A 72,089-nucleotide genomic window follows, 5' to 3' on the forward strand; every position below is an offset into this window, starting at 1 on the left:
TTCGATTTTCAATTGTAAAACGAAAACGGGAGACGAGCTGTCTCCCGTTTTTCGTTTCCCGATATCAAATCGAAAAATGAAAATCGGATGGTTTCCGGTTTTTCGTTCCCCGACATCAAAACGAAAATCGAATGGCCGGTGTAGGTACCAGATCTGTCCGGGCTACCAGATCTGTCCGGGGCGGGGCTTGCGCATGCGTTCACGCGACCAGATCGGTCCGGGGCGGAGTTCGTGCATGCGCCTGTCGATGACGTCACACAATGTGATTTACGGCAACTCCATATGGACAAACTACATTACGGGATTCATTGATGAATAGATAGATAGATAGATAGATAGATAGATAGATAGATAGATAGATAGATAGATAGATAGATAATTACTGTTACTTTTTGTTTCACATATTTTTGTATAGTTTTCATTATTAACATACACACACCTGGACAAAATCTTTGGTACACCTTTGTTAATCAAAGAAATACCCACAATGGCCAGAGAAATATCTTGAATCTGACAAAATTAAAAATAAATAAAAATTTAATGATTTTTCCTCCTTGGTTGTCTCCCATGAAGTCTACTGTGGCTCAAACAATGACGAATGGTGCAATCTGACACTGATGTACCTTGACCTTGGAGTTGATCTTTAATTTATTTGGGTATTGTTATGGGCTCTTTTGTTACCATTCATATTATCCATCTCTTTACTTTGTCATCAGTTTTCCTCCTGTGGCCACGTCCAGAGAGAGTGGCTACAGTCCCGTGGATCTAAAATTTCTGTATAATATGTGAAACTGTCATCACAGGAGCATCAAGCTGCTTGGAGATGGCCTTGTAGCCTTTAGCTTTATTATGCTTGTCTATCATTTTCTTTCTAATCTCAGACAACTCTCTCCTTGACTTCCTCTGGGGACATGGTGTGGACCATGCTAAACATGGACCAAACAGCACAGTGGCGACTCTTCACTCAGTAAATAGGCCGACTGCAGCTAAAATAAATATTTCATTCATACAATATCAGAAAGATATTTGTTAAGAAAAGTTTATTGGCAAATATGCTTAAAAACAACGACACATTTGGACCTTTTTTGAAACAAGGAAATTAAAACAAATTTACAAAGAAATATTAAACAGTGCAATCAAAAAGATGAGCAGAGACTGGCGAGCTGGAGCCGAGGACAAGTCCGGGGCGGGTCTTGCGCATGCGCTCACGCGACCAGATCGGTCCGGGGCGGCGACCAGATCGGTCCGGGGCGGAGTTCATGCATGCGCCTGTCGATGACGTTGCAGTCTTTAAAACGACATGGCGAGTCACAAGGAGAACGAAATGGATAGCTTTTATACTGAGCTGAGTCACTTTATTCAAACCGCTGTCTATCACCCCCTCACTACAACCTCCAAAAATACGGAGGGCCGAAAAAGGACGATTCGGAGAGCGTCCAAACACTACCTTGTAAAGGGTAAGTCACAGTATGAATTTAATATATATAATATCTACTGTTCAATTGTTCTGATTAAACTGAACTTAAAGTTAAAAAAAAAAAAAATATATATATATACACACACACACACACACACACACACACCCCAATGTAATGCCACAAACTGCACGAGTGTGTTGAAGACAAACTCACCACTGTACAGTAGAAACTATTTTCAGAGCCAGACACTGTACTGATTGCACTGATAGTTGCCTGATTATTATCAAGTGTCCCCTTGTACCCCCTTCCTTTTAGTTTTTCCTTTCAAGTACTACAACCAATATTAGTTGTAGTTTTCACTGCCTGCCACTGGATTTTCTGGATTTTAACTTAGTCATAAAGTAATCAAATAGTAAATATACATGCACAGTTCAAAATGAATGTTGTGCTTTCCCACTGTATCAGATGAGCGGCTGTTTTACAACTGCCAAGGAAAACCCCTCCTGGTAGTGATGGATCCAAAGCAGGTGTGTGAGGTGCTGAGAGAGTGTCACGACAATGGAGGACATCCAGGGAGACGCAGAACGATGGAAAAAGTATTGGCTTCCTACCACTGGAGAACTCAGCGTGACGATGTAAACAAATGGGTGAGAGCTTCTAAAGGAAACATGGAATTGTTCATTGTCAATAAAATAGAATAAAAAATAAATACTCATACATTACTCCAATAGTACAGAATACTCTTAAAGTGTAGCTTAGCAATTAAATCAAGAAATGACTTTGTTATATCCTACATTCTAATTAATACCCTTTTTTTTTTTAAAGGTTGATGAGTGTCCCCAGTGTCAGCAGCACGACACACTCAAAACTGTAGCACCTGTACTACATCCCATTGTTGTTCGGGAGGCATGGAGTGTCCTGGGGATTGATTTGATGGGTCCTCTTCCTACTACTGTGAAGGGAAAACGGTAAATATTTTAGGTAGAAGCTGTTGTCTAAAACTAAAAATGAAATGACATTTAAAGATGCTATTCATTCACAAATTGCACATTATGTTGTAGATATATACTGACGGCCACAGATCTCTTCACCAAATGGGTCGTGGCCAAGTCGATGTACACCAAAACAGCGGCAGAGGTGGCCAGAAAAATCTCAAATATTCTGCTCGACTTTGGGTTGGTTGAGCGGATTATTACAGATCAAGGCCGTGAATTTGTTAATGAGGTACTGTTATGTGTATAAAATGTAGTTTTGTATGACACATATTTGTACTTCACAATATTTGTAATTGAACCATACTGTATCTGTAAAGATCATTAGTTAACGTGATCATGTCCGCAGGTCAACCGCAGTCTTTTGGGAGTCAAGCACTGCATCACATTGGCTTACCATCCCCAGGCCAATGGACAAGATGAACGCACCAACAGAACAATCAAGACTGCACTGTCCAAATACTGTGGGGAGCAGCAGAATGACTGGGATGTTCATTTAAAGGGTGTTGTGTCCAGCATCAATACGGCAAAACAGGTAATACTGTGTAACAACTGGAAATGGAATCAATATTCAACTGGGATTGAAAAATGTAAATGATATGGATTTATGTCTCTTTCAGAGGTCAACCAAGTACACACCATACTGTGCGTTATTTGGTAGACATCCTCGCACCCCAGGAGTCATCAACATTGGACAAAGGGAGGAGGATGACATTTCTGTTGTTGTGAATGAGGTCACAGAACAACAGGTTGAGGCTCAGACTGCAGAAGTCAGTGAGCTACATCAAAAGGTGACGGTAAAATAGTTCTATGCATCTGTAGTTCAACTTGAAATATATGAACAAGGATGTTCTGGGAAATAAACAGAATGTAATTGGACTTGATAATATCTCTGTAAGGAAGTTTTGACTCTTGTCCAAGGGGCTTCATCAGTTCGTGCTCATCTGATTAGGCTACGCTCGTCCGACTGGCTGTTTTAGAAGCACTGGTTTTTAACCTCAGGACGTGTTTCCAAAAGCCAATGGTGTCCAACAATTGTTAGAAAAATTGCTAGAATAACCATGACCTGGACAGATTACAATATTCGCTTTTCAATTCTTTTTTTTCCTCTCAGATCTACCAGAACATACAGATTGCCCAGGACAGACAGAAGAAGGACTATGAGAGCCGCTAAAGAAGGAATGTCATGTCATTCCACTTTCAAGTTGGTGAGGAGGTCCTGAAGGCCAACAAAAGAAAGGAAGGCCGAAAAGGAGGGCGACTGGAGAGCAACTGGTCTGGGTTTTACGTCATAAGCTCCATATCAGAAAAGGGAGTGGTGAAGTTATCGAGCATGACGGGGGCTCAGCTGAAACAGAGTGTTAATGTTTCACAGCTGAAGCCTTTCATCAGACCTCATTTCAGAGGTATTATGATTAATATAAAGTCACGATGTATCTGGATTATGTATGTGGTAGTTGTTAATACTCCCTATTTCTCATCGGAAAGCAAAGAGCCAGATGTCTTAAATGACAATTTTGAAGAAATTATTATTAATCGATTATTTTTTTGTCCATTAACAGTTGAACAGGAGTCCTTGTTCAAGGAATCACTGGATGATCATGTGTACTGTTCTGGGGCGAGTTATTTAAAGGAGATGCATCCAACTCAAGACATGCTGGTAAATATATAAATATGATGACATTTTTACACAAACCTTAGTATGCATTATTTTGACTTTACAGTTTCATTTGTATGTTTTCTATTGGTTTTAAGTATGTTTTGTTCTATGTTCTTCATAGCTCCGCTACGTACTGGACACCGAAAGACCTGGTGCAGAGATTATTGTCAAAGACGGGAATGTCTGCTTGACAAGGGAGGACTTCTGGAGTTTAGGCCTTCCTCAGTGTATGGAATGTAATGTATGTATTTTATAGCTTTGATGTCAATTGTTTCTGGTTTCAAAATAATTTACAAGTTACTTGCTTCTCATTCTTTGTTGCAGATTGGGAATGCATGCTTCAAACTTGTTCAAGAAGCTGCCCAAAGTCATGTATGTTTTTTTTATATAAAAACATACATTATGCTATTTTTTCAATTCTTAAATTTTTTGAATTAATGCTTCTTAGCAGTGAAAGTTAGCAGTAGCGGACAGTTTGCAGTTAAATATTTGCTTTCTATTAATATAGGGAAAAGATATTCATATTGTGGACATGTACATTGTTCCAACATGGAAGTCTAAGGAAGTTGACCCAATGGCTGCTTTTCCAGTAAGTTTTTTTTTCCAGTGACCTTCTGTGTTTCTTGTCCTTGGTTTTCAGTACTGTAAAATCACTTGTTTAACATGTTAGGACAACCTCCTGTCCAAGGAGCTCATTATCGTCCCTGCTTGGAGTCATCAGCCTGGAAGAGCTGATCATTTTTTGCTTTGCGTGAGTCTATTCCTAATCCTCAAAACAGACTTAAGTAAAACTGAACTCAATTTCTGCTGTAGCTGTTGTTTAAGGATTCATGTAAATTTAGCTGTTTTGGAAATGGTTGACAGGTCCTGAAACCAGCAAAGAAAGAGCTTCTTTTGCTGGACCCACTTGAACCAGCTGGTTTTGGTGACACTTGTTACCATAACATCTTTAGGTTTTGTATCATGAAATCGATCAGCCCTGTTCTGTGGCTTGTTCAGTGTGAAGATTCTACACAATTCATAGCATCCCAGTACCAAGTTATTGGCCAGGTTTGTCAACATAATCAAATAAAATTCCTAATACAAATATTTTGCAACCAGAGGTCAGTAACAGGATACTATGAGTTGTGATGTTCACCTCGTTACAGGAATGAAAGTTGAGCCTCGTTCAAAGGCTATTATAAAGTTCAGCCCTGTTCAGTGGCTATGTGGTTTTGTTTTGTTTTGTTTTTCCGAGAGTTTTGTTCTTATCTTGTTCATTGGTATTGGGGACTTTCATCTGTCTAAAGCATGCTATTGTATTTTATATTATTAAAGTATGTAAAGTATAGAAAAGTAGAGTATGAGTTTAATCATTTGTGTTTCTCATGATTGATTTTGGCAGTGACCTCGCTCAGTGTATTGCCCCAGGGCCATGGAACATTAAATATGGGAAAGACATTGAGGTATATTTTTCCAGTATCTCATGCATTTGTATACATATCCTTAATTTCCTTTTGACCGCAACATAGTTTTATAACCTCAAGCTTCACCCAATTCCTACAGGGTTTCCCTCAGCAAACCACTGGAAATTCTTGTGGCGTCTTCATACTGATGGTAAATTGCTCCCCAATCTCCATTTTAAAATGTTTCTGTATTTTTTGAAAATAATGTAACTTCACAAATCTTTTTCTTTCACAGTATGCACTGAGCCTGAGCACCGATGCTCCACTTTGGTTTGCTGAGGTCAGTGCTTTTCTTCTCCGATGGAACAAAGAGGGAAATGGGGATAAAAACCACCCACCATTAATCATTTCAGCTCCAATCTGAAATGGATTTAAAATTGTGAAATTGTACTCTGCAGTAACTGTCTTGAAATCATTTTCTTTTTCCTGAAAATGACCATGACCATTCAACTTCACTATTCTAACATTTCTTTTAGAGGGACATGGCACGCATCAGAAAATGGTGGTGCATTACTCTAATGGAACGGTTCCAGACTGACGGGTAAGACACGTCTGTAAATGAAACTTCCTGAACAACATTCTAGTTTACTGTTTTATTGTTCTCAACACAATATGCTCTATAGACAGTTTTGAGCAAACATGTTGCCAAAGCAGAAAATCATATGTACATAAAGTAAGAGTAGAGTATGAATACCATAAACTATTCTGTCACTAACATCTTTCTCGAAAGCCACGGACAGAGGTTTGCCTACTGGACCAGTGAGGCTAAAGCTTTGCTACAAGGGTCACTGCAGCCAGTATACAGCGTCTCTAAATCAAGAAAGACGCAGCATCCAGTAAGCATAAAGCTGATGGCAGGAGGACATCGATCCCTTCCTATGTTGTCTTCCTTTGTACCAAGCTTTAATTCCATGACATTGAACAATCACGTTTCTCTTTAAAGGTTCACGTTGAAAAGTCTGACTGGTGCTTCATACTGGAGGTAATTGTATTTAATTTTTTTATTTTACTACAAACAGTGGACACAGCTGAACTACTAGTTATAATCACAGACTGATTCCTCTCACTGTTGGGGAGATAAAAACATCTGCAGGAGGCTCTACGCCATCATGAGACAACCAGTAAATAGTATGACAAAGATTATCAGGGGAATGTTGTGCATGCTTTCATCTGCATTTCCAAAGTAAATTTTTCCAAAACTTTATGTCCAAAAGTCTTTTTGTCTTGGTGCTGTCAATGGGGAAGTCAGTTTATTGTTTGAAAAATATTGATTTTGGTTCACATATATTTTACAGTTGCCAAGATGTGTGCTCACAGACATCCTTGAAGAAGTGGTACTGCAGGAAGGTGATAAAGCTTTCCAAACATTGGCTCTGGTGTGTACCACCTTCAGAGATGCTGTATCTGCTGAAAGTTTCAGAAGGCGTGCTCATTTTCACTGGCTTGACAGTAAGTACTTCAGTAAATGGCACAATAATGTGCAATATTACTTTAATGCTGTGCAAGCTATAGATGTTTTCACTAGCTCAAAGGAAATGTGCTCTTTTGGCTGACATTTTGTTTTACACAGGTGTTTGCACATGGAGTAGGTTCTCTGTGAACTACAGGGAAATGTTCTACATCATGTACACCGTCGACACCTGCCTTGGATGTGGTTGGATGTTTTAAAAACTGCACCCCAGGTACATGCATGTCATACTAGAAAATCTTGTATCTATTTCATTGCACATACTTATTGATGGCAGCTATGCAAAGATTTCATGCAGACTGTACTGTAGTAGTAGTATTCTTTTTTTTCTGTCACTGTTTTACAGGATATGTCGGCACAGGGAGAAGGGGGCAAGTGACGGCATTCTATTCCGAAGCCAGTCATCCAGGCTACTGCAGCCACTTCTGCAACCAGATGCATTAAGGTGAAGAGAAGTGACACACAATTCCTGAACTAGACTAATCAACATGTCTGTTACAATGGTAACTTCTAGACAAAAATATCTATGCATGTTGCAGGATATCCTTGCAAAGAGGAGCAGACACTTGACTCACCCACCGACCTTCTCCACTTGTCCTCAGCTCCAGCTCGCCAGTCTCTGCTCATCTTTTTGATTGCACTGTTTAATATTTCTTTGTAAATTTGTTTTAACTTCCTTGTTTAAAAAAAGGTCCAAATGTGTCGCTGTTTTTAAGCATATTTGCCAATAAACTTTTCTTAAATATCTTTCTGATATTGTATGAATGAAATATTTATTTTAGCTGCAGTCGGCCTATTTACTGGGTGAAGAGTCGCCACTGTGCTGTTTGGTCCATGTTTAGCATGGTCCACACCATGTCCCCAGAGGAAGTCAAGGAGAGAGTTGTCTGAGATTAGAAAGAAAATGATAGACAAGCATAATAAAGCTAAAGGCTACAAGGCCATCTCCAAGCAGCTTGATGCTCCTGTGATGACAGTTTCACATATTATACAGAAATTTTAGATCCACGGGACTGTAGCCACTCTCTCTGGACGTGGCCACAGGAGGAAAACTGATGACAAAGTAAAGAGATGGATAATATGAATGGTAACAAAAGAGCCCATAACAATACCCAAATAAATTAAAGATCAACTCCAAGGTCAAGGTACATCAGTGTCAGATTGCACCATTCGTCATTGTTTGAGCCACAGTAGACTTCATGGGAGACAACCAAGGAGGAAAAATCATTAAATTTTTATTTATTTTTAATTTTGTCAGATTCAAGATATTTCTCTGGCCATTGTGGGTATTTCTTTGATTAACAAAGGTGTACCAAAGATTTTGTCCAGGTGTGTGTATGTTAATAATGAAAACTATACAAAAATATGTGAAACAAAAAGTAACAGTAATTATCTATCTATCTATCTATCTATCTATCTATCTATCTATCTATCTATCTATCTATCTATCTATCTATCTATCTATCTATCTATCTATCTATCTATCTATCTATCTATCTATCTATTCATCAATGAATCCCGTAATGTAGTTTGTCCATATGGAGTTGCCGTAAATCACATTGTGTGACGTCATCGACAGGCGCATGCACGAACTCCGCCCCGGACCGATCTGGTCGCGTGAGCACATGCGCAAGCCCCGCCCCGGACAGATCTGGTAGCCGGGTCAGATCTGGTACCTACACCGGAAGGTACACGGACCGTTCACCTCGTGTGAGCCCTCCGCCCCTCCCTTACCTGAAAGTCTGCAGCGGAGCTGCGCTCAGACAGTTTCTGAGTGATGGTGGAGGAAAAAACATACATTGGTTGTTTAGCAAAGCTGGCAGAAATAAATACATGAATAAATACTTGAATTAATAAATAATGTTAAAATTAGTGCTGTCAAGCGATTACAATTTTTTTACTAATTAATTGCACAATTTATGGTAATTAATTGGGATTAATCCCATTGTTTTTCTACTGAAGACTGAGACCCCATTTACACGACAACATTTCATGTGACAACACCTAATCCGTTAAAAAAAGTAGTGCGTTTACACTGCAGGAGCGGACGCAGAGGCGGGCCACAGGAGGGCGCTGTTGCTTGATTTTGTAATGAAAATACACAGACGTGTGCAGAGAACAAAACACTATAAACATGAAGACAATAGAGAGAACCTGACATCCGCATGGACTGATGACACATCGGATGCTATCAGGGAGAGTCTCAACTATTAAACTACTGATCTGGACCATAAAACTAGAATATAGACCGCGGGTCGTACCACTATGGGGCCGCCATGTTTGTTTACAACTGGATGAGCAGGAGGGAGGGGGAGAGATGTGCATGCGCAGTAACAGGCTCTGTAGCCTCCATCAGTCTCTGCAGGAGGGAATAGCGACCATAAAGAATCTTTCCACCGTGGGAGCCGGATTAAAAACTTTGTGGATACAGTGCATCCGCTAACTGGTGTCGTGTAAACGGACCCCCCAAAAGTGAAGAAAGTTTTGCGGATGCACTCGTATTCGTTGTTGTATAAACGGGGCCTGAAGCTTGTAATGGATATTCATTCAGGGAAAACCACAGAATTAATGTCGACTCAACACACAGAGACTATATTTAAAATCCAAACTATTTTTATAACGTCCTTGTAGCTTTGCACGATTGCTGTTTCTCTCCAAGATTGGCAAAATAATAACAACATAAATTAATTAATAAACATCGAACATAAGTCTGGGTGCTGTTAGAATGCGGGTCCACCACATTGAGAATATTAATATTTCCAAAAACAAAGTTGTGAACCTATTACATGATCAAAGTGGCAATAATATACTGTAACACACACACACACACACACACACACACACACACACACACACACACACACACACACACACACACACACACACACACACACACACACACACTATATTTTTAGTTATTTACTTTATGTTTAATGATTTATTTAACTTCATGACGCAGTTCAGCTGAGCATCCAGGTCCTGGAGAGGGTGGAAATGGTGCGCCTGCACAAGTGACTCAAATGATTCAAATAAGTCAAATGAATCAGACACCCGATTCACTTGGATGAAGGACTCAAAAACCCTTGAGTCAGTTTAAGGAGTTGGGTTTCCCGTCACTACAAGCAAGTGAGGGAGATGACAGACTTTCTTCACTCCTGGGGCTTCATACAGGCTGCAGGGACACTGATTACTGTTAGAAAACCATTAAAACCATTGGAAAGTCAATTTTGCATAACATCGGACCTTTAAAGTTTACAGGTGGAGTTAGAAAACTTTCTTTGTAAGTGTCATTGCCTTGACTTACTAAAATACACCTCCAATCAATTTTTAATCTGGAAGCTTGTCCCCAGAAGCTAATTTAGGATCCGCTCAATGTATTTAAAGCTTTTATGCATAGAAAGTCATTTGTTTCACAAGTTGACTTTTTCCAGCAGAAATAGACTTCCTTCAGTGTAGTTTCTGAACAGAGCTACTTTCTATATAAAGACATGATAATTGTCCTCATCGAGTATAGTTCAGGCATTTTAAGCTGATTACATATCAACATTGAGAAATGTTAATAATGGTGTTTGAACCAAGCTCGGAGCTGTTTTGCTGTTTCGAGGAGCGTCAGCCCCAACATGCTTACTGATGTTTGTTTTGCTTTGTGTGCAGACTGATTAGAATATGTGAGAAAACTCACCTGCTGTGAACACAAACTCCTCCACACTTTAGAGCAAACATGAAGCTGACTCTGCTCTTCTGCTGTGCTCTGCTTCTTCCCATCGCTGGTAAGTTTGTTCATAATAATTAAAGTAACATCATATTTTACTACTCATTAAATCAAACGTTTGAATGTGATAAAATCATTTATTAAAAGGGTTATAACGAAAATGTAAAATGATGTTCCCCCAATAGTTTAATGATTGGAGACTGTTGTAAATTTGGAATTTTCTTTAGCTGTCAAGGTGGATTTTTCACTTTAAGGTAAAGTAAAAATTATAGTTTGTTCAACAGTCTTATGAAGGTTTCTCTTCTTTCACTAAATACAGTGTGACAATAAAAAACAAAACCAGGTCAATCAACAAATGTAAAAATCCATCAGCAACAATTCAGTTTCCGTCCATCATCTGAATTCAGCATTTAATTCAAAAACTCACTATTTTCACAGACAATTAGTTTGTGCCTTTTTTCTATAAATAAAAAACAAAAACAAAAAACCTTGGAGTCACAACAGAATAAAATCCAATGACTGCTTTGTCTGAGTTGTGACTTTCAAAAACATAAAAGTTTTCACCATTGTTTCCAAATGTATTATGATGTGGTTCAACCATACAAGTGTAGATAATATAAAGTTAAATACAATAAAAACCATGCAACATTTTACCAGTCGATCGATTTAAAAAAAATGGATCGTTATGTGATGGTCGATTAGGTTAATTTTCCAGGTTAGGCTTCCTCCTATTAGAAGGTATTAAATGTAGAATATAATTTATTCATCTCCTATATTAAATAAATGTTATCATGTGGGATTTAAATTTTTAAATTTTTTACATATTCATTAGATTTCTTCTTAAATTTTACACATTAATGTTTGTAACATTCCTCTCGATGTTTCCTTGTGAATGAGCAATGGAAGTCCTAAGTGAAAGTATTATTGAGGGCTACATCAGTAATGAAGTCTGTATTTTCCTTTTTTTAAAGTCTTGTCTGAGGAAGATGACATCTCCAGTCATTTTCCAGACAGCCAGCTGATCCCCATGTCTGCACCTCCTGCACAACAGAATCCAGAAGTCAGAGAGGTGAGTCTCTGGGAAGCTCGGACTTTATCTGTCACAAAGAAGCTTTGAAAAATTAGGTTCTAGCAGTCCACCACAACTTGCTCCTACAAATCTAATTTTAGATCTTACATTCAATAGTATTCAGTCTGTTTTATAAATATTAAACAAAAACGTGTTTTGCTTCACGGCTCATACTTTTGAAAGTCAGGTTTCATAAACCAGGCGAAGGTAGTCAAGTGTTGTTCCATGTCAAAGCTTCAAAGTGTGTCGAGTAAGTTCAAGAGTACCTATCTGCAGACAAAGGACGCTGCCATACCTCCACGCCATCCCAGAAGTCACGCGATAATCATACAGGAAGTAGTCTTCTTTGTGTGCCGTACCTTTCACCAGGAAGTCATGTCACCGACACAACATTTGAGTGTTTATTCAGTGTAAAGTAACTAGTTAACTAACACTTTTAACAACTTTATACTGCAAGTAAAACTGAATCTCCATACAGGAAGTTACATAATGTTTGGTGTATTTTTTCTGTGTGAAGTCGCAGGGCGGATATTAAAACATAATTTTATATAGTTACACAGTCAGGTAATTGACTCTTCTCACCACTGTATACAGTATATAAAACGGAATCTTTATTGCGTGCTGCCCCTCCACACAGGAAGTTACATCACCTCCATTACTTCCTGCAAGCCTGCGGATTTTATGTCCAACATAAATCCCTTATTTGCTGCCATCGCGTCGATTTGCATTACACCCTGAATGCCTATTAGTTACAGTTGTCGATGTCAAAAGCTTTAATTAGAATGCAGTGCAGCTGAACAATGATTGGGTATATTTTTTTCAAACTCTTTATGTCTCCGCTGTGGCTCCTGGTTATGATCAATGGATTGATTTTTCAGTGGCGTGATCCTTAACATGCTCCTTGCTCTATTTATCATCGCAACACACATGTACACATTATGTACACATTATGTACACGTGTTGTGTTTCATGTCCAGCCTGACTGTGAGAAATATGAGGGGGGAACCTGCACCAGGCAGTTTGATCCAGTCTGTGGCAGTGACGGGAAGACCTATGACACAGAGTGTGTTCTGTGTCAGCACAACAGGTGTGTACAGCGCACACACACGCACACACACACACACACACACACACACACACACACACACACACACACACACACACACACACACACACACACACACACACACACACACACACACACACACAGAGGTTTGAAACCAAAATTTGTTGGATTGTTTTTGTCTTTTCAGATCAATGAAGACAAACGTGAAGGTGGCAGGAAAAGGGCCATGTCATGTTTAACTGACCATGCCACACACACACACAGTGCTCGGTGTGTGTTGGGGAGGTCATTCTTTTGAATAAAGTTATACTGCATCATAATATATCCTGTCTGGTCATTTTCAATTTCCATCTCCAGAACTCACTGTTACAGCACCAGGTACAACACTAACAGAGTTGATCAAGGAAATTGGAAGGGTTTTTTTTTTTGCTCAAGTTTTAATTGACACAATTATTACATACATATAAAGTGCTAAAAAAAAGACTATTGTGTCAAATGTAAGAACGTATGACCAAACATAAAACAACAATCACATATTGATCAAGTCAAATATACAATGCACACAGTATAGAAAAAACATTCAAAGTGGAAAACCTTCCATCGCCACCTCATGCACACAGTCAGGATCGTTTAGTAAAAGCAGTCGGTCTGGAACAGCAGCAAACACCAATACCTCAACATGTTTGAAGAAATGCCTCGAGCTTTTGTTGAATTTGACAAAAGAACATTTCTCATGCACCTGATCTTCTTCATCTTAAAGTAAAGAATGTCCTTCATCCATAAAGAAAGAGGGAGGGATGGAGGGGGGGGGTATCCTGTTTTATTTTTAAATGTCTTTTTTTATATAGATATAAAAAAAATTATTTAAATATAAAAAAAAATTTGATTACAAAATGTCTTTTTGTCATGGTTCCGGGAGGGCAGACCCAAGATGCAGAACACACGAGACAACGCTGGACAGATTTGAAAGGGAAAAATCAAGTTTATTGAACAGGGGGATCCTTCAGCTCCCAGTCAACCACCGCTGGGAAGCTTCTTCACGGCGCAGGATGGGAGAGGATGGCGAGGACCGGGAGTCCGCAGGGAAACAGGAAATGCTGCGAAAGCGAGGGTGGGGAACAGCCGAAGATTAACAAAAATCCAAAGGCACAAAACCCGGTATCGATTAGTCTGGGCTCAATGCTACAACTTGCGAGCTCTGGGATCATCACTAGGAAAAAAACTCTGAAGCGCGCTGGAACAAACGATTACCCTCGCAGGAGTACGGACTGGCGACGACCACTAGCAGCTCCAGGCTTTTAAGGTCGGAGCTGCTGATGAGCCACAGGTGAAAAGAGTTATCCTCCCCCACGGCTGCGCCTGCTCTGCTGTCCAAATGCGAGGGGGAGGAAGGACACCACACACAGAACAGCAAGACCATACCCACCAAAACAAACAGAACACAAAACATAAAACTGCCAGGACCGGACCACCGAATCCTGACACTTTTAAGTATCTAAAGCACTTTATGCTATGGAACTGTATGAAAAGTGCAATAAAAATAAAGTTTGAATTTATTTAATGATTTGATATGAACTCATTTTCTTCTTGTGACATAAGTTTAGGGTTCAACATTATACTGTTGTACACATGGATTCTCATACTCATATTTGCAGCTGAAACATGTCAGCAAGGTAGAATCTTTCCTGCATCTTCCTGTCGTTAAAACAGAGTCTATAATATATGAGGTTTATTGATGTGTACATTGGAAACTGGGGATCTATGCAGGATTCTCTTGTCCTGCACAGATCCTCCATGTACCAGCAAGTACAGGTGACGTTTCACGGGTACACGAGAGCACAAGTATGGACAGTATGGGTATTGGAAAACGGCCACATTGTCACAGCCTACTGTAAACTTAAAATACCCTTTTAGATTTCCCAGAATTGTCAATACCAGTTTTAAATTCTAACCACACTGATATATTTATTACCCAGTAAAACCCCTCAGGACACCACAACTTTTATATTCCATATCCCCATTTATGAGAAACAGCCATGTAAAAAAAAAGGAAAAAAAAGAACTACAATTCCCTAAAGCTGTTCTTCACTCTGTGATGGCAGAGCCTGTGAAATATGTAGTTCTTCTTGTATATAAACCTGCAGATAATTTCTTACCAAAGGTTAAAGTGGAAATCTAATTTTTTATGTTTTATGGCGCCCCCTGTGGGTGAGCACGCATAACCACAGCCCATGTGATAGAATAGGTCAGGAACTTTGTATAACACTTCATTCATGCTTGTGCCTCATTCAGTTGCAGAGTTATGGGACTTACAATATCCACCAAATTAAAAGTTTAGAGGTCAATATTTCAAAACAGGAACTATGTAGAATAGCCAAACCTTTATGACACTAATCGACTTATCAAGACCTTTCAGATGATGTGTATGGTTTAGTCTTTTGGTATGATTTCACTTTCCACCCTCCGAGAACCAGCCCTTGTGTCACGTCTAGGCTTCAAGGAACCAGAAATCAAATGGAGAAAAAACAGTAAAACACTAATATAAAATTAAGATATAATGGCCAAATTCTTCTATTAGAATTTGGTTCGGATTTCCTGGAAATCATATTTGTACTGTTGGGTCAATATTTAAAAAATCAAATCATGATTAACAAAATGTTTCCACTGCAGTCTAAATTATACGACAACGTACCCAATCCAAACCAGTACACGAGCTGGGTGGGGGATCGGTCCCTAATGAATATCAAGGAATGGATCAAATCAAATCTAAATATATGAAAGACTGCTAACAATTAACTCAACCATTATAATATGCAATCATCAACCCAAAAAATCTCTGACTGGCTACGGGACAAACTCCACGACGTGATCCACCCTGGTGGGGCCTTCCTCCGGTGCGAGTGTCTTGTGACAAATGATAAAAACTCTTGATGATCCTGGGGTATACTACTGACAATATGTGCAGAAATTTTAGATTACTCACAATACTGCAGCCCAAAAAAGCAAGAAATTAGGAATTTATAACCTTTGGAAATCAAAGTCACAAAGACAGAATAATCCTACTATACAGATGGAAACAAAGGGATGAAGGGGTTTAAGGAATGGAGAAATTGAATCAATGTGCATTGGCCCTTGCAATACCCTTGGTTCTCCATTTTCTAACCACACACACACACACACACACACACACACACACACACACACACACACACACACACACACACACACACACACACACACACACACACACACACACACACACACACACACACACACACACACACACACACACACACACACACACACACACACACACACACAGAATTGCCACTCCATCAGCTGCAGGGTTCCCCTTCTATGTAACCGCTGTTTTGATTCACAGAGCTCCGCTTGAGGCTTTATTTGGTCCAAAAACAGTCTGTCATGATTCACACATTAACCAGCAAATTACGTTTACAAAAAAAGTGTCTGTTACAAAGAACTTAGAAAACTCCTTGTTTCCCAAATACACCAACAAACAAACAAAACCATGTTTTAGGTATTTAAAACTGTTTAATTAGTTTGTCTGGTTAACACTAAACAGCTCCTTAACTTTACAAAAAAAAATCCCTTGATTGGCTCCTCATCAAAATAATATTTCAAAAAAGCAGAATACAAATGTTACCATTTCTGGATGTTCTTACTGGATTTCTTTCAACATGTCAAAGTAACAGGAGCTCTGGGAGGACGATTCAAAGTGAAGAGTGGAAATCTGAGCACTTTACTTATGTAACCAGCTCCAGCACCCGGTCCAGCTGAGCTGGTTGAACAGTAGCTACCAGGATCTAGTGGGTCTTCCTCAAGACCTCCTCATGAAGTCCAGCTCCACGGATTGGGTGCAGCCAGAGTCTTCGTCTGTGGCTGTGGCCGTCATCTCTGTGAAGCCAAACTTGATTTTCAGTTTGACTTTGCGATCTTTGCCTCGAGTGGTGTTGGGCATGCTCACATCCATGGATCCAATTTTCTCCACCCCCCACTCATCCACGTACTGTGGGTTGTTTCTCTCTGTGCGGAAAAAAGAGAAGGTCATGCTGGTCTGTGTGGACTTTATTGGAACGAAGCTGTACTCTCTGGGTTCTGCCCAGCCGACATCCTCATCGATCTCCACCAGCCTCTTGAAGATGTCGTCGCACAGGTCTCCGGTGTCTGTGGTGAACTTCTTTTCTTCTTTGTGTATGGAGGGATTGAAGTCTTCGTTGACTTCAAGTCCATAAGTGAAGGCACTTTTACGAGAAGACACCACGGCAGGGTTTGTTCCAAACATCACAGCTCCCTTCACGATGGCCTCTTGTGCTCGGAGAGGACACAGGACTTGACATTGATTCTTGAATTTATTGATGACGTGTTGCCTCAGAGTCTGACTCTCACTGTAGCCCCCCACCAGCAAGATGTACCCGATGCAGAAATCTTTCTTCAGAATTTCCTTCAGGCATTTCGTGATGCCTCTGAGACTGTCATCGAAGAAGGACCTCATCTTCTCCTTGGAGATTTGGATTAATCCCTCATTCCATGAGGCCCCTCTCACTCCTTCAATGAAGGTTTTCAAATCTTTCCCGCTCTCTTTAACCAGCTCTGCCAGGTTGTACGGACAGCTAATCTCTGCTTCGTCGTCATGTCTCTTTGAAAGAGTGAATTCATACATCATTTTCTGCAGCTCTCCTGGTTGCTCTCGTTCATACTTTTCCCACAGACCTTCACCAAAGATCTCTTTGAGAAACTCCCTAAACTTTCTGTCCACAACTTGTCCTCCCATATCATTTCCAGAGGCCTTGTGCAGCTCCTTCAGGGCTCCTCCACCCAGCACCTCGTGCACAGTGATGTCGATGGTCCCACCTGTGGTGCAAAGAGGGAGTGACACCAGACAACATCACAGAACTGCTCACTGCTACATGATAACATGGTTTAGAGCTGATCTGAGAGCAGAGGATATCAATATGAGTTGGTAAAGAGTCTTCAGAGTATCTCATTTCAACAGGTGAACCTTTTCTCACCTGTTCAGGTGCTGCTGCCTCTGGGTTTGGGATGGGGAGGTCAAACTTTGACAAAGACTTAGAGGAAACCTCCAACACTATCGCATGCAGTTTGATCAACCTTCACTGGGTCATTTTGTTATTTAATCTATATAATAACAACAACAGAGTCTCACTTCTCTTACACAGCTCAACAAACCCAGGCTCTGTCCATGCTCGCACTAGGTAAGGTGATAATGTGACATGTCAGTGATTAAGTTGATCCTAACTTCACTAGCACCATGCCGACTGAGATGTTGGAGGAGCCAGGTTAGGCTATACGCTCTGCCTCCCTCTGCTCCATCAGATTACTACATGATGGTACACTAAGTTACTGATGCGCCCCAAACATGTCAGGAAATGGTTTTCCAGGCAGTTCATTATAAACTAATGACCAATTCAGGTTATCTCCTGAAGGGGGACACCCCACTCGCTAACAGACCCTCACTGACCTGGGCACCAGCCATAAACCAGTAAAGTCTACAAATAAGATCTTAACGTGTCAGGTCATTCACGAGGATGAATGCCACTTTCATAGATGGCCACTTGGGTGGGTGTCAAACCAGGAACTTCAGCAGAGTCTCTAAAGCTGGCTTGGCTCATGGCCAGAAGCAGTTGGATAGATGGAGGTACGGTGTCTGGTAGGGTGATGGATCTAATTGTTTGTGCATTGTCTTTCTACGTGACGCAGATGCGGATAATTCTGCATCGATGCTGCGATAAAACATAATACATTATAACATAGTAATGTTTTTTTTTGGGGGGGGGGGTTATTGCAACAATAAAGTTCTCAAGTTAAAAAAACCCATTGAGTACTATGTGATGTCATGTGACAGCAATGTCCCCTGCCAGTACACAAGAGGGCACGAGCATTGTCTGGGGAATAAAAATGACAAAAATAAGACTGTAAATTGTGTTCTGCCAAAATATCAAGAGGAGATGAAAGATATAGTTCATACAACACCAAACCCTCTGGGCACCGGAGCTCAATTTGACTGTTTTCACTGCTGTTGTTTTTACGTTCATATCTCACTAGTTAAAGTGTTGATCTTGAATATTCCTTGTCCCTTTTTTTAGCATAACCTCACCTACATGATTCTACAGTTATTTGTTCATTTTGACACCCTGGAAGAACACACTGGACCTAAACCCCCCCCCCCCCCCCCCCCCCACCCCAAAATACAAAAAACTAAAAGACAAGAGCATGTTTATCGAACTAATTTTGGTTTGGTATCATTTTGTTCAGCACAACCTCACCTATTTGATTCTACAATTATTTATTTTGACATACTAGATGAACATACGAGACCTAAAATTGCAAAAACAATACAAAATATGAGCAGGTCAAGGATCGATTTTTATACTGACAGACACAAACATGAAATAAAAGATGAATGAAAGCATATCTAAACGAATTCTTACTAAACAGTTACAAATCCATTTTCTTTTTTTGATTGGCTGGATGTGGGCAACACGCGATTCGGCAAGGGAGGGGGGAGCATAGAGTTATAGAGTAGAACTAGATCTACGTATGTAGTAAGCATTGATCGTCTGTTTTTTCAAACATTGTCCACACAGAAGCAAATTACTAAGCTGATAAGTATTGGACACTGCAGAGTGTGGAGTACTTAGTTGTTGCCCAACCTTCCCTACTCCCAACTGCATTCATCTCTCCCTTCTCTCAGGGTCAGCAGAGGTACAATCAAATGAGAGGTATGGACAGGTTTCCTGTCTGTTTGTGCAGCCTCCAACTACACAAAAGATCTTCTCTGTTATCTGATCAAATTATGCCTGAAGTGTGACTGTTTACCATGTTGTTTCCAGTCAGGAGATGTTGAAAATAGGGTTCCAGTCTTACCGGTAGACCTCTGATGTCACATAAAAAAACCTCACAAAACTTGGCAGTGATGGCCAAATGACGCTTCATGAAGCTTCATGAACCACTGTGTATATTTTCTGACTCCACCAGATGGCACTCTTGGTTTGAAGCTAGAGACTGATAGACTGGCAATGAAGTGTGCTTTGAAACATTTGTTGAACAGACAGCGCCATCTAGTGGCTCCAGAAAATAAAGACAGTGGTTCATGAAGTTTAATTTGGGTATCACTACATTTTAGCATTTACTGTTGTAATGTAAATACACTTGCTGTCTGCTGTGTTCAGACTAAAGTTATGTTAATGACTACCCGAACCAGGATTTGAATCCCTACCCCCTACCCAGACCAGTTTATTTATCCCTACTCTACTCGAACCAGGGTTTGAGTCCCTCTCTCATTCTGTCTGTCCGTTTATCCTTTTCTTCCTGCTCAAGGGAGTTTTTCCTTTCCACAGTCACTCATGCTTGCTCAAGTGGATTTGTTGGGTTTCTCTCTGTAAAAAGTACCTAGAAATGACTGTGTTATATTTGGTGTCATATAAATAATATTTTATTGAATTTATGATGTTTGTCATTTTCTAAATTAAAAAGCGAGTTCATATTTATCTGACTGCTTGTATTCATGAATAGGAAAATGTATCCATGAGCAGTTATGAAGAAAATTGAGGATGCGACACAGTTGTGCATCATGATGCATTGTGAAATTTAATTGAATCAAATCAAATCGTTGACAAGATAATCGTAATCTAATTGTGACACCAGTGAAGATGCAGAGCACCAGCATCTGGGCCGCTACTGTTCAAAAAAATAACTGAGGCTGTTGCGGGTAAGCACCGATGACACACTCCTGCTGGGACTGCGTGTTGGAAAACAAAGACTGTGTAGGAGGCTGCGTGTTTGTGCTGGGAAACCAGTGTGGTCTGTGCTGAGTTCAAGCACAGTAATATAACTGTATACCTTCGAGGAAGCATCTTCCCTCTGTTCTTTCATCGGATTTAAATGAGAAGATCCCACATTAGGAAGCTGTAAACTGGTCTCAGCTGCAAGGGGATTACTAACAGACCGCTTCACACTTAATGCTTTTCTACCAGAAAGAACCAGGAGCTAGTTCTGGGCGGTGCCAGGGCCAGTTCTTAAATAAGCACCACCAAAGAACCGGTTCTTTTGGCACGTCATTGCGTCACTCCAAAACGTGATACGTCACTGATGTCACTGACTTCACCAATTTCACGCTGACAGCGCTCATACAGGTACAAGGAGACGGACTTTATTCATCGGTTTAGTCCGGTTCGCTACATCTAGTTTGGCCTGAACCTCAGATGCACCAAGGAGCCAGAAAACATTACGTCTCTTCTTATCTCTATTGGTGTTTTTTCACGTCCATCTTCCTTTAGTCCAGAGCCTCAGAGTGGCCATTGAGGGAAAAAAATAACGCGTGTATGAGTTTGGGGCTTATTTTTCAACATTTGGGCATTACACTGTGAATTTCTGCTCCTTTCACATTATTTCTGGGTGTGTCTGAATCAAATGCTTCAACATTGGAGAAGATTGGAGGTGTACAATGATAGAACGAAGCTCTAAAAACTGTTTCCAATGGCAACCTACGTAAACACACTGACTAAAATTCTCTTTCACATGAAGCGCAGTTAAAAGGCTCATTTTATGCCTATAAAATCCAAGCTTTCATTGACAGTAGTATGTAGTTTGTTTTTTAGTTGCTGATGAACCAAAAGTATTTATTATAAAGAAGTTCTGTGGTTATAAAATAATATTGGAGTGTCTCGGAGCGGAGCGGAGCAGCTGCACACTGCATTGCTCAGAGGCTGCAGGTCCTCAGCCTGCGGTCAGAATGCGAAACAAGACCTGGACGTGACTTTAGTTATAATACTGTCACCATGAAAAGTGTGAAAAAAACGCAGCTGACTGACAGGAGGAGCTCTGCAGTGCTCTCGAGGGCTGCGGCTCCGTGAACGAGGATTAAATAATCCCGTTCCCTCATATTATTAACTTCAGGTAGCGACTTATTATATCATTCCCACGCGTTATTTACATTTTTTTCACTATAACCACTCTGGGGCTCCGTGTTTGCTGTAGTTTTCAGAAAGCCGGTACAGCCTCGCTTCCGCCTTTTAGGTAGCGATAACTCCAGAGATAACTCCGCCCCCAGCTCATGATGCGTCGGGCCCTAGTCTGGCTCCTCTTTGGCCCAGCAACGAAGTGGGGACAGCGTAGCACCAGTTTAGCCCTTGTTTGGCCGGGGCTTTGGAGGTGGAAAGACAAAGAACTGGTGCTAAGGCTGGCCCTGGCTCCGAACTAGCACCTGGTTCTTTCTGGTGGAAAAGCCCCCATCTTCTGAAGGTTGGCACTCATAAAATCAACCACAGATGTGATATGTAAAGCTAGAATTCAGATTCTGGGAGCCTGAAAACTACAAAACCTAAGACACATGTGTTCTGTACTTCTGTGAGAACTCTGGTCTTCAAAAACCAAATGGATGGATATAATGCAGTGACTTGTGAAGAAAAGTGTAAAAACAAACCTCCACAGTCCACAACGATGTACTGTGTTCCTGGAGTCTGATCCAGACTGACTTGTCCCTGGTTTTCTGCTATGAAGCCGTCAGCTGGGAGCTTCTTACACCACACTGAGGCTGCCTCAGGCTCCAGTGCGATGACCAACCGGTCCTCCTTCCCGGTGGTCACAATCCCAGCCTGCAGAAGAAGGAGATGAAGCAGTTGCTCCTGTCATCATGAAGAGCGAGTTTGGAGCCCCCTCCTCTGGACTTCGTTACCTGAGTGGCAGCTTTCCTCATGAACTGCTTGGCTGAATGATCCCAGATGGCAGGAACAGTCAGCACCCAGCAGAAGTCTGATTGCTTGAACACTTTCCCAGAGGAGCTGTTGATGGTCTTCAGAGCATCATCCTTCATGTATCTCAGGGCCTCAGTGAAGACTTTCAGGGCCTTCATCGGCTTCCCGTTGGCTGCTTGAATGGTCACACTGTCGTCCAGTTTCTGCAGAGTTGCCCAAGCATTCCATTGTCATGAGGTTTTATTGCTTTAATCAGATTTTATGAAAGAAATGGTGAAAGTCACGAGTAACCATTATTGAAGATAGCCTTTTAGCTGTTGTTCCTTAAATACAGGCTTTTACTGAGAGAACATAATGATAATAATAATTAAAATGGGAAATCATAATGCCAACGCTCATCTCACTGTTAATAAACACACAAAGCAGCCGTACCCAGAACCACAGAGGGGTAAACAACAAACATCCAAAGCCCTGACTCCTCCCACCTCCTGAAACTCCTCCCTTCCCCTCTGAGCTCACCTCCTGTTTGGCCTCCTGTACTCTGGGAGGTATTACAGGTTAATAAAAGCTGAACTTCAGACGTAGTAACAGACACAGAATGAATCAGAACAGGATTAAAGCTTTAATTTATCTGTAATAAATTGTTACATCTGCATACTTTGTCAAATTCCTCTATACTTCCTCACCCTCCTCCGATACTCATCCTCCCCCCCCTCCTCTACTCCTGCTCCTCATGCTCCTCTTCTTCACTTCCTCCGTAATCTCTACATTTCATACAGATGTATCTGTAAAAACATCTGGTGTCATTATGTCTTTTATATGTATTGTAGCCCAGTGGTTGACTGTGAAGTGAGCAGAGACCGAGACAGACACACCAGCAGAGACAGAGAAAGACGCAGAGACAGACACAGACACACCAGCAGAGACAGACACACCAGCAGAGAGAGACACACCAGCAGAGACAGAGACAGAGACAGAGACAGAGACAGAGACAGAGACAGAGACAGAGACAGAGACAGAGACAGAGACAGAGACAGACAAAACAGTAGAGACAGGCACCTCATGTTTGGTGATACAGAGAAATGTTCACTCACTTGGCCATACAGTGACATCTTGAAGCACTGGAAGTAGAACTTCTGCGTTGCTTCCTTCCCCCTCATCTTCAGATAGACCTTCTGGGCTTCATAACCAAAAGAGATGAATTCTTCATGCTCATCAAAAAGGATGCAGGTGGGAGTCTTCACTGTCTTCTGCCCCACCTCTGCACCCCAGTACCTGATGAAGGGGTCAGTTTCGGCCCCCCTGGCTGTCAGGCTGAAGGCATAGCCACTGTACGCCGTCCCAAAGTCGATGGCGATGATGTAAGACTCACTCATGGTGAAAGTTGTCCGGCAGGTGACGGCTGTGCAGAGGCTTATAAAGGAAGCTCATGGGAGGGACAGGGGGAGGGACTGAGCGAGGAAGTGAGGGAGGGTCCAGTGTAATTCTGCCCCCGAGCTTTTACTTGCCCTGCTTTGGTGCAGGTTTCCTGCAGAGCTGCAGTCACACAGAGAACAGGATGAACCGCCACAGGAGCAGGTAGTCTTCTTCTCCACCTCATTTAACAGTTTCTTAATGTCTCCACTTCACTGTGTCATCTGTCTCCACTTCACTGTGTCATCTGTCTCCACTTCACTCTGTCATCTGTCTCCACTTCACTCTGTCCTCATGTCTCCACTTCACTCTGTCCTCCTGTGTCCACTTCACTCTGTCCTCATGTCTCCACTTCACTCTGTCCTCATGTCTCCATTTCACTCTGTCCTCCCTGTCTCCACTTTAGAGATCCTGCTGGAGGTCTGTACGAGTCAAGGTAAGTCAAGGTTTCACACTTGTTGGTTGAGCAGTTTATTTTTTCTCACAGACCGGATAAGCACGGCTCATATACTAATTCTATATGATGAATATCGACTGACTATAGACTCACTCCTTGTTTTATCATCATGAAGACGATTCAGACAAACACTGGAAGGATCAAAGCTCAAGCAGGAATAGGAGGGGGGCTAATAATTGTTGCTGTGGTACTAACAGAAACAGTCGTAGCACTCTTTACTAATGGTAGTGGTTACAGTAGTTGTAATGTATTGGCAACAGTAGCCGTTACTACATCTGTCACAGTAGCCATAACAGTAGTTGTTACAGTGGTCATAACAGTAGTTATAGTTGTTGTTTCAGTAGTTACAGTAGTTGTTATGTGGTTGTAACAATAGTTACAGGAGTTGTCGATGCAGTAGTTGTTACAATAGGTACCAACAGTATTAATAACAGTAATCATTACTGTAGTTATTACACTCGTCGTAACAGGAGTCGTTACCCTAATAATGACAATGGTTGTTACATAAGCCATTACACTTGACATTAAAGTAGTCATAACAGTAATTTCAGTAGCCATTATAGTAGTTGCAATATTTATTACAGTCATTACAGTAGTTAGAGTTGCTATTAAAATAGCTGTTACAGTAGTTACAGTAGTCATTACAAAAGTCTTTACAGTAGTCATTACAATTGTCATTACAGTAGTCATTACAGTTACTGTTATGTTGCTTATTCCAATAGTCATAACAGTAGTCATTACAGTGTTTACGTTTGTTATTACAATAGTCTTAACAGTTGTTGTTATAATGTTTTTAGAATATTCATAACAGTAGTCAATACAATAGTTGCAATATTTGTTACAGTCATTACAGTAGTTATAGTTGCTATTAAAATAGCTGTTACAGTGGTTACAGTAGTCATTTCAAAAGTCTTTACAGTAGTCATAACAATTGTCATTACAGTAGTCATTGCAGTTACTGTTATATCACTTATTACAATAGTCATAACAGTAGTCATTACAGTTGTTACGTTTGTTATTACAATAGTCTTAACAGTTGTTGTTACAATGTTTTTAGAATATTCATAACAGTTGTGACAGTAGTTACAGTAGTCATAACAACAGTTACAGTACTAAAGGCCCCAAACGGCCCAGAGTTGGGAGTGGCCGCTATCAATTTGTGTGAGAGAGAGAGAGAGAGAGAGAGAGAGAGAGAGAGAGAGAGAGAGAGAAATTTAGTGACATGTAATAGTGACAAAATGGTGAGTGAGAAAGGAAAGTAGCCTGAACCTATAGCAGCGTCACTAGCCTGAACCAGCTCCAGCAGCAACCTTTATTATACAGAAAATCCTTAAGCCAACCTTGAAAGTAGAGACTGTCAGCCTCCTTAGCTGAAACTGGAGCTGGTTCCACACGAGTGCAGCCTGATAGCTGAAATCTCTGCTTCCCATTCTACTTCTAGTGAACCTAAGGACCTCCAGTGAGCAGGAAGCTGAGAACCAAATGTTCTTCTAGGGTAAAATGGGACGAACAGATCTGTGACATATAATGGAGTATTAAGAGCTTTATAATTGAAAATCCAATCCGATCCAGTCCAACTTTATTCGATAATAAATTTGACTTTCACTTTAAAGCACATGTAAAGACACCACAGTGGACCAAAGCGCTGCCAAAAAAAAGATGTAAAAGTGCACAGTTCATATGTTAACATAAAATAGATAAAAGATACAGACAATCCAATAAAATTAATACAGTTAAAACAAATCAAAGGGATCCAAAGATGGGTTATATAATAACATTAAAAGAGGAGTAAAGACTGTGTAGGATGAAAAGTCAACAGCTGACGTGGTGTCTAAGGCAAAAGAGAACAGGTTTTTTTTAAGGCATGTTTTAAAAACAGACAGAGAATGGGCCTGTCTGCTTGATCAGGGGTCAAGACATTTCACAGCTTTAAGAGAATGACTGCAAAGGTGTACTTCCCCTCTTAGCTTTCACACTCACACTCACACTCACACTCACACTCACACTCACACTCACACTCACACTCACACTCACACTCACACTCACACACTCACACACTCATACACATCTAACAGTAGTAATGTACAGTTAACTATGTACTGCTGTAACCATGGTAACAATCAGGTTTATCGATGACTGAAGTATGTGCTGTATTCTTTCAGCTCACACATGACTACAGAAAACTTCAGCCGCAAACTTCAAGAGGCCAGGTAAACTCTTCTGAGCTTCATCCATAGCTTTTTTTTTGGGGGGGGGGCAAAAGGGTTGGAGTTGGTTGGGGTGGCTTCTATGGGTTTCAGGGGGATTTTGGGTACAAAACAGTGTTTCAGAGGGCTTCAGGGGGCTTTGGGGGAGGCTCCAGGGGCTTTGATGGGCTATGCAAGGCTTTGGAGTGGTTCAGGGGAGATTGGGGGGCTTCGTTGGAGCACTGTACTCACTGCTGCTCATGTGTCCCACAGTGGTGCTGTAAAGCGTCTGGAGGACGAGCTAAACCTGGTCAAAGAGAGGTACCAGCACTGGAAGCTGCTTCAACCTGCTTCCACCTCTTCGCCTGCTTCCGCCCCTTCACCTGCTTCCTCCTCTTCCATCTCTTCCCCTCTTCCTCCTCTTCACTCTCTCACTGCTTGTTCTCTGCAGGATGGAGGAGATGAATGCCTTTTACATGGTGCAGCTGAGCGGAGCAGGGTAACTACATCACTCCTCCCCCCAGAAACTTCCCTTTCTCACTGTTCCCCTCCTCTTGACACGTCCTAATTCATTTGTTCTCTTTTCAATCAGTTTGACTGAGATGGAACATTTTTACAAGGACAAACTGCAGAAAGAAAGGTAACCACCCGACCATCATCATACAGAGGGTCACAGGGGACGTGTTCCACCTGTCCATTCCATAAAGGTGGTTGGTTGGTTGGTTGGCTCTGATTAGTTGGCTCGTTGGCTGGTTGGATCATTGGTTGGCTCGTTCGTTTGCTCTGTGGGATTCCAAATACCAATGTAGGAAAAGCACCAAATAAAGCTGAGCTGTTTTTAAAAATTGCTCTATGAAATGAATTGCAGATTCATTTTTGAAGTGAAGCAGTGAAGAGCTTCTTCCACTCATGTCAAAATGTATTGTTTCTATGTTGGTTGCATAGGGTTCCTTCACTCATGTAGAAATGTATTGTTTCTATGTTGGTTGCATTGGGTTCCTTCACTCATGTAGAAATGTGTCATTTCTTTGTTCTATGTGTAGAGCGAGTATGTTGTTTGCAAAGGTATCCAGAATACTGTGACATGTGGGGTTCTCGGGCGAGAGGAAATCATATGTGTAGGTGATTGGAGACTGCACATATCAATATGAGAAAAGTGCAAACTAAAGTTGATCTGATAGAACGGATGAGCACGTGTGGGAGATAATTGCTTCTGCTTGAGATTATTAATTTCTTGCTCTCATGTATTTCTTTTTATGGGGGGGCGGCTGTATCTTGGTTGGTGGAGCAGTCGTCTCCCAATCGGGTTGCAGGTTTGATTCTGTCTAAACATGTCCACGTATCAAAGTGTCCTTGAGCAAGACATAAACCCCAACTTTCTCCCAATGGATGGACAAGGCACCTTGCATGGCAACCACCTCCATTGGTGTGTGAGTGGGTGAATGTGATTAATGATGTAAATTGCTTTGGGACTGCTCAAGCGGTTGAATGTTACTATGTATGGAAAATCCATTTACCATTTATTTCTTTGCAAAGTTGAAATGTATTTGTTTATTGTGTTTGTTTTATCTTTGTAAAGCAATGTGATTTGCCTTGTGTCTGACCGATGCTCTCTGAATAATTTTGTCTGGCCATTGGTTGGGTGTCTCATTGTTTGGCTCTTCGGTTGGTTTGCTCTTATGCTTACTGGTTTGATATTTGGTTTGTTGGATCGTTGGCTTGCCCTTTGTTTATCTTGGTTTGCTCATTGGTTGATTAGTTGGTTGGTTTACTTGTTGATTGTTTTGCTCAGTTTGTTTGTTTGTTTGGTTGACGTGCTCGGTTGGTTGATTGATGTGTCCAAGTACATGTGGGTTTGGCCCCACTGAGGTCATGTATCACAGTCTGAGAGAAAAGTCCAGCACGGGGTTCAAAGCACTGCTGGTCTGTCTGATGTTGTTCCTCCTGATGTCCACAGAGCTACGCTGAAGGAGAGTAAAGAAGAACTGAAGTCCTTCAAAGACAGGTGCTGTCACTAATCTGATGTGTCGACAGGTAGATGCAGGTGTGTGTGGCAGTCTGAGGATGGGATGTGTTTATTTCTGCAGGGTGGCGGGGGACATCAATCTGTCCATGAAGACTGCAGACCTGGAGAACATGAACAGTCCTGTGAACACCACCCGACTCAAAGAGATGGATGATGGACTGAAGCTGCAGTGGATTAAAGTCAAGAAATATCTGAGATCCACAGGTTCTTCCATCGACAATGCCGAAGCTCAGATTCAGGTAGACAATGGTCGGATGGTGAGAGGTGTGAGGCTTCCACAGTTTCTTCTAACTGATGTGTTACTGTGACCTTTCCAGAAACGCTTTGATACAGCAGACAGATGCATGGAGGACAAGAAGCATCTGATCCAGAAGCTGTTTGATCTGGGTCCTCTGAGCTCAGGACACATGTCTCAGAAGGTAAGGCCCTCAAAGAGTCACATGTGAAGGTGAATGGAGTTACTACAGGCTCAGTGAGAAGTTGTTCCCTCTGTTGCAGGTGATTCAGCACAGACAGTTATGTGTTCAGAACCTCCAGCTGGCTGTGTTCCACAGCAGGATGGAAGCTGCTCCTCAGGTGGGTTCCTCACAGCTCAGCACCTTCTCATCCTCACACAGAGCTCTGACATTGTCCACCGTCTGCTCCACAGCAATTTCACTCTGAGCACAGGGTGGAGAGCGATCAGGATGTGGAAGACTTCTTGACACAATGCCTCTGGGTGGGCTGCCTCATGGCTCTGAATGACCCTCCTCTTCCTCACAGCTGGGGGTGCCTCGCTTCCAGCAGCAGAGCTCCTTCTGACCAGAGAGCACATCAGGTCAACAGCAGAGACACAAGCAACCATTAAACAGCCTGAGAACCACAATTGTGTCCTTCAGTGTGCAGTGTGAAAGTCTGTCAAAGAATCTATGTCTGATGCCAACATGGAGATTCAGAGTGGAACAATAAAGCCAATCTAACCTTAACCATCTGAGTCTGGTTGTGTTTGTTCATCTGTCATGCTGACACAGCAGCAGGACTGCTAGTGCTGATTGTAGTGGAAGTAGTAAGCCACGGTTTCACTGCGCAGTACGTACTGGAGCGGGGTCCCACCACAGAAAGTACGGTTAAAATGTAGGCGGGTTTGTGAACGACGCAGGGACCGCGTTGGGTGAAGAACGCAGAAGTGGCCAGTTGCGACCAGCTTTACCCGGCCAAAACAGGTCGTCCTCTATGACACAGAACAAACTTACTCATTGTGAACAGCAGCGTCCAGCTCCTGCTGAAGCTCCATTGATAGTAGAACTGTATTACGACATTTTTCCAAGTACAGTTCACAGTTAAATTACTATTTGTCTCAAAATTCCCATCGTAGGACGAATAGTAAGTAAACCGTACAGTAAGGCTTACGTTAAATACAGCGGTACTGACCATGATAACAGTCGTACTGAATATAAGTGTAACTGGTGCTGACTAAAGGCCCCTTCATTCTTTGTGCAACGTACGTTTGCGCAGTAACGTCAAAATCGTCATCCGCCCCTTTGCGCTGGGTCCACTGTGGCCCGACTGAGGTCGAAATTTTGTGACCGTGCGATCTGTGCACTGCTGACGGCGCACATGGGTCAAAGACTACTCCCCGTCTGAAAAATCACAAATTAAAAGCAAATAAAGAGCCAGACGGCTCAGAACTCCTGAAATGAAACCTAAACTACTTTAGAAAAGTTGGAGAACGCCGGGCAGCAGAAGTGGAGATTTCTTCTGGGTTGTTACGTTACGTTATGTAACGCGCACGGAAGTGAACCCAGAGTGGAGTATGAATACAATCATGTGTGCACATGGGACATGCGCAAGGTCTGCATACGTACCTTGCGCAAAGCATGAAGGGGCCTTAAGTAGAGTAGTACTGACTGTAGTAACAGTATCATTGACTGCAGCAACAGTGATACTGACTAAACTAACAGTAGTACTGACTGGAGTGTCTGTGACACTGACAGTAGCAACAGTAATACTGATGGTAGAAATAGTGATACTAACAGTAGTAAAGATAGTACTGACTGTAGTAACGGTAGTACTGACTGTAATAACTTTAGTACTGACTGTAGTAATTACTACAGTGACAGTGATACAAACTGTAATATTAGTAGGACTGACTGTAGTAATAGTGGTGTTGACTCCAGTAACAGTAATACTGACTGTAGTAACAGTGGTACTGACTGTCGTAACAGTGACAAATAAATAATTGTCTTTTCATAAAAGTAAATATATTATTGTCTGTAGTAACAGCAATAAGTGCTGTTGAAACAGTAGTATTGACTCTAGTAACTGTAGTACTGACTGTACTAACTTTAGTAATGACTGTTGAAACAGTGATACAGACTGTAGTAACAATAGTACTGGCTACTGTACTGACTGTAGTAATCAATGCAGTGACCGTAATACAGACTGTAGTAACAGTAGTACTGAGTGCATTAACATTAGTACTGACTGTATTAACAGTGGTAATGACTTCAGTAGCAGTAATACTGACTTTAGTCAGTGGTACTGACTGTAGTAACAGTGACACTGACTGTATCAAAAGTAGTGACTGACGTCACAGTAGTACTGATTTTAGTACCAGTGATACTGACTGTTCTAACAGTGACACTAACATAGTAAAAGTAGTACTGACTGTAGTAACAATGACACTGACTGTAACAAAAGTAATGACTGAACTTAAAGTAGTACTGACTTTAGTACCTGTGATACTGACTGTTCTAACACTGACACTAACATAGTAACAGTAGTACTGACTGTAGTAAATGTAGTAATGACTAATTATGAGCATCTTTTGTAATGACATATATGTATAAAGTGAGTGTAAAAAGCCTCCATTCTACACACATACAGGTGACTCCACATAAACACAGACGAGTGTTCCAAGTACATTGTTTGACACAACAGACTGTCACACACTCAGACTGATTGACACAATCAGTCAAAGATGGTCAGTGGTGTGAACGGTGTCACAGTGCTCTCAGAGCTGAATGGAGCTGAGGAGAAGAAGTTTACAGTAACTTGTATAAGGCTCATTTCAGTTGACAGCATCAGTGGAAGTAAAAGAGAAAGTACTGGTGGCAACATTCCTCTAACAAGTGTACGTGAGCAACCTGACAGCTGCAATAACAAGTACAGATAAGCCTGAGACAAAGGGAATTTTTACTGCACCAACAACTTCCTGCTTCAAATGTAATGTGGGAATGAAAGGTTGGAGGTGTAGCTGGAGCTGTTTTCTATGTGAGAGCGTCAATAACTTCAGAGGGGCTTTCTATGGATACTACAGTCACTTACTTCAGTCAGTACTCCCGTCCAGCTGTGTCTTCACGGACACACATGTACACTTGTAGAACAAATAAATGATTGTCTTTTCATAAAAGTAAACATAGGATTGACTGTAGTAGCAATAGTACTGACTGTAATCACTTTAGTACTGACTGTAGTACATACCGTTTCGACAATGATAGAGACTGTAATAATAGTAGTACTGACTGTAGTAATAGTGGTATTGACTTCAGTCACAGTAATACTGACTGTGGTAACAGTGGTACTGACTGTAGTAACAGTGACCTATGAATAATTGTCCTTTCATAAAAGTAAATATAGTCTTGTCTGTAGTTACAGTAATAATGGCTGTAGAAACAATAGTATTGACTGTAGTAACTGTAGTACTGACTGCAGTAATGACTGTAATAACAGTGATACTGACTGTAGTAACAGTGATACTGACTGTAGTAACAGTAGTACTGACTGCAGTAACTACAGTACTGACTGTATTCACTGTAATACTGATTGTACTAACTTTAGTAAAGTCTGTAGTAACAGTGATACAGACTGTAGTAACAACAGTACTGATTGTCATATTGACTGTAATAACAGTGATACAGACTGTAGTAACAATAGCCCTGGCTACTGTACTGACTGTACTAATGAATGCAGTGACAGTGATACAGACGGTAGTAACAGTAGTACTGAGTGCATTAACATTAGTACTGACTGTATTAACAGTGGTAATGACTTCAGTAGCAGTAATTCTGACTTTAGTCAGTGGTACTGACTGTAGTAACAGTGACACTGACTGTAACAAAAGTAGTGACTGAAGTCACAGTAGTACTGATTTCAGTACCAGTGATACTGACTGTTCTAACAGTGACACTAACATAGTAACAGTAGTACTGACTGTAGTAAATGTAGTAATGACTAATTATCAGCATCTTTTGCAATGATTTATTTGTATAAAGTGAGTGTAAAAAGCCTCCATTCCACACACATATGGGTGACTCCACATAAACACAGACGAGTGATCCAAGTACATTGTTTGACACAACAGACTGTCACACACTCAGACTGATTGACACAATCAGTCAAAGATGATCAGTGGTGTGAACGGTGTCACAGTGCTCTCAGAGCTGAAGAGAAGAAGTTTACAGTAACTTGTATAAGGCTCATTTCAGTTGACAGCGTCAGTGAAAGTAAAAGAGAAAGTACTGGTGGCAATATTCCTCTAACAAGTGTACGTGAGCAACCTGACAGCTGCAATAACAAGTACAGATAAGCCTGAGACAAAGGGGATTTTTACTGCACCAACAACTTCCTGCTTAAAATGTGATGTGGGGGTGAAAGGTTGGAGGTGTAGCTGGAGCTGTTTTCTATGTGAGAGCGTCAACAGCTTCAGAGGGGCTTTCTATGGATACTACAGTCACTTACTTCAGTCAGTACTCCCGTCCAGCTGTGTCTTCACGGACACACATGTACACTTGTAGAACAAATAAATGATTGTCTTTTCATAAAAGTAAACATAGGATTGACTGTAGTAGCAATAGTACTGACTGTAATCACTTTAGTACTGACTGTAGTACATACCGTTTCGACAATGATAGAGACTGTAATAATAGTAGTACTGACTGTAGTAATAGTGGTATTGACTTCAGTCACAGTAATACTGACTGTGGTAACAGTGGTACTGACTGTAGTAACAGTGACCTATGAATAATTGTCCTTTCATAAAAGTAAATATAGTCTTGTCTGTAGTTACAGTAATAATGGCTGTAGAAACAATAGTATTGACTGTAGTAACTGTAGTACTGACTGCAGTAATGACTGTAATAACAGTGATACTGACTGTAGTAACAGTGATACTGACTGTAGTAACAGTAGTACTGACTGCAGTAACTACAGTACTGACTGTATTCACTGTAATACTGATTGTACTAACTTTAGTAAAGTCTGTAGTAACAGTGATACAGACTGTAGTAACAACAGTACTGATTGTCATATTGACTGTAATAACAGTGATACAGACTGTAGTAACAATAGCCCTGGCTACTGTACTGACTGTACTAATGAATGCAGTGACAGTGATACAGACGGTAGTAACAGTAGTACTGAGTGCATTAACATTAGTACTGACTGTATTAACAGTGGTAATGACTTCAGTAGCAGTAATTCTGACTTTAGTCAGTGGTACTGACTGTAGTAACAGTGACACTGACTGTAACAAAAGTAGTGACTGAAGTCACAGTAGTACTGATTTCAGTACCAGTGATACTGACTGTTCTAACAGTGACACTAACATAGTAACAGTAGTACTGACTGTAGTAAATGTAGTAATGACTAATTATCAGCATCTTTTGCAATGATTTATTTGTATAAAGTGAGTGTAAAAAGCCTCCATTCCACACACATATGGGTGACTCCACATAAACACAGACGAGTGATCCAAGTACATTGTTTGACACAACAGACTGTCACACACTCAGACTGATTGACACAATCAGTCAAAGATGATCAGTGGTGTGAACGGTGTCACAGTGCTCTCAGAGCTGAAGAGAAGAAGTTTACAGTAACTTGTATAAGGCTCATTTCAGTTGACAGCGTCAGTGAAAGTAAAAGAGAAAGTACTGGTGGCAATATTCCTCTAACAAGTGTACGTGAGCAACCTGACAGCTGCAATAACAAGTGCAGATAAGCCTGAGACAAAGGGGATTTTTACTGCACCAACAACTTCCTGCTTAAAATGTGATGTGGGGGTGAAAGGTTGGAGGTGTAGCTGGAGCTGTTTTCTATGTGAGAGCGTCAACAGCTTCAGAGGGGCTTTCTATGGATACTACAGTCACTTACTTCAGTCAGTACTCCCGTCCAGCTGTGTCTTCACGGACACACATGTACACTTGTAGAACAAATAAATGATTGTCTTTTCATAAAAGTAAACATAGGATTGACTGTAGTAGCTATAGTACTGACTGTAATCACTTTAGTACTGACTGTAGTACTTACTACAGTGACAGTGATATGGACTTTAATATTAGTAGTACTGACTGTAGTAATAGTGGTATTGACTTCAGTAACAGTAATACTGACTGTAGTAACAGTGGTACTGACTGTAGTAACAGTGACAAATAAATGTCTTTTCATAAAAGTAAATATATTATTGTCTGTATTTACAGTAATAATGGCTGTAGAAACAGTAGTATTGACTGTAATAACTGTAGTACTGACTGTACTAACTTTGGTCATGACTGTAGAAACAGTGATACAGACTGTAGTCACAATAGTACTGGCTACTGTACTGACTGTAGTAATGAATGCAGTGACAGTGATACAGACTGTAGTAACAGTAGTACTGACTGCAGTAACTGTAGTAATGTCTAATTATCAGCATCTTTTGTAATGACATATATGCATAAATGCATATATGCATAAAGTGGATACTACAGTCACTTACTTCAGTCAGTACTCCCGTCCAGCTGTGTCTTCACGGACACACATGTACAATTGTAGAACAAATAAATGATTCTCTTTTCATAAAAGTAAACATAGGATTGACTGTAGTAGCAATAGTACTGACTGTAATTGCAGCACAGATGGTCGGATGAATGAGCCCGGCAGAGTGAAGTTTCTTTTCTTTTATTAGCCACAATAGTACTGCAAAACAGGAGACACTGCTTCAACATGCTGCGCTCAACAAGGCACGCTCCAATATGGACCCGCAAGGACCCCTAGCTGCCCCCACCTGCCTGCATGAGCTCCCCAAGCATCTCCTGACCAAAATTACACTCTGTCCCACATAATCACTTTAGTACTGACTGTAGTACATACCGTTTCGACAATGATAGAGACTGTAATAATAGTAGTACTGACTGTAGTAATAGTGGTATTGACTTCAGTCACAGTAATACTGACTGTAGCAACAGTGGTACTGACTGTAGTAACAGTGACCTATGAATAATTGTCCTTTCATAAAAGTAAATATAGTATTGTCTGTAGTTACAGTAATAATGGCTGTAGAAACAATAGTATTGACTGTAGTAACTGTAGTACTGACTGCAGTAATGACTGTAATAACAGTGATACTGACTGTAGTAACAGTAGTACTGACTGCAGTAACTACAGTACTGACTGTATTCACTGTAATACTGATTGTACTAACTTTAATAAAGTCTGTAGTAACAGTGATACAGACTGTAGTAACAACAGGGGGGCACATGGCTGCGAGGAGATCCGGGTTAGTGGAGGAAGGGGGAGAATGAGAGAGGGTGAAGACAAGAGAAAGACAGAGAATTCTGGTGAGGCCCGGTTCTGAACCCTGGTTCCTCCACACAGAACTTCCAATGGACTGGAGCTCACATGGACCTCTGGTTCTGAGGTGGAAAACCCGATTGCCGGACTTGGTTGGTGCACGTGGACGTGCGCACACAAACATATGAGATGCTGCGGCCTTCTGAGCGGCACATTGAAACACACATCATGTTAGCTTCACACTAATCTAACAATATATCTGCCCAGACAAAAGCTCTCACCGTCCGTGGTGCTGTTGGTACTGTGAGGCTGTGGTAACTGGTTGTTACCGGGTCTGAATTCAGCGTCCTGAATTCAGAGGCCTGGCATCAGCTGCAGGAGTGGACAGCAAGGCAGATGATTATGGAGAGGAGACGCAGGTTCTAGTCTCCAGAATCCCCCCAAAACAGGAAAAATAGAGGAAACAGAAGACGTAGTCCAAACTGGGTCCTGCTCGTCCTGCGGGCTGGCGTTGGTGTTTCTTTTGTTCCTACTTGATGCTCTCTATACCATCCTGAGGAAAGCAGACGCTTGTTTCTCCCTCGATGGTCAGATTGAGAAGCAGAGAGAGTTGGTAGGAAAAGTTTCACCAAGCTGGAATTTCGGACCCCTGTGGTGTTCGGGTCGGATTCGACCATCCTCATTGGTTATCAACCTGGGGGGCTGAAAACATCCGGGGTCTCTGGCTCGCTCCCCCGCTGTTTTATGGCCTGGTCATTGTTGCTGGTGTTTCTCCTCAGTCAGAGAAATCTCTGGAGGAGTTCAATGGAATCTTCAGTCCAACACTACATTTAACAAGTAAGTTTGTCCTCCTACTGTCATGTCCACATCAGCTGTTGGGTAAGAATGCTCATCTCCATGTATGCAAATAAGTGGTGTTTTGTCTCTGGACCACCTCTCCTGTGGAACTAAACTAGACAGGACTACAGATTCAAAACAACCTGAGTCCAGCATTGCTTCTGCTTTCTGGCCATTCACTAACACCGGTGTTGTGCGCCCCCTCCATTCTCTGGTTGGTACTGCAGATCGTCTTGGTACAGAACACAGTAAAGAGGGTTTCAATTTTAAAGGTGGGCAAAACTGCTGTGTATGGCCTGAGTTGTTACAGTTGGAGCATCTGACATCCTGACTTAGCTGGTCCTGAGCGAGACTGATAAGCTGGAGATGGCTTGCTGACATTACCCCCAGGGACAGAACCTATCACCCCCAAAGGACTTACTTGGCTGGATGAAGCGGGGCTCCTGTCCGAAGTAGCCAGCTCTGGAACCTTTGCATGCCGATAAGAAGGCCTCTGCCAGACGAGCTGCGTATTCTGCACTGCCAGGATCACGTTCCCGGATCCATACCTCGAGCTCTGGGCTGACCATGCGGAAGAACTACTCCAGGATAATCTTGTCCAGAATGTCACTCTTTCTTGTCTTTTCAGGATGGAGCCACCGGTTTACTAAGTCCTTCAACCGAACATATAGCTCACGCGGCATCTCCTCTGGCTCAATTTTGAATGACCTGAAGCGATGGCGATAGGTTTCTTATGTTATTTCATATTTTGCCAGAATTGCTTCCTTCACCTTATCATAGTCATCTGAGTGTCTCATAGACCTTTTTCATGACAACCGGAAGTAGCATCTCAAGGAGCTCGGTCACTTCCTGTTTGTGCTGGTCTCATTGAAAATGGATCTTATCTTTTCACAGACGCTCCTGAACTTGCCAGCTTTTTCATTTGCTGATGCAGAGGCCATCACAGCGGCGAATACACAAACAAATAAACTTGAAGAAGGGTATGGGTTCTTTCATGAAGAATATCTCCACAGCTATCAAGGTAAGAAAAGACGTAGTTCAGTGAGCTAACCGCAGCAACAACATATGATGAACATAAACATGGTGATTAAGAAGCCTCATCTACTGTGAAAATTATTAGAGGTATTTATTGGAGGCATGACCTAGACATTTAAATGATGTTTTAACATTCTGATATGTGTTTGCTATTATAATATGGGAAAGTGATGATGATGATGCCAGATGTTCACCTTGACCCTGATTTGCGTCTACATGCGTCTAGTATCAGATACTGTGGAGGGACAGGTAGTGGTCAGAGCTCCATGCTTCAGGTCCATGAGGAAACATGAGGAACCTCACAGACTGCAGGTTGAAACAGTCAGAGAGTCGCTGGGCTCATGTTCAGTAGTTTGACTTCCTGTTCTTCAGCTGTCATAGATGAGAGCTGAAGAACTTTCATGTACGATGGACACTCCTGTATGACGGAGCGCTTACTATTTCTCTTCTGCTGTTCTTGATTCTGTTACTTGATTAAAGCTAATTATGTGTTAACAATTATTAATTTCTATATATGTGCTAAAAACACTTATGTTTTAGATCTCACTGGGTGGTGACAAGCTGAGTTGTTGGCTTATTCCTGTAGTTGTGCAGCTGGTAAAGGCTTTTTCAACCATGTAGTTGAACTCCTGTATCAGACTGCACACTACTCCCAGCTCCAGCTGCCAACACTTTCTCCTGCACTGACCTGCACAAGTGATCTACACAGATGGAACAGACCAAGAACACAGGTAAAAAAATAAAGTGGAACCATTTTTTCTTTTGTAATATCATTTAGTATGTGACAATTTCCTTAGTAGTTTTAGCAATTTAAATAAAAATCTTAGCTCTCACAAATCTATCCCTCCATGTCCTACCAAATTGCTCACCTGTCCCTTTATTTATTTGTCATATTTGTTTATTTCTTGTAAGGGGCTCCATCCTGAACCGGCCAGTGAGGTGGTGGTGGGGAAAGAGATGCGTGCAGTCCACGCTCTACAGAGCTTACACAGGTATCATTTATTGGTAATTAATGTTTTTATGCTTGCAATGTTTTCCTTTGTCATAACTTACTGTGATTATGTCACTCATGTGTTTGTAGGACCACTTCCTGATCCCGATATCTTGGCATCATGAGAAAAACTACGCCAACTGGAGTCCCAACATAACTCTCGTTTTAGATTTCTTCTCAACTTTGGAGTGAGTCCCAAACAAATGATGTGTCCCAAGTTGCTCACTTCAAGGTTCAGGATGGCCACACAAGTCTGAGGCGTTCACACACATACTACTGGCAGGTACAGGGTCAGCTGGCAATCACCGGATTGGAATGGTGCGACTTTGTCACTGACACATTTATAACAATAACTGTTGAGCGAGTGTAGCGTGATGAAAGTTCATTGACCAGATGAAATCAAAACTGGACACCACTAATGTTTTTATTTCAATGCAGTAATGATAAGAATAAAATGTATAAATGAGTCTTTTGTCCCTTTGTGTTTTGAACATTAAATCTCAAGTTGTGTGAATCATTGTAAATAGTGTCTAATATGTCAGCAATAAGCTGCTCCTTCATGCCCACAGCCACCCTGAATGAGAACATTAAAAACTCATCAATCAGAGCCATTCTGGGGCAGCGCTGGGTTCAGGCTTCATCTCCTATTGTCTGTGCTCTGGTCCAGTATCTGAGGCGGGATGCAGATGGTGCAATGGACTACCAGAAGATCTGGAGTTACAGGTCAAAGGCCTGCCTGAATAAAAATGTTTTTAACTGCTTCATAAAAGTACCACAGGACTCATCACATCTCAGCTGAAGTGGAAGAGGATTCCACAGCCTTGGTGCCAGAGCTCTAAATGCATAGTCACCACAGGTTTTGAGCTTGGTGTGTGGGACCGTAAGCAGCATTTGTTGGCCAGACCTAAGCACTCTATTTGGGGCTTATGGGTGAAGGAGGTTGGAAATATAAAACAGTGTTTGGCCATGTAATGCTTTAAAGATTACCACTAATATTTTAAAATGAACATGGAAGGTAATCGGGAGCCAGTGAATGGAGGAGAGGACAGGGGTAATGTGGGCTCTCCGGGTTGTTCCTGTTATAACATGAGCAGCTGCATTTTTGACAGTGAAGGCGGTTTAAAGATGACTGATTTAAACAGGTTAAGAGATGAAAGCATGTAAAATCATCTTCAGCTCCACCTTGGATACCATATCTTTTAGTTTAGCAATATTGCGCAGGTGTAAAAAGCAGGATCGTGTCAACAGACTGTATACCAGCCAGCCTAATATTGGGCTGGTGAGCTGTTTCCTCGGTAGGTGGGTCTGACGCGCTAGGTGGCTATTGTTTACCTTTTGCATCGTGTCCATCAACTGAGTCCAACGATCCGGTAAGATACTGTTGGGCTGAAGATTCCAGTGAACTGTTTCCCAAAGTTTCTCCCCCGAAGGAGAATCACCAGGGACAATGGATAGGCCATAAAACAACGGGGGAGCGAACCAGAGACCCCGGAAGTTTTCAGCCCCCCAGGTTGATAACCAATGAGGATGGTCGAATCCAACCCGAACACCACAGGGGTCCGAAATTCCAGCTTGGTGAAACTTTTCCGACCAACTCTCTCTGCTTCTCAATCTGACCATCGAGGGAGAAACAAGTCTCTGCTTTCCTCAGGATGGTATAGAGAGCATCAAGTAGGAACAAAAGAAACACCAACGCCAGCCCGCTGGACGAGCAGGACCCAGTTTGGACTCTGTCTTCTGTTTCCTCTATTTTTCCCGTTTTTGGGGGATTCTGGAGACCAGAGCCATCGTCTCCTCTCCAAAATCATCCTCTCAGCTGTCCACTCCTGCAGCTGAAGCCAAGCCTCAGACCCGGTAACAACCAGTTACCACAGCCTCCCAGAACCAACAGAACCACGGACGGTGTTTTTCAGCCAGAACTGGAGGGTGAGAGCTTTTGTCTGGGCAGAGATATATTGTTAGAATGATGTTCTGTTGAAAATGCAATGTGTTTCAATGTGCCGCTCAGAAGGCCGCAGCATCTCATATGTTTGTGTACGCGCATTCACGCGCACCAACCAAGTCCAGGACTCTGGTTTTCCACCTCAGAACCAGAGGTCCAAGTGAGCTCCAGGCCCACTGGGAGCTCTGTGTGGAGGAACCAGGGTTCAGAACTGAGCCTCGCAAGAATTCTCTGTCTTTCTCTTCTCTCCCCCTCTTCCACTAACCCGCAGCTACGCGCCCCCCTTAACAGATCACACAATAAGCTCACACATAACTGCATGTAACACCTATGTGTTATTCAGGTTGCTGAACCGACCAGAACTCTCTGTCTTTCTCTTCTCTCCCCCCTCTTTCATCTCCCCCTCTTTCACTAACCCGAGTCTGCGCATCCCCTGCGCTCGTGTTATCTGATCAAGATAAGCTCACACACACACACAGTTAGCAACCAAACTGCAATCTGGTGCTGCAAGACCACATCTGCATCGATCACCAGAGTTCTAACTGCCCGAGTCCCGACATCCACTTAGAACTCCGGCGTTCAGAACCGGGCCAACGAAACCACCCGTTCGTTACGGCCTCGGTGGACCGCTCGCTCCAAGACCCCCCTTGCGTATGCGCGTGGGATGGGCGTCTTGTTTATCTTGTCACTAAGCAACCGCAGCCCCAGAAAGAGCGAGCCAAACGCCTCTAGTGGTAGCGTGGGTCATTGCAATGCGTCTTGACGTCCACCTGGTGGCTGCATCTGATCATTGCGCTCTCCCTCTGCGCGCCGCCGCACGCCCCTAGTGGTCGTCACGGCCCCCGCACTGAACCCGACGCCTACCTCCCTCTGGCGTCCGTTCGAGGTCATCACACCCACTCACATTGACCCGCCAACGTCTAGAGTCATTACATTCTACTCATTACTCCAGACCACACACACACACACACACACACACACACACACACACACACACACACACACACACACACACACACACACACACACACACACACACACACACACACACACACACACACACACACACTTCCGGGGTTGGTGGGGCTCTCGACCCGCTCGGCCCGGGGGCCCTGCTCCGGCCTTTTCTCGGCTTGGCGGCTTGGGTCGGGGCCTGGGGCCCTGTGCCCTTTATCCTTCTCTTGTGGGCCCCTCTTGCCTGGGGGGGATTCCTCTCTGCATTCTCCGTCGGATGCTTTTTGGGCGGGGGCGTGGCTCTCTAGGGTGGTTCGCTGGGGTCTCCCCGGGCCTGGGGGGCTTCCGTCTGCCGGGGTGGCGGTGTCCGGGCCCGATGGCCTCGGACCCCGGGGTGTCGCCACGGGTCCCCCCACAGCAGTTCCGGTCACACCCAGTGGACAAACCACACACACACACACACACACACACACACACACACACACACACACACACACACACACACACACACACACACACACACACACACACACACACACACACACACACACACACACACACACTTTTCGTATATAGTGTTTGCTGTTTAATAATTAGATCTCCATGTTAGATGATGTTTGATACTTGAATGTGTTGATTTATAAAATGATTTCTGAATTATTTCTGAGTTAATACATTTTGTTAATAAACGCCTGTTAGCTGAATTGAATGATTCTTGGTGATTATTGTGTATGTATTGTTGACAATTCACTGGTTTGTAACAGTCTGTGCTCGGATCTCACACCTTCCCTTTTATTTGAGATTGTTAGATTTTACGCAGAAATATTAACTAACTTAAATAAATCTTTTACAAACGAGACTGATATTTTGGTATTAGCTATTTCCAGTTTATCTGGTGGTGCCCCAATTTATTATTAATACATAAATAACAAATTTAAGCAAATTAATATTTTTTACTGATATTTTGGTATTAGCTATTAATTAATTAGCCCCCCTTTCATTATTAATAAATAAATAATGAATTTATTCAAATTAAGAATTTTTCATTGATAAATAATTTTGATAATTTACTCACTTTTAAGTAATTATGAAATTACTTTAGGAGTTGTTAATGGGAGAAAATGATCATTTACTCCCATTAACAATTAAAATTATACATAAATTACTTCCAGAGATTTATTACTTTCAGTAATCTATTACTTACAGTAATTCAACACTAATAACCAACCATAGATCCTGACAGCAGGTAGAGGACACGACCAAAACGATCTGAGGACCAGAGTGTTGCGGGTCAATGGAGGTTGAAGACCATCAGAGCAGGCTCAGGGCTGCTGGGTAAACAACGCACATCCATGCCGTGACGAGAGGACCCGTTGTTGGGAGTAGACCATCAGGCAGCCCAGATGATCCGGATGCAGCCGAGGGAGGACGGCGATCGAACTCCGGAGATGCTGGAGAGGAATGACGACCGCCGAGTGGAGGGAAATCCAGATGGTCCAAGATGATGAATGTGTTTGACAGCTGGAGAACTGTCAGGTTTAGGCTACGGACATTTATTAAATCTGCAAGAAAGAAGAAGACAACAAGAATGAGCTTTTGATTACTCGAGGAGAAATGGCTAGGAGTGTGCCCAAATACACCTCCTATCCACTCTGCTCCCAGGCCATTTCTCCTGCGTTTTTATTCCATTCAACAAAGGGGAGGGTTTACAGGATACATATCATAGAAACAAACATTCTGTGAGCTTTAACAGTTGTAGTGACTATGAGTACAATCAAAGGCCATCCCCTGCGCATGGGACCTCGAGAAGGCGGCTGTGTGGATAGCGCGGCTCATCCTGCTTATCAGCCTTGGTCAGGTTGACCTGCTCAGAAAATATGATTAGTGAGCAGCGCCTCAGAGGCGCTGTTTAAGAAAGAACACAAGGAATATAACTGAACTTGAACATGAATATAATTAAGCACGGATATGGCAACTATATATAAAATTACTCTAACATATCCCCCCTGTTTGTCATATCTGTGCCTACATTCTCACATCACTTGTAACCAGCCACTTCAATATTGATTTTCAGCTGCAAGATCATTTTCGCAAGAACACAAATATTTACACTCGGGTTTGTAATGTTTTACTGTTTACTCATAATCTCCACGGTCTGGGAAAAGGTCGGGCAAGGATGGAAAGTCATCACCCTCGCTAATTTCAGAGTCATGTTCAGCATCCCCCAACAACGGATAAGCCTGCGCCAGGTCCTGTGTCATGGGAGAAATAGCAGTGTTGATTAGGCGGGTGAGGAGGGCGCGTATACATGGGATACAGCAGCAGCCACACAGGGTGAGGATGGCAGTGAAGACAGCAAGGGAGATCAAAACAGACATTACTAGAGCTTTGTATCTCCCAAACATATCAGCCCATCCATCCCACATAGAAGTGTCGATGCCAGAGTGATCGTTCATCCTTTTATTCAAAGTACGAAGACCCTTCAAGGCCCGTGTGAGCGTTCCATCTGCTGCTGTGTTGTTTGGAATAAAGGTACAACATTTGTCCCCAAACATTGAGCACACCCCCCCTTCTCCGCCAGCAACATATCCACCGCTATACGTGTCTGAAAAGCCATTGTCGATGTTGCTGAAAGCTGCTCATGAACTGCTGAAAAACCCATTTCTGTCCAATTTCCCAAACGCTGAACATTGTAATGAATATAGTTTATTCTGTCAACATTTGTATTAGGAGTGATAGGAAAAATCATGGAAATGACTGGTATATTCTCGAAGCCTGCTGCAACTTGATCTGCTAGTTTATACTCATCAGGAACACCACGTGGTACACCGATTGCATCGATGTATGTTGGATCGGCTTCTCCTCCTTTCCAGCTTCTTTTCTGTCGTCTCACCATCTCCGTCCTGTAAACATCAGTCTGCAACATTCTCTCAGAGATTAGAGTCACATCCAGGGGAAGAACGTCTACTGGAATGATTAAAGTCACGAGTGCACACAATCCTTGTGCTCGCTTAGGAAGGCCATCATAAATTTTGTTTAGGCCACACCACCACCACACATCTGCTCGGGCTAATGGTGTGAATTTAGCTGGAGCCTGAACTGTTTCAAGGCACCAGGAGTTGTTTAGGCCTCCAAGGAAATGTTTAGGGTTCGTGCTCGTGATTTTTATGCAGGTGAATTTCTGAGGTGCTACGGTGTTATAAAAGAGTGGTTTGCGCTTTGTCATGGTTGTGAGTGGAAACGTTTTGTCTAGGTGCTTGCAGGCCGCGTTAGGGTTGGTTTCTTGCATCAGGTTGATTACACAGGTTAAGTTTACTGGAGCCGGAACTATTTTAAGTAAGGGTCTAGCTACCATACAAACTAAGCATGACCCTTTGTCTGGATTTTGTGGAATCTTAGCTGCTTGTTCCACCATTAACAACCAGTTATTTTTATCTCCCGAGATTCCTGTGGTAATTTTGAAGTAATCATCAGCTCCCGTATCCTGATCTATTGCCATTATCCCTGCATGTTTTGCTGCTGAGGTCATCCGAGCCGTGTTTTGTTTTTTAGTTTGCGTGGGGCAGTTATAGTCACATAGGTGTAACTGGAAAGGCACATCTTTCCCTATTTTGTACTTCCATAAATAGAATCCCCAACATGTCGCTGCATTTGCATATTGTAAGTACGAGGGAGGGGCGATTGTTCTGTTTTTTGTTAAGTTTACTGTTATGATTATCGCTGTGCTGGATGTGGTTGGTGCCTGAATCGTGATGATTGACCGGTGGTATTTTGCATATGTGGTAGTTGTGTACCCCGACCAGTCTGCTCCCACATCTTCTGCTACTAAGGTTCCCCAGGTGGTGTCTTTTATGTCATTAGTCAAATACCATCGCACCCCATAACCCCCCTTCTGTCCATTCCACTTTAGGCTTTTTGGCTGCAAGATTATGGTGGTAGTTCTGTCTGTTGGTAAATACACTTGTGGTATGTGAAGGTGTGAACCCCAGCTGATGTTTCCCTCACATCCGTCTTTTGCATTTCTAACTGCGGCATGTCTTTTTGGTCTGGTTTGGTCTCTTTCGCTGTGTTGAGGTGGTTCCCACAGGAACCACACTAAGGCAAAAAGCATTATTGCGATTGTTATGACGGTTAGGGTCCAGAGGACCACACAACCGTTTGACTTTGTCATTACTGCTCAGTTCGGCTTCCGCTAAGCCACTTCACGGCTTGTAATCGTTCTTCTGCTGACTTTCAGGTCTACTCAGACTCTAAACGTCTGAATCCACCCTATTATCAGTCTTCTGCTCGCTAGGTGGGGTCGGAGACTCAGCAGTGATGACCCTTTTACAATGTGATAAATGTATCCAAGTTTGCCTTTCTGCTATTTTGAATGCCGTAGGTGTGGTGAGAAGTACCTGATACGGCCCTTCCCACTTCGGTGAGTGCCAATGTTTTCTCTTAATGCTGCGGATTAGGACCCAGTCTCCTGGCTGCACTGTGCTTTCCTGTGGGGAGACAGGGTCATTGTCTGTGTTAGCTATTTTTTCAGCTTGTTTTTCTAAGATCTTTCTCATGTAGTCTGCTAGGTTTGCTTCATCATCCGTTTCCCAGTAATTTTTAAATTGTGGTAACCTATAAGGTCTTCCGAACAAGGTTTCGTATGGTGTTAAACCGTTTGTACTGGTTATATTTATGTACATTTTTACTAGGTCTAAACATTTGGTCCATGGCCTATTTGTTTCTTCCATACATTTCTTTAGCCTGTTTTTTAATGTTCCATTCATTCTTTCTACTAGTCCTGCACTTTGTGGATGATAAGCACAATGGTGTTTTAAGTCAATGTGGAATAGTGTTCCTATGTGTTGGATAATGTTATTTACAAAATGTGTCCCATTATCACTTCTAATTATTTCTGGTATTCCGTATCTCGGTATTATGTCTTTGCATAATGCTTTGGCTACTGTTAGAGCATCTGGGTGTTTAGTTGGAAATAGTTCTATCCATTTGGAAAATGCATCTATTATCACTAAACAATATTTATATCCTTCACTTTGATTTAGCTCTATGTAATCCATGTGTATTACTTGAAATGGATATTTTGGTTCCAGGAATTTCCCTCTCTTTGGTCTTATGTTCCCTTGTGGATTATGTTTAGCGCATGTTAAACATGTCCTACAAAAAATTTTTGAGTAAGAATTAAAGCCATAGGTTGTATATATTTTGTGTACCTGTCCTACCCTCCCTCCTGTTTGAGCCATGTGACATGTGACATGTGACATGGCTCAAATATTGCTGCCCATTTGTACAGGTTTTTTGGTAGGATTGGTTTGTTTTCTGGTCAGAAATAGATGCTATCTTTTAGTTTAGCACCTTGTTTTTTCCCAATAATCTTGTTCTATTGGTGGACTTTGTTTTTGCATAGTTCTAAGTAAGTCTTGATCTAAGTGGTCGTGTTTTTGTATTGATGCAGCAAGAATTCTCCCTGTTGCTGCATCTTTTGCTGTTGATATCTTATCAGTGCCTCATCAAATTCTTCCATCACTCTGTCACACTTCTCATTTACCCTGTCTAGTCATGCTTGCTGTCCCTTCATTCCACCTGGATTTGATCTCTTTGTGCAGTTTCTAGCTATGTGACCTAGCTGTCCACAAGTCCAACATCCATCTTCTCTACTTCCTGGTTGTCCTCTGCCCCTGTCTCTTTGTCCTCTGAATGGCTTATGCCCTCTTCCTCTGAACCTTCCCCTGTGGGGCCCTTGGTAAAACACTTCCTCTATCCCTCTGTCATCTTCCTGGTATAATGTTCCTGCAGCTGTCTGCCTGCCTGCTTCTTTAGCTCTCTTCTTTTGCTTTGTAACCTATTTTGTGCTATTTCCATCCATTCTCTAGTATGATCAAAACCTTCTTTTTTCATCTTTTTAGGATCCTTTTTAGTTTTTTCTTTAATCGCATCTTGTAAAACTGTTATTTTTTGTGTATTGAGGCTCCCGTCGAAGCCGTATTTTGCGATCCAATTATCCAAATGTTTTACATTTTCTTCGCTGCAGCGTTCTACATATTCCCAATCTTTACAAGTTAATATATCACGCGGTTTAGGTTTTTTGGTGTTCCCTTGTCCCATTTTGTTTTTAAATTTGGACGGACCCTACTACCTGGGGTAGTCTATGGTTCCGCTTTGTTACTTCTTCAACAGGGTAGTGGTTAATCTGTAACTGAACGTGGTAATTCTCGCTTCAGCCCTCTCAGGTGGAGAATTCTTGCCTGTGCATCCACGTCAGCCCACTACTTACTTTCCTGTTGTTTTAAATGATGGCTGTAACCTAGTGGTTCACAGGCCACCCACTCATTCAACGTGCACACTTTTATTTTCTTTCTCGCGGATTTTTGGTAGACGCTCAACTGTGGACTCCGTCGCCCGTTTAACATGAACTATTCTCAGGTGTTCATTACCTCAGCGTCTTTCTATTTTACCTGTTAGAGTCTAGAATTCACAGGGTTTTATTATCCTGCAACCCTCAGTCGCACATTTTTCCTTTTTAACCCAAAACAATGCTCACCCTTCGGAGTCCTTTTCCTCTCGCCGTTGGATGCCGTCAACCTGTGGGTCCCAGCACACGAAATAGTGTCAGTTCCTGGAAAAGGTGCTGGGTCTCACCTAGTGAGGCCCGCCACGGCCGTGGGCTTGCTGGCGACTACCGCGCCCGCTGGGACCACCAGGTGTTGTTGGCATCCGGCTCGAAGGACCAAGTTAATGTCAGGTTTAGGCTACGGACATTTATTAAATCTGCAAGAAAGAAGAAGACAACAAGAATGAGCTTTTGATTACTCAAGGAGAAATGGCTAGGAGTGTGCCCAAATACACCTCCTATCCACTCTGCTCCCAGGCCATTTCTCCTGCGTTTTTATTCCATTCAACAAAGGGGAGGGTTTACAGGATACATATCATAGAAACAAACATTCTGTGAGCTTTAACAGTTGTAGCGACTATGAGTACAATCAAAGGCCATCCCCTGCGCATGGGACCTCGAGAAGGCGGCTGTGTGGATAGCGCGGCTCATCCTGCTTATCAGCCTTGGTCAGGTTGACCTGCTCAGAAAATATGATTAGTGAGCAGCGCCTCAGAGGCGCTGTTTAAGAAAGAACACAAGGAATATAACTGAACTTGAACATGAATATAATTAAGCACGGATATGGCAACTATATATAAAATTACTCTAACAAGAACTTTTGGCAAGAGGAGAACAGCCACGTCTCACAGCCATTTTACCCCCCCTGGCCAAAGTCCACTGTTCTTTCTGTCTCGGAGTGGAGCAGGCCAGAGCTTTGGGTTTAGTTCCCAGCCAAACCCAGTGGTGAGCAACCGAGGCCGCAGCATCCAGGCACGGGACTGTGGGCTCCAGTTCGGCTTCGGTTGTGGTGGTGGCGATTGCAGGACTCATGGTGACCAAGGAGTCCAGGATCTGCTCCTCATTTCTGATCTGGTAGAGGGTGGATATTCTCCCTTCTGGCTTGGAGATTTTCTGAGACAGATCGAGGCAGCTGTCATGCCCGGATGGTGGGGTGAGTGGAGGCATGACTGTATTTAAAAGGTTGGTGCTTAAAATCCAGACCTCCGATTGTTAAAATCGTGATTATTTTCAGAAACGTGTTTAAAAGATCCAATGTTTCGGAGTGTTGCTCAAGGTATTCCTTAAAACTGGTTAAAAAACTAACTTTGGGACGAACCTCCAACAGAGACACACAACGTCGTCTTCGTGTCCAAACCAGAACATCTCCGGTGCCAGATCCTTTGGATTTAGACTGACCCACAGGGTTCAGAAGGTCAGACCACAAACTTTAATGTAATCCCAGCTGGTCAGTCTCACTCATGCTATGAGCCCAGATTGGAAAAATGACCAGATATTGATGACACTGAACATTTTCTTATAACATTTGAACGTATTGCTGTAGCCTGTCGGTGGTGGACGTCAGACTGGGTTTTTGTGATTGATGACTCACTCGACTATAACCTAGTAAAATCAGACGTTAATCCTGAGACAGGCAAAGGTTCCACTTCATAGAGGTCAACCCAGATGAAAACCCCAACAAGCTGTATGAAAGGCTCAATGGACTGTATGGGAAATGGATCCAACCAAAAGGTAAATCCATCCAGGAAGTTGGTGAGATAATTATACTCAAACAATACATGAGAATGTTGTCCCCTTAGCTACAGGTCTGGATCAGAGAGCATGACCCAGAGTCAGTGTTGGAGGCTGTTAAACTGGATGACGTCTTTGTGGCTGCCAGGAAGAAAGAACAACCATGGAGCTACAACTCATGGAGAACAAAAGACAACCGCAAACCAGCCCAACCGAACCAACAGGGGCCAGGAACCGGTTTGGGGGAAGAACCAACCATCTAGCTGACCATTAAATAATGCTAGAAAAAGGCCAGTCTGTTTCTCTGTGGAGTGGAAGGCCACACAAAACCTATGTACCCTCATAACTCATCCAAGATGAGTCAAATATGCTTTGTGCCACGCCCTCATGTAGAAAATGGGCCAAAGAAAGATCAATCAATTAAAATGACAAATATTGATGTCAATGGAATGAATCTCAAGGCTGTTATTGATTCTGGGAGTGATCAGACTCTTGTACGCAGGCAATTTGTACCTCCAAATGTAATCAGCATGAGAGACACAATTTCAATCTGTTGTGTACATGGAGATGAGAAGAGCTAACCAACCGCTGACCTGCACATCAAAGTGGATGGGCAGAGTTACCTGCTGAACGTTGGAGTTGATGACTTACCTTATCCAGCTGTGCTTGGACGAGACCTACCAGTGCTGTTTGATTTGTTCAAAGCAGATCAGAGCTGCAGGAGCAATGTTGTTGTCACCAGATGCACAAAAGAATCCTGTGACCACACTGGGATGCTCAGTGCTCTACCCTTCATCAATGCAGAGTTGGAGACTATGCCAGGGAAGTCTCGGAAAACACGCAGTCAGAGAAGGAAGGAGAAAGTCCACATACAATTATGGAACCACCAAAAACTGAGCCAGATCCACCATTAGGATTAAAAATACCAGACAATATCATTGAGAAATGAAAAAATTCTTAATATTAATCATGTTTTTTTCACAATACAAAGGAGAAAGAAGATCGTTTTGGCACATGTCGACGGGGCTTGAGTGGTTCATATGAAAGCAAAAAAAGAACAAACAAAACAAAAACCTCCAAAACACCATCAAAGCATTAATGCCATTTTTCTCTTGTCCACCTCGCATTGAACAGCAAATGAAACTGTGAAAATACATTTAAAATGGATTTTCTTTTGTGTTGTTTTGTTCATAGATGTCTCTTACAATTATAAAAACATTTGTCAAAATATTCTCTCATTTAAAGATTTTTTTTGCTTTATGAAATTTTACTATGTCTTCCTTCATTCAAGCATAGAGTTTTGTTGTTGTTGTGAAATCTACAAATATTTCCTTGTATATCTTTTTTTTTTTAAACCCAAAATCAAAGAATGAAGCATTTAATTAAATATGTAAAATCAGCATATAACAAATACTGGTATGCAATGCTGGGCCATCAGTGGTGGCAGGAACAATGCTTCACAGGAAAAAACAGCCAAGAGCAAGACTGGAGAGAGCAGGAGTTCTATATCTCCAAGAAATTTCAGATATGTGTGCTGCACAACGAGGCCCCCAATCTGACTCTGACTCACTTTATCCGCGGTGCCAGGCGCATGAGTTGGGTGGAGTGGGAGGGTACAGTACGGCAAAGCGCATGCAGGCTCAACTTTGTTGTGTGGTCCCGCCACAGAAATTACGGTTAAAATGTAGGGAAGGTTGTGAACAACTCAGTTGAGAAAAGAACAGGGAAGCGGCCGGCGGTGGCCGGCAACTCTGCTGCAGTCCGAGTCGTTCTCTGTGACACAGAACAAACTTTCTCATTGTGAACAACAGCGTCCAGCTCCTCCTGAAGCCCGTTAGAGCGAAGCGCATGTAAACAACAACAGGAGGGCTTACGGCCGATGAAATATTTAAATATTGCGGGCAAGTCTAGAGTGACGATCGTCACGACCAATCAGCAGACGGTCCTCCAATCGATCCTCCTCACAGAACCGTTGCTCGGTGCCTCAACGGAGGGGAAGCGGGAAATCCTCGCCGGTGGTTGTGTTTTTGTTTTGTACCATCTATAACTTTTTCGGTGGGACCACACAAAAACCCGTCCCTCCCCTCGACGTCCCGGCACAGAAATGGTGGGACCGCTGCTTTTAGTTTCTGATGTTGAGGACCCAGAACAGACACTGAGTTGTCTCCATGAAATTATAAACTAAACAGTCCCAATCAATATTGCTGGGGAAATCTTGTTTTTGTCTCATGAAGAATGATCGCTGGTGGTTTTCAAATGTTGCTTATGTTTGAAAGAAATGCTTCCTAAGCTCATCATTTAATTTTCTTTTCTTCCTTCTTTATAGTAAAGATGGCAGGGAACGTTAGGAAAATGTAGTTTTGGTCTCATAAAAAATGATGTTCAATTTCACAGTCTGCGTTTCAAGGATGACCTGTGTCAGCACTTTTGGAACCTCTGTGCTACGTTTTGTGACCTTCAGACTCTACAGTGCAGGAAGCACATGGATCTTTCTCAAAACAATTCAGCCTGTAAGAAGCTGCTGCCTGACTTCAGAGTGAGACAAACTCCTGGACAGTGTGTTTCTGTGTATTCTGTCTCCCTGAGGTTTTTTATGAGGAAATTCTCCTGACAGCCTACAATAAAGATTATGTATTTATTAACAGACTGGGGCTCTGTGAGAGTTACTCTTTCTCCTGAGGATTGGAAACAGTTATTGCTGAAGCTTTCCAGCAAATATCTTTGCTTCCTGCTCAGATTGTGAGAAATCCAATTGTAGAATCCATCTTCCACTCAGAGTTCAATCAGTTGACAAACATTGCGACTGGTGACTGTTCTATCCTTTCAGCACGTGGGATTATGATACAGGTGTTCTGCAATGTTGCTGTTCAATGAGGAACCGTTGAGTCACTCAGGGTGGACGGGGAGTGGTGACATTTGTGACAAAGTCTGTACTGTAGTGCTGACAACAGTAGTACTGGTACTGACTGACTGATAAGCCATTTGTCCTGCAATGGAACATTATTCCCAGTACTGCTGTACTGTTCACTTACTATTTCTCCCACAATGCCCATTTCATGACAAATAATAAATGACCAGTACAGCAATACTAACTTTAAATACAGTGGCGCTGACTATAATAACAGTAGTACTGCTTCACCACTTTCTATATTTTCTGACTCCACCAGATGGCATTCTTGGTTAGAAGATAGCGGCTGTAATATTGGCAATGAAGTGTGCTTTCAAACATTTGTTGAACAGACAACGCCATCTAGTGGCTTTAGAAAATAAAGACAGTGCTTCATGAAGCTTCATTTGGCCATCACTACTGTTTATTGTCAGCCTGCTCAGGACCAAGCACTCAGTCAGTCAGAACCTGGACCACACGGTCAGAAACACGAGGTTTTGATTCTAGATTAGAGTCTTTTATAAACTATAACAGTCTTTTAAACCAAATAGATTCTGTCTGGAGCCACGGAAGCTTTAAAATGAAGGTAACACAGTTTCATTTTTATTTACAGAGAAACTGTATCTGATGCTGCATTTGAGGTTGTTTGACTCTTCTTTTGAAGGATAGAAATCTGATTAATTATTCGCTGTTTCAGTGATTTTGGCCACTTCACCTTTTTATTTATTTTTTTTAGCTGTTTCACTAGCTTTAGTTGTTTAAGTAGCCATTTTCCTCATGATTTCAGCCTGACTTTGCACTCCTCACCTCCACCTAACTCACGTTTCTGCAGTTTGCCCATCAGACTCTGGATCTCCCCATTCCGTCCCGTCAACATGGCCTGCAGCCTCTGCAGCTGCATCAAAGTGGCCATCTGGACCTGCAGCATAGACACACACACACACACACACACACACACACACACACACACACACACACACACACACACACACACACACACACACACACACACACACACACACACACACACACACACACGATGGAGAAGCAGATTGTGCACTACACAGATATTTTAATAAGTTCAAAAATAATTTTAATAAATTACAAACTCATATTTAAGATACAACACAATAAACAAGTTAGCAATCATAACTAAATCTAAAGTTTTGATTTATTTTTTATTAATTCATTTCAGGTATATGGCACTTCACATGTGTACAATGTCATCGTTGGCCTCCTTCCGTCTCATGAGACGATGGGCTGCACCAGGTTGAATCAGGTCCAGCTGCTGCTTCCTCTCGTCTGACTGTGAAGGCCGATCCGGGAGTGACAGTCTTTGCCACAGAGGCTGCAAGTGTGGGTCGTCACCGTCTGGTCTGTGGAGCTCGACTTGCGGGCGGCTCTCTTCTTTCAGTCACCTCATTGTATTAATTTGTGTATTTATTCATGTATTTAGTTGTACAAGCTTTGCGACACAAACAATTAGTTTTTCTTACACAATCACTCACAAACTTTCTGAGCGCAGCACAGCTGCAGACTTTCAGGTAAAGGAGGGGCGGAGGGAGCGGAGCAGCTCACTGAACGACTCTACGTACTGACTGACTCAGAGGAGGTGAACGACTCTGTCAAGTTTCAAGCTGAGTCGGGCCTCGTGCTGAACTACGAGCTGACTCCAGCGTGCGCACTGAACACCTTATACTTGCTTTTAGCAGCTCTTAGCAGTAACAGTACTGCAGCTTTTACCTCAGGGCGACTAAAGTGAGTAATGTGATATATTTATAAGGTGCAGTTAGAGTAGCAGCTGTACAACAGTGACATTTCTGTTTTCCTCTCTGCGGCTGGACGGCTGTAGCAAGACTGACTCAGTGAACGAGTTAATCAACGTGATGACTCGTGAGTCATCGTTCAGTAAAGTGACTCGTGAGTTTTGAACGATTCGTTCAAAACTCACACATCACTAGTGCGATCGTCATATCAGTTTTGTACAGTGTTAATTTCGTTGACTAAGACTATGACGAAAAATATTAGTCAACTAACTTTTTTCAAGGACCAAGACTTAATAAAAACTAAAAGAGTAAGACATGAAAAGGAACTCTGACAAAACATAACTGACACTTTAGTCAACAAATCAAAACGAGATGAACATGTTAGGGCGGGACGAATGGACAAGAGATCCAATCAGAGCTGCTCTCATTGTGGGACAAGTTAGGAAGACAGCCAATCAGAGTGAATCCTACAGGGTAGGTTGATCTAAGTGGAAGCAGCAAAGACTTTTTTTTGAGAGACGTTCTAAACTTTAAACATTTTGCAGGACATTTCCAAATCATTTAAATTGTTTACGTTATATTTAGTTGTGTAGAATTGCAGTCTTAAGCCCCGTTTCCACAAAAAGTGCAGGAATGGAGTGGTATGGTTCGGTACGGTTCGGGTTTCCACTGCAAGAATTGTGGATTTTCCGGAAATAACCGCTGCAAAGGTTGACGCTTTTCCGTCACCCTTCTGTTGGGGTACTCTTAAATTTAAATTAGTTGATTATTTTACTTACTTTTTGTTTTTCTTGTTTTTTTATGTAACCAATGTTTTTGTTGAATTTCTTGTGGGTTGGGTTATCCTGTTTTAATTTTAATGTCTTTTTTTATATAAATAGAATTTTTTTTATTTAAATAGAAAAAAATTTGATTACAAAATGTCTTAAGTATCTAAAGCACTTTATGCTATGGAACTGTATGAAAAGTGCAATAGAAATAAAATTTGATTTTATTTAATGATTTGATATAAACTCATTTTCTTCTTGTGACATAAGTTTAGGGTTCAACATTATACTGTTGTACACATGGATTCTCATACTGAGGGGTGGACTCCCCCTGGTGGTATGAGGGACAAAGTTGAAGTAAACCTGAAGAGGAGAAAGATCATCATCACACATGTTGGACTGGATCTGGACAAGTACAGACTGGATCAGTAGCATGATGTCTGCAACATAACAAGTCGTGCATCTGTATAAACCACAAACCACAGAACACAGCATCCAGAGAGGCTTTTTTCTCCTTACAACAGATGACTAAAGCAAAAGGATTGATGAGAAACAGTGTTTCACACATCAAATTTAAACTGCTTCACTACATTTGCAGCCCCGTTTGGCCAGGGCCATCGGCTGAGGATGCCAATGGGAGTAAGACCATCACCAGGAGTCTTCTGAAGGAGGCCAGAAGGATCAAACAGTCAATGCTCCAGTTCTAAACAACTGCAACCAGAACATCGTGGATGGAAAAGTTTCATTTATACACCTGTGATAAAAAAAATAAATAAATAACAGTCCAGAGTGACAATTAGCCACTGATTGAACAGTCACAGAAAACGACTTAGTGCATCAAAAATTCCTGTTCCAGGCTGAGGAGCCAATTCTGGACCAGATCAGTTCACCTCTGATGGAGGAGATTTTGTCCAGAGCGAGAAGTCAGAGGTCATCAAACGTGGTCATTTTAGAAGAAATACTATATCACTGTGGAATGTACTACTACCGTGGGGGAATCACTGAGGACAGAAGGTGAGGGCAGAGGCAGTGTCAGCTTCTCATGGGGACTCTTTCTTAGTGCAGGTGTTGAAGCCAGGGAACAGGACACCTTTCTGAGCCTTGATGTACTTCTTCAGGTCGTCAACGTTAGCAGTGGATTTTGCACCATTTGCAGACAGACTGACCACCTTTTCTTTTATTTTGGTAATTTTGTAGGGGCCCCGGCATGTCACCTGCCAATTTTTCTCCCTTCCTTTCTTGTTCGTTTCCGTTTTTGTTTTTAAATCAGGTCTCCAACTTCAAATTCATTGTCCATCCTCCCTTGGCTTCCTCTTTGCAACTGTCCACTGGCTTTTTGCCACATCATCCTGGGCAGCTTTGTGGACAATTGGCTGGGTGGCCAGCCCCTTGAATTTCTCCTCACTGTCCACTAACTTCTCGGCCCTTTCAGTTGCCACCTGAAGAACAAACAAAGTTTGATGTGTTCAGACAGAATTCAGCCCATTTTGCACAGAACTACTTTAGTGAAGGAACGTTAGCTGATACTCCAGAGGCACCTGAGATGGACATCGTGCCTCTCTTCCAAAAAGAAGAAAATATGGGCTGCATTTCAATTCAATTCAATTCAATTTTATTTGTAAAGCGCTAAATCACATCAACAAACATCTCAAAGCGCTCTTACAATGATAAGAGTACAACAGGACCCAACTAAACCCTTCCAAAGCAAGCAGGTGTAACAAGCAACAGTGGCCAGGAAAAACTCCCTCGCATGGAGAGAAGTTCAGAACTCCCTCTTCAGGAAGAAACCGTTGGGCGGACCCTAGACTCTGGAAGGACGGCCATCCGCCTTGACCGGTTGGGGGGAGAAGTACATGGGATAGGACAGGGAGAGAGAGGAAAGAAGAGGGAGAGAGAGAGTGGCAGACAGGCCAGATAAGTACAAATACTAAGAAAAGTCTATGATGAGCGTTGGTCTGATGATGAGCCAATCTCAGTCTGGAGTTTAAGGGCCGTGCCGTTGCGGTGGGGTCCCGGTGCTGTGGTGGGGTCGGGTAGTAGGACCGTCGTAACTCCACTCTGTGAGTCTTGGGTCTGATCCCCTGGATCCTGCTCTCCTCCTGTCAGGGATAAAAAAGACGGCGGCAGTTTCTGGTGGCTCCAGTAATGTTGTTACACAGAGAGAAAGAAAGAAAGACAAGAAACAGAACCTCCAAATGTAGAGTTCCTCCCTTTAACGGGAGAGAAAAAATCCCCTCAGCAGTCTAGGCCTATAGCAGCTCAACTTAGTGGTCCTATTTTATTCCTATTTTATTACTAAGGATAAGCTTTATCAAATAGGAATGTTTTTAGTCTACTCTTAAATAAACTAATGGTGTCGGCCTTTCGGACCGAGGCTGGTAGTTGATTCCAGAGTAAAGGAGCCATATGGCTGAAACTCCTGCCTCCTGTTTTACTTTTATGGACTTTAGGGATTACCAACAGTCCTGCATCCTCAGAGCGAAGGGCTCGTGGAGGGTGATAAACTTCTAGAAGTTTCTCGATATAGGACGGAGCCTTCTGATGAAGAGTTTTATATGTGATCAGAAGGATCTTGAATTCTATTCTAGATTTAATTGGAAGCCAGTGTAAGGATGCCAAGACTGGGGAGATGTGCTCTCTTCTTCCAGTTCTGGTTAGTAAACGTGCAGCAGCATTCTGCACTAGCTGTAAGGTCCTAACAGAGGAGTTTGGACATCCTGACATTAGGGAGTTACAATAATCTAATCTTGAAGTCACAAAGGCATGAATAATTTTTTCTGCATCTTTGAAGGACAAGAAGTTTCTAATTTTTGCAATATTCCTTAGATGGAAGAAGGCTGTCCTGGAGACATGTTTAACATGGGAAATAAAGGACAGATCCTGATCAAAAATAACACCCAGGTTCCTAATATCACTGTTAGAGGTTAAGGTAATATTATCTAACCTAATCAGACTGTCTGAAAAGTTATCCCTGAGCTTTTTAGGACCTAGGATTAGAACCTCAGTCTTGGATGTGTTGAGCATTAAGAAGTTGATAGACATCCAGGACTTAACGTCCCTGAGGCAGGACTCTAGTTTAACAAGTTGGTCGGCCTGATTGGCTTTAATTGATAAATATAGCTGAGTATCATCTGCATAACAATGAAAGTTAATGCTGTGTTTCCTAATTATATTTCCGAGTGGCAACATATAGAGATTAAACAATATCGGTCCGAGGACGGAGCCTTGTGGTACTCCACACCGGACCCGTTCATGCATTGAAGATTTGTTATTTACATGAACAAATTGAAACCGGTCAGATAAATATGATTTAAACCAGTTTAAGGCTAAGTTTTTAATGCCGACGGCATCTTCTAATCTCCTTAAAAGTATATTATGATCGACAGTATCAAATGCGGCACTAAGGTCCAGAAGAACTAAAACCGATAGAAGAGCTCTATCTGAGGCCATTAGAAGGTCATTAGTAACTTTTAGCAGTGCAGTCTCTGTACTGTGGTTCATTCTGAAGCCGGACTGAAGGTCCTCTAACAGATTATTCTCGTGCAGATAATCATTGAGTTGTTTAGCGACTACTTTCTCCAGAACCTTTGACAGGAAAGGAAGGTTGGAGATGGGCCTGTAGTTTGAGAGAAGGCTTGTGTCTAAGTTTGGCTTCTTAATGAGAGGTTTAATAACTGCTAGTTTAAAGGATTGGGGCACATAGCCTATTGATAGAGACTGGTTAATAATTGCGAGTATAGAATTATTAATTAGTGGCAGTGCCTCTTTCAGAATTCTAGTAGGAATTGGGTCCAACAGGCTAGTAGTTGGTTTAGCAGAAGAAATAAGGGAGTTTAGTTCGACTAGTTGTATTTGCTGAAAGCATTCCAGATGACTGTTAGGTTTAACCAGTTCCTCTGTTATGGGGCTAACGGACGGTAGGGTTTGATGGATGTTATCCCTAAGCGTTGTAATTTTATTTTGAAAGAACTTCATGAAGTCCTCACTACATATATTGTTAGGAATGGTGGGCTCAACGCTATTTTGGTTCTTGGTCAGTTTGGCTACAGTACTGAAAAGAAACCGAGGGTTGTTTTTGTTTTCCTCTATTAAGGATGAGTAGTAATTAGTTCTACTTCTACTCAGAGCTTTCTTATAAGTTTTGAAGCTATCCTTCCAGGCTATATAATCTAGGTCTGTTTTTGTTGAACGCCAAGTTCTTTCTAATCTACGGGAGCGTTGTTTAAGCTGGCGGGTTGATGAGTTAAACCATGGGGATGACTTTTCCTGTTTTTTCATTTTCATTTTTTGAGGAGCTATGTCGTCTAGCGTTGTTTTTAGCATATCTGTCAGACTGTTTGTTAGGTATTCAATGTCTGAGCTAGCAACAGTATACGGGTCAGGAAGATTCACTACTGATTCTATAGCAGAGGGAATTCTTTCCTTGAATTTAGTTACTATGTTATCAGAGAGAGACCTGGTTAACACGGCTTTAGCCGGAGGTTTATAACTATTTAGAACAAAGTCAAAGGTTATTAAGAAGTGATCTGACAGGAAATCATTGTGAGGAGAGATGGTCAGATGCTCTATATTCAAACCATAAGTTAGAATAAGGTCTAAGGTGTGTAGATGTTTATGGGTAGGCCCGTCTACTACCTGAGAGAAACCTAGAGAGTCAAGTGTAGATTTAAAGCTGGCACTGAAACTATCATTTTCTACATCAACATGAACATTGAAGTCTCCTACCATGATAACCTTATCTTTAGTCAGGGCTAGATCTGACAAAAATTCAGAGAATTCAGTTAGAAAAGTTGAATAAGGTCCAGGAGGACGGTAAATGATTACAAATTCTACAGAATTTACTATTTTATTTGACGGGTGTCGCATGGTCATGCTCAGACTCTCAAAAGAACTAAAGTTGGGTTTTGGGTTCATGTTAATTAGTAACTGAGAGTTAAAGATGGCTGCCACGCCCCCTCCTCGACCACTTTCACGAGCTATTTGAGTGTTAATATGACTTGGAGGGGAGGCTTCATTTAGACTAACATACTCATCTTTACGTAGCCAGGTTTCTGTTAATCCAAAGAGATCAATGTTGTGTTCGGTTATCAGATCATTGACTAGAAGAGCTTTGGATGATAAAGATCTAATGTTTAGGAAACCACATTTAATTTTTTTGTCTTGATTTTGTCTAGTTTCACACTTGATACGGATTAAGTTTTTGTAGTCATTAGAAGTTATTTTCCTAGGTTTAGATAGTTTTATACTTGTGGTGGTCCGAGGGATAGACACAGTCTCTATGGGATGTTTAACTAAGTTAGCTATGGTTGGTGACTGCCGAGAGGGAAACTCAGAGAGGCGTGTAGGACTGCGACTCTGTTGCCTGGTCCCCACTCTGGTGCGTCAGGATGGAGGAGCTAAGCTTTTAGCTATGTTTCTAGATAAGAGGTACGCTCCATCCAACGTGGGATGGATGCCGTCCCTCCTGATGAGACCAGGCTTGCCCCAGAAGGACTTCCAATTATTAATGAAGCCTACCGAGTTACTGGGACACCACCCTGACAGCCAGCGGTTAAAAGATGACGTGCGGCTAAACATCTCGTCACTGATGAGGTTTGGGAGGGGGCCAGAGAAAACTACTTCGTCTGAAATGGTCCACGCGCATGTGCACACTGACTCTACGTTAGCTTTGAGGACCTCATTTGGTAGTCAACTGTTTCTTGTTCAAAGAGCAAACATTGTTGACTGTAGACATCTGTCCCAGTCAGTTGGCTTGTCCTTGGCCAGTTTGTTGATGGACCGGAAAAAGTGTAGTAATTCAGCTCACAAAATATCTTTTGTTGTGAGCTGCTAGTTAGCTACATTTAGATAACTTACCTCTGGATGGTGCCATTGAGCTTTTCAACAAAACTTTTGGATTGGGGATGGTATGGCACACAGAAAACCTGCTCAATACCCAGTTCTTTACACAGGTTCACCTTGGGAAGGCATTTATAGGTAAAAACTAGTTGGTTCATGTGCTCTATGACCATATAGACCACTACTGGCACTTCTCCTTCAAACTCATGTGTTTGGCATGGCAGTGTGGACACTGAGTGATCTGGGAGACAAAAAAAAGGACCTTTACATACACTTGTATAAAAGACTGCATACAGGTTTTGGGGTAATTGGTAACATAGGGACACATCAACCATGTAATGACAAGTTTACTTACCCATTGGCAGATGACAGCCTCCATGCCAGGCCAATAATACCAGGCAATGATGGCATGATGAGTTTTTTCAACTCTACAGCTGTGCTCTCCTTTTTCTTCATTCTCCTTGTTCTTTCCCTCGTCACTTTCTTTCTTTCTAACTTTGCTTATTTTGTGTATTTATGTGTTTATGGCATGTTCATTATTAAACATATAATAGCTTTAACATGATTCCTACACAGGCTGAGGTTTGAGCTGGTTTTTATTGGTGTGTGGGTTTTATATTGTTTGGGCTGGAAACAGTGAGTCACATCTGGCAACCCTTTTGCCGACTGGCGTGCCATGTGTAAAAAGTGTGCTCAGCGTGACTTCACCTTGTCTTCTGCACTCTGGGGCCTGAAAATATCCAGTCTAATCACATTCACACGGCAGGTCACGTTTGAAGTGATAATGCAACAAAATCAGATCACAGCAAAAAATCAGAATTGAGCATCGAGACCTGCGGTGTGAACGTAGCCTAACATTAGACACCAGACCTGGTGTCAACGCCGGACTGAGAGCCAGCACCTGCTTCAATGGGCCCAGATATCTATAATTTCCTCACCACTACCAGTAGCCTGGTCAAGGCACCTGAAACCAAAAGGACGCTCCACAAATACCGACATGTGCGTCAACACATATCCATCGGCCAGCACTGCAGCTCCAGAGGCCACTTTACTCTCATTCAGATACATTGTGACTTTATCAGGGAGGCAATTTTTGAAATCCTCCATCAACACCAGCTGCTTAAGTTTGTAAAACTGGGCAACCTTCTGAGATGCGCACCATCTGTCAAAGAGAACTTTTTCTCTCACCAACTCCACATGTGACTGGTTGAAGTGTCGATAAGCCTCAGGGACCAGTTCATATGCACGAAGCACAGCGGCCTTAACGAAAGACAAATCAAGGCTATCCTCAGCTGACAAAAAGGTATAAGCCTCCTGCACCTTTCCAACAAGTGACTGTTGTAACAACAACGTCCACGCTTCCCAAAACCATTTTAGTGACATGGCCACTCTTTCAAAAAGAGAGAGTGGCGTTGAATTGCAGAACTAGACGAACATTTCTACTTGCATCAAACTGCAAACTTGTTCGATGCTGCGCAGCCAGCTCCAATTCACACAGATGACATTGAGCCTCTCGCTCAAGTTTCCTTTTCTCCAGTATCATCCACTGGAGCTCAGACTCCAGCTCAACTTTTGTTTTCTCCACATTATTCGATGGAGCGCCACTTCCAACTCCTTCAAACGGAGTGATTGCTCCAAACCAGGGGACGAATGAGGACTGAATCGCCAAATGAAGGAAAAGCACCTTGTTAACCAATGTTGTTCTGTTAATCATTCTGCAAGGGTGTGCAGGGTGGACCCAAACGCAGACTCAGCCAGTTCCGAGAAAACCAGGTTTATTGAAAACAAAGTCCAGGGAACACGAGGAGACGCCAGGCGGGAACAGGTCATTGGGGGGGGGGGGGGGGGGGGCAGGCCAGGCGGGAAACGGGTCACTGGGAAACAGACTGGCCGGACTGGAACGGGTCGCAGGTAAGCAGGCCGGACAGGAACAGGTCGCAGGGAAGCCTTGAAGGATTTATGTGGAACTGGTGAGTCTGCTGGGTCCATGATGGTCGGATCGTTCTGCCAGGGTTGTGCAGGGTGGACCCAAATGCAGACTCAGCCAGTTCTGTGAAAACCAGGTTTATTGTAAACAAAGTCCAGGGAATACGAGGAGACACAGGGGACACAAGGGCGATGGGGCAAGTGGCGCAACGGGCTGACCAGAGAAAAGACAAGTGACGAGGAGACAAGACATGTTGACGAGACGATCCGACAAGGACAACAGAGGGAGAGGAGTTTAAATACACAAGGAAGGGGTGGACACAAGTGGAACATTGGTTAATTGAAAACACGAGGTGAGAAACACAGAGGCAGACACAGGCCGTTTTCCAATTCTTAGAGCTCCAGTGTGTACTCGCCTACGTCACGAGTAACTACTTGCAGGGCGTCCTCGGAAGTGCGGAAATGCAAATTTACGAGGATGCACAGGCGTTAATGGAGAATTTGAACACGAGTACTTGATGACGCGGTGGCTGTCATGGCTGGATGATGGACCCTGAAGCTGAGGAGGAGGAGGAGGAGGAGGAGGAGGAGGAGGAGGAGGAGGAACCTGTTTCCTCTCTGGTTCAGTAGGAAGGTGATTTGTACATGATATTTTATATGATGATCTCAATTTTAGAACATTATTGTAAAATCGTACCTTTTCTGTCACATACATGCTGTGTATAGTACAATGTACAGTACTGTGTTTAGTACCATGTACAGTACTGTATAAAGTACAGTGTATAGTTCTGTGTATAGTACAGTGTTACTATTACTTCAACCTCCTATACGCCTTTATTTTACTATTCATCTCCATGGAGCTGATCAGAAATGTCCTACTAATACAAATAATTATTTTACTGTTTTACTGAAGATCCCTGATGTTTATTAAATGAATTAACCAGCTTTTCACATACCTGCTGCTTGTTGTCATCCTTCTGCTCATGTCATTAATATGTACTGTATTACATTTGTCTAATACACATCCTACAGTTAAGCACTTCAATCATTAGCTCTAACAATTTCTCTTTAGAATAAATACATAAATGGCTTATACTGTGTGAGAGGAAAAACATAAATACACACATGGCTTACAGTGTCGAGCAAAGAAAGATATCAAGCAGAAGATAAAGGAAACTTTATTTAATAAACTTCAGCAGATCCTACAACAGTAAAAACACAAGTTAGAAACATTATGTACATAGAAAAATTACATAGTTTTTAAAAATTCCAAAGTTCTTTCTTTTATTTCCCAGGAACCCTATGCAGTGATACACAGGTCAATAATGTTCCTATCCTGGAAACTTTCTCTCCTGGAGGTGTCGTGACTCCAGCTTCAGGGTTTCCAGGAGCATCGTTATGTTGATACTGATGCTCCTGCTGGTCATCAGGCATTCTGCTGTACTGCTGGGGCTGTTGATGGTGTCACCTTCTAATTCTTCCTCCGGCAGAGCCACAACACATTACCTAAAAAGAAAACTTTTCCTCTCTAGTTATTTGTGATGCCAAAGGAGGTTTATTGATAGTTGAATTGTTCATTTTGTCATTCTAAACCTCATATATTATACGGCCTTTTTTAACGACAGGGAGATGCAGGAAAGATTCTACCTTGCTGACATGTTTCAGCTGCATCTTCCTCAGAGCGTCATCTATTGTGTGATGACATGTCAGTATTTATCAGGTGATTGGCCAGATGAGGCTCTGAGGAAGACGACAGATGCAGCTGAAACATGTCAGCAAGGTAGAATCTTTCCTGCATCTTCCTGTCGTTAAAACAGAGTCTATAATATATGAGGTTTATTGATGTGTACATTGGAAACTGGGGATCTATGCAGGATGCTCTTGTCCTGCACAGATCCTCCATGTACCAGCAAGTACTGGTGACGTTTCACGGGTACACGAGAGCACAAGTATGGACAGTATGGGTATTGGAAAACGGCCACATTGTCACAGCCTACTGTAAACTTAAAATACCCTTTTAGATGTCCCAGAATTGTCAATACCAGTTTTAAATTCTAACCACACTGCTATATTTATTACCCAGTAAAACCCCTCAGGACACCACAACTTTTATATTTCATATCCCCATTTATGAGAAACAGCCTTTAAAAAAAAAAGGAAAAAAAAGAACTACAATTCCCAAAAGCTGTTCTTCACTCTGTGATGGCAGAGCCTGTGAAATATGTAGTTCTTCTTGTATATAAACCTGCAGATAATTTCTTACCAAAGGTTAAAGTGGAAATCTAATTTTTTATGTTTTATGGCGCCCCCTGTGGGTGAGCACGCATAACCACAGCCCATGTGATAGAATAGGTCAGGAACTTTGTATAACACTTTATTCATGCTTGTGCCTCATTCAGTTGCAGAGTTATGGGACTTACAATATCCACCAAATTAAAAGTTTAGAGGTCAATATTTCAAAACAGGAACTATGTAGAATAGCCAAACCTTTATGACACTAATCGACTTATCAAGACCTTTCAGATGATGTGTATGGTTTAGTCTTTTGGTATGATTTCACTTTCCACCCTCCGAGAACCAGCCCTTGTGTCACGTCTAGGCTTCAAGGAACCAGAAATCAAATGGAGAAAAAACAGTAAAACACTAATATAAAATTAAGATATAATGGCCAAATTCTTCTATTAGAATTTGGTTCGGATTTCCTGGAAATCATATTTGTACTTTTGGGTCAATATTTAAAAAATCAAATCATGATTAACAAAATGTTTCCACTGCAGTCTAAATTATACGACAACGTACCCAATCCAAACCAGTACACGAGCTGGGTGGGGGCTCGGTCCCTAATGAATATCAAGGAATGGATCAAATCAAATCTAAATATATGAAAGACTGCTAACAATTAACTCAACCATTATAATATGCAATCATCAACCCAAAAAATCTCTGATTGGCTACGGGACAAACTCCACGACGTGATCCACCCTGGTGGGGCCTTCCTCCGGTGCGAGTGTCTTGTGACAAATGATAAAAACTCTCAATGATCCTGGGGTATACTACTGACAATGTGTGCAGAAATTTTAGATTACTCACAATACTGCAGCCCAAATAAGCAAGAAATTAGGAATTTATAACCTTTGGAAACCAAAGTCACAAAGACAGAATAATCCTACTATACAGACAGAAACAAAGGGATGAAGGGGTTTAAGGAATGGAGAAATTGAATCAATGTGCATTGGCCCTTGCAATACCCTTGGTTCTCCATTTTCTAACACACACACACACACACACACACACACACACACACACACACACACACACACACACACACACACACACACACACACACACACACACACACACACACACACACACACACACACACACACACACACACACACACACACACACACACACACACACACAGAATTGCCACTCCATCAGCTGCAGGGTTCCCCTTAGAGGAAATTGTCTGTGGGCTTCTGGTAATTGGACACGTTAACATCTGCAACATGTTTCTCTGGTTTCATGAAATTAAAAACAGCACAAATCTGAGCACTGGAAACTTTATTGAACAAATGGCCTGAAAACATTCCCTTTCCTCTCACTGTGCATTAGCTTTGTCTCAGTCCTGAGATGTGGGAATTACAGTTTGATCTGAGACGTCACTGAAGCAGATACTGGAGAAAACAAAATGTGTGAAACAGTTTACACAGGTCACGTTTAGCCCTCATTCTATGTAACCGCTGTTTTGATTCACAGAGCTCCGCTTGAGGCTTTATTTGGTCCAAAAACAGTCTGTCATGATTCACACATTAATCAGCAAATTACGTTTAAAAAAAAGTGTCTGTTACAAAGAACTTAGAAAACTCCTTGTTTCCCAAATACACCAACAAACAAACAAAACCATGTTTTAGGTATTTAAAACTGTTTAATTAGTTTGTCTGGTTAACACTAAACAGCTCCTTAACTTTACAAAAAAAATCCCTTGATTGGCTCCTCATCAAAATAATATTTCAAAAAAGCAGAATACAAATGTTACCATTTCTGGATGTTCTTACTGGATTTCTTTCAACATGTCAAAGTAACAGGAGCTCTGGGAGGACGATTCAAAGTGAAGAGTGGAAATCTGAGCACTTTACTTATGTAACCAGCTCCAGCACCCGGTCCAGCTGAGCTGGTTGAACAGTAGCTACCAGGATCTAGTGGGTCTTCCTCAAGACCTCCTCATGAAGTCCAGCTCCACGGATTGGGTGCAGCCAGAGTCTTCGTCTGTGGCTGTGGCCGTCATCTCTGTGAAGCCAAACTTGATTTTCAGTTTGACTTTGCGATCTTTGCCTCGAGTGGTGTTGGGCATGCTCACATCCATGGATCCAATTTTCTCCACCCCCCACTCATCCACGTACTGTGGGTTGTTTCTCTCTGTGCGGAAAAAAGAGAAGGTCATGCTGGTCTGAGTGGACTGTGTTGGAACTAAGCTGTACTCTCTGGGTTCTGCCCAGCCGACATCCTCATCGATCTCCACCAGCCTCTTGAAGATGTCGTCGCACAGGTCTCCGGTGTCTGTGGTGAACTTCTTTTCTTCTTTGTGTATGGAGGGATTGAAGTCTTTGGTGACTTCAAGTCCATAAGTGAAGGCACTTTTACGAGAAGACACCACGGCAGGGTTTGTTCCAAACATCACAGCTCCCTTCACGATGGCCTCTTGTGCTCGGAGAGGACACAGGACTTGACATTGATTCTTGAATTTATTGATGACGTGTTGCCTCAGAGTCTGACTCTCACTGTAGCCCCCCACCAGCAAGATGTACCCGATGCAGAAATCTTTCTTCAGAATTTCCTTCAGGCATTTCGTGATGCCTCTGAGACTGTCATCGAAGAAGGACCTCATCTTCTCCTTGGAGATTTGGATTAATCCCTCATTCCATGAGGCCCCTCTCACTCCTTCAATGAAGGTTTTCAAATCTTTCCCGCTCTCTTTAACCAGCTCTGCCAGGTTGTACGGACAGCTAATCTCTGCTTCGTCGTCATGTCTCTTTGAAAGAGTGAATTCATACATCATTTTCTGCAGCTCTCCTGGTTGCTCTCGTTCATACTTTTCCCACAGACCTTCACCAAAGATCTCTTTGAGAAACTCCCTAAACTTTCTGTCCACAACTTGTCCTCCCATATCATTTCCAGAGGCCTTGTGCAGCTCCTTCAGGGCTCCTCCACCCAGCACCTCGTGCACAGTGATGTCGATGGTCCCACCTGTGGTGCAAAGAGGGAGTGACACCAGACAACATCACAGAACTGCTCACTGCTACATGATAACATGGTTTAGAGCTGATCTGAGAGCAGAGGATATCAATATGAGTTGGTAAAGAGTCTTCAGAGTATCTCATTTCAACAGGTGAACCTTTTCTCACCTGTTCAGGTGCTGCTGCCTCTGGGTTTGGGATGGGGAGGTCAAACTTTAGCAAAGACTTAGAGGAAACCTCCAACACTGTCGCATGCAGTTTGATCAACCTTCACTGGGTCATTTTGTTATTTAATCTATATAATAACAACAGAGTCTCACTTCTCTTACACAGCTCAACAAACTCAGGCTCTGTCCATGCTCGCACTAGGTAAGGTGATAATGTGACATGTCAGTGATTAAGTTGATCCTAACTTCACTAGCACCATGCCGACTGAGATGTTGGAGGAGCCAGGTTAGGCTGTACGCTCTGCCTCCCTCTGCTCCATCAGATTACTACATGATGGTACACTAAGTTACATGTCAGGAAATGGTTTTCCAGGCAGTTCATTATAAACTAATGACCAATTCAGGTTATCTCCTGAAGGGGGACACCCCACTCGCTAACAGACCCTCACTGACCTGGGCACCAGCCATAAACCAGTAAAGTCTACAAATAAGATCTTAACGTGTCAGGTCATTCACGAGGATGAATGCCACTATCATAGATGGCCACTTGGGTGGGTGTCAAACCAGGAACTTCAGCAGAGTCTCTAAAGCTGGCTTGGCTCATGGCCAGAAGCAGTTGGATAGATGGAGGTACGGTGTCTGGTAGGGTGATGGATCTAATTGTTTGTGCATTGTCTTTCTACGTGACGCAGATGCGGATAATTCTGCATCGATGCTGCGATAAAACATAATACATTATAACATAGTAATGTTTTTTTTTGGGGGGGGGGGGTTATTGCAACAATAAAGTTCTCAAGTTAAAAAAACCCATTGAGTACTATGTCATGTCATGTGACAGCAATGTCCCCTGCCAGTACACAAGAGGGCACGAGCATTGTCTGGGGAATAAAAATGAAAAAAATAAGACTGTAAATTGTGTTCTGCCAAAATATCAAGAGGAGATGAAAGATATAGTTCATACAACACCAAACCCTCTGGGCACCGGAGCTCAATTTGACTGTTTTCACTGCTGTTGTTTTTACGTTCATATCTCACTAGTTAAAGTGTTGATCTTGAATATTCCTTGTCCCTTTTTTTAGCATAACCTCACCTACATGATTCTACAGTTATTTGTTCATTTTGACACCCTGGAAGAACACACTGGACCTAAAATCACCCCCCCCAAATACAGAAAACTAAAAGACAAGAGCACGTTTATCGAACTAATTTCACAACTGAGAAGCCATTCAAGTAGTTCATTACACAAAACAATGCACAAATATATGTACATATATATATATATATATATATATATATATATGTATATAACAAATTCAATACAATAGATATAGATGATTGTATAAAGTCACTGTTTTGACTATATTTTGGATTTGACCTCATATTTCACGATTTGAAGCTGATAAAATGGGTTTGGTATCATTTTGTTCAGCACAACCTCACCTATTTGGTTCTACAATTATTTATTTTGACATACTAGATGAACATACGAGACCTAAAATTGCAAAAACAATACAAAATATGAGCAGGTCAAGGATCGATTTTTATACTGACAGACACAAACATGAAATAAAAGATGAATGAAAGCATATCTAAACGAATTCTTACTAAACAGTTACAAATCCATTTTCTTTTTTTGATTGGCTGGATGTGGGCAACACGCGATTCGGCAAGGGAGGGGGGAGCATAGAGTTATAGAGTAGAACTAGATCTACGTATGTAGTAAGCATTGATCGTCTGTTTTTTCATAAATCGTTCACAAATTAATGGAAAAAAAACTTTATTAATGGCTCCAACTGCTCACTGAGCACTGCCGACAACATCACATTTAATTTTCATCATAAATCTGGTTTTACTTGGCCTATCAACACGATTCAAAGACTGGCATGAAGCTGCAAGTCTGCGCTCACTAAATATCGTGAAATTGAGTCTCAGGGTACGTCTGAATTGTCCCTCCTATCTCCTTATCTATCGACTTTTCCTTAACTCCGGAAGTGTTTTGTGTGGCGGCCATGATAAGGACTGTCCGAATTCTCAATAAGCAAAGGAAAGGAGGCCCGTTGCTTCCTTTAGAGCCTCCTTTAGCTTAGGAACCACTGATGCATCCTTTATCAAAGGAGGCGAGCTCATGCTGCCCCACAATTGCTTGCACCGACAACATTTAAAGGGACCCGCTCATCCGAGCGTTTACAGAAACTCGCGATGTCGGTAAAAAGGAGTAGATCATGTAAGCGACCAAAGCAATAACCTGCCTTGAACAACTTTAAATCATATAAAACCCAAATGCGCTTTTTGTAGTCCATTTTCAGAAACTGTATGTAAGATCAACTGTAAGAAAATGTAGTTCTTTTCCCACCACGGCAGATGTCTGTGTCGACGCTACGCACACCTCCAACAACCTTACTGTCAACAGTATGCATTGAGCAGTGTGTCACATCTATCTACACGCTGTACTGTGCATACTATAGACTGGTCATTGAGGGACCGAGCTCGCACACTCCAACTCGCAAATAATTAGTGTATCAAATTGAATCATGTGTCGCATCGCTGGTGGGTGAGCTCTAACTTGTAGTATGGCTCAGAGTTACATGCTATAAGGAGTTCAACTAATAAGCGACTTGCGCCGCTGTCGCATTATTATGACGTCACTGAGTGAAAGTACGGTTCGACTGCCACACCACCGTGATCACCTTTCACTAACTCCTTTAGGAAGCCTTGTAACACCTTTCCTTAACCCCGTGACATCATCCAGGGGCTAAGGTGAAGTCGATAGATAAAGAGATAGGAGGGACTTTTAGGACGTACCCTCGGTCCCCATGCGACGTCATCCTAAAGGAGGCATATGAAACTTACGCTGTGGAGCGTACATGGTGCCCAATAGGTTTGACCACAGACATTTGAACCAGCAGTTAGTCTGATGTCGCTTATTGGCAAATAAATGGTACAGGTGCTGAACATGAAACCGAGTCCTGTGACCTGCTTCCTGACTGCTGTGAAGAGAGAGAGTTAACCCTGAAGCTTTAGCCCTGGAGCGAAAGTTAGTCTGGAGACTGGAACAGGAGAGACTAACTTCTGTAATTCAACCATAAAAATTGTCCACACAGAAGCAAATTACTAAGCTGATATGTATTGGCCACTGCAAAGTGTGGAGTTGTCGCCCAACCTTCCCTACTCCCAACTGCATTCATCTCTCCCTTCTCTCAGGGTCAGCAGAGGAACGATCAAATGAGAGGTATGGACAGGTTTCCTGTCTGTTTGTGCAGCCTCCAACTACACAAAAGATCTTCTCTGTTATCTGATCAAATTATGCCTGAAGTGTGACTGTTTACCATGTTGTTTCCAGTCAGGAGATGTTGAAAATAGGGTTCTAGTCTTACCGGTAGACCTCTGATGTCACATAAAAAAACCTCACAAAACTTGGCAGTGATGGCCAAATGACGCTTCATGAAG

At 42.2% G+C, this 72,089-nt stretch overlaps 4 protein-coding genes across 5 annotated transcripts in view; 2 read left to right on the plus strand and 2 right to left on the minus strand.

The window, feature by feature from the left end:
• Positions 1-10,690: 10,690 nt before the first annotated feature.
• On the plus strand, positions 10,691-13,150 carry LOC308111098 (trypsin inhibitor ClTI-1-like). Its single transcript, XM_080465841.1, has 4 exons — positions 10,691-10,753; positions 11,667-11,764; positions 12,742-12,851; positions 13,018-13,150. Exons 1-4 carry the CDS (start codon positions 10,705-10,707, stop codon positions 13,067-13,069), a joined length of 309 nt encoding a protein of 102 aa, XP_080321967.1. The 5' UTR covers positions 10,691-10,704; the 3' UTR covers positions 13,070-13,150.
• A 3,053-nt stretch (positions 13,151-16,203) lies between these two features.
• Positions 16,204-23,949, minus strand: LOC308111051 (heat shock 70 kDa protein 12A-like). Its single transcript, XM_080465766.1, has 4 exons — positions 23,659-23,949; positions 22,546-22,767; positions 22,294-22,465; positions 16,204-17,702 (listed from the first exon to the last, which is right to left on the minus strand). Exons 1-4 carry the CDS (start codon positions 23,938-23,940, stop codon positions 16,669-16,671), a joined length of 1,710 nt encoding a protein of 569 aa, XP_080321892.1. The 5' UTR covers positions 23,941-23,949; the 3' UTR covers positions 16,204-16,668.
• Positions 23,950-24,080: 131 nt separating this feature from the next.
• Positions 24,081-29,610, plus strand: LOC308110660 (uncharacterized protein). Of its 2 annotated transcripts, XM_080465091.1 has the most exons (12): positions 24,081-24,142; positions 24,384-24,413; positions 25,876-25,929; positions 26,597-26,644; positions 26,894-26,941; positions 27,072-27,119; positions 27,213-27,260; positions 28,578-28,625; positions 28,708-28,885; positions 28,964-29,065; positions 29,145-29,222; positions 29,296-29,610. In XM_080465091.1, the coding sequence occupies exons 4-12, from the start codon at positions 26,604-26,606 to the stop codon at positions 29,491-29,493; spliced, it is 789 nt and encodes a 262-aa protein (XP_080321217.1). In that variant the 5' UTR covers positions 24,081-24,142; positions 24,384-24,413; positions 25,876-25,929; positions 26,597-26,603; the 3' UTR covers positions 29,494-29,610. The 2 variants fall into 2 exon arrangements, with proteins under 2 accessions (XP_080321217.1, XP_080321216.1); XM_080465090.1 differs by lacking the exon at positions 25,876-25,929 and having other exon boundaries at positions 24,082-24,142.
• A 37,176-nt stretch (positions 29,611-66,786) lies between these two features.
• Positions 66,787-72,089, minus strand: part of LOC308110590 (heat shock 70 kDa protein 12A-like) — a 9,339-nt gene continuing 4,036 nt past the window's right edge. The window contains exon 4 of the mRNA XM_080464984.1: positions 66,787-68,485. Coding sequence (XP_080321110.1) covers positions 67,452-68,485 — 1,034 coding nt within the window. The 3' untranslated portion in view covers positions 66,787-67,451. The remainder of the gene's footprint in view (positions 68,486-72,089) is intronic.

Source organism: Lipophrys pholis (assembly GCF_963383615.2).
Source record: "Lipophrys pholis genome assembly, chromosome: 6".
Classification (NCBI taxonomy): Eukaryota; Metazoa; Chordata; class Actinopteri; order Blenniiformes; family Blenniidae; genus Lipophrys; species Lipophrys pholis.

Coding starts and splice junctions, on each gene's coding strand:
- LOC308111098 (XM_080465841.1), top strand. CDS start 10,705: ATGAAGCTGACTCTGCTCTTCTGCTGTGCTCTGCTTCTTCCCATCGCT. Junction 10,754..11,666: donor TCTGCTTCTTCCCATCGCTG/GTAAGTTTGTTC, acceptor CTTTTTTTAAAG/TCTTGTCTGAGGAAGATGAC. Junction 12,852..13,017: donor GTTCTGTGTCAGCACAACAG/GTGTGTACAGCG, acceptor TTGTCTTTTCAG/ATCAATGAAGACAAACGTGA.
- LOC308111051 (XM_080465766.1), bottom strand. CDS start 23,940: ATGAGTGAGTCTTACATCATCGCCATCGACTTTGGGACGGCGTACAGT. Junction 22,768..23,658: donor AGATGTCACTGTATGGCCAA/GTGAGTGAACAT, acceptor GCAACTCTGCAG/AAACTGGACGACAGTGTGAC. Junction 22,466..22,545: donor TGAGGAAAGCTGCCACTCAG/GTAACGAAGTCC, acceptor CTTCTTCTGCAG/GCTGGGATTGTGACCACCGG.
- LOC308110660 (XM_080465090.1), top strand. CDS start 24,123: ATGAACCGCCACAGGAGCAG. Junction 26,942..27,071: donor CTAAACCTGGTCAAAGAGAG/GTACCAGCACTG, acceptor TGTTCTCTGCAG/GATGGAGGAGATGAATGCCT. Junction 27,120..27,212: donor GTGCAGCTGAGCGGAGCAGG/GTAACTACATCA, acceptor CTTTTCAATCAG/TTTGACTGAGATGGAACATT.